This window comes from Rana temporaria, chromosome 9, assembly GCF_905171775.1.
Source record: "Rana temporaria chromosome 9, aRanTem1.1, whole genome shotgun sequence".
NCBI classification, from domain to species: domain Eukaryota; kingdom Metazoa; phylum Chordata; class Amphibia; order Anura; family Ranidae; genus Rana; species Rana temporaria.
Window position 1 is genome coordinate 140,871,096 of NC_053497.1, and position 72,089 is coordinate 140,943,184.

The following is a 72,089-nucleotide window of genomic DNA, read 5'->3' on the forward strand; positions in this document are numbered from 1 at the left end:
AAGGGGGGAGTGTTACCTTCAAAAGAGGTAAGGGGGGAGTGTTACCTTCAAAAGAGGTAAGGGGGGAGTGTTACCTTCAAAAGAGGTAAGGGGGGAGTGTTACCTTCAAAAGAGGTAAGGGGGGAGTGTTACCTTCAAAAGAGGTAAGGGGGGAGTGTTACCTTCAAAAGAGGTAAGGGGGGAGTGTTACCTTCAAAAGAGGTAAGGGGGGAGTGTTACATAAAAAAGAGGTAAGGGGGGAGTGTTACATAAAAAAGAGGTAAGGGGGGAGTGTTACATAAAAAAGAGGTAAGGGGGGAGTGTTACATAAAAAAGAGGTAAGGGGGGAGTGTTACATAAAAAAGAGGTAAGGGGGGAGTGTTACCTACAAAAGAGGTGAGGGGGGAGTGTTACCTAAAAAAGAGGTAAGGGGGGAGTGTTACATAAAAAAGAGGTAAGGGGGGAGTGTTACATAAAAAAGAGGTAAGGGGGGAGTGTTACATAAAAAAGAGGTAAGGGGGGAGTGTTACCTTCAAAAGAGGTGAGGGGGGAGTGTTACCTAAAAAAGAGGTAAGGGGGGAGTGTTACCTAATAAAGAGGTAAGGGGGGAGTGTTACCTAAAAAAGAGGTAAGGGGGGAGTGTTACATAAAAAAGAGGTAAGGGGGGAGTGTTACCTTCAAAAGAGGTGAGGGGGGAGTGTTACCTAAAAAAGAGGTAAGGGGGGAGTGTTACCTAAAAAAGAGGTAAGGGGGGAGTGTTACCTAAAAAAGAGGTAAGGGGGGAGTGTTACATAAAAAAGAGGTAAGGGGGGAGTGTTACCTTCAAAAGACGTAAGGGGGGAGTGTTACCTAAAAAAGAGGTAAGGGGGGAGTGTTACCTAAAAAAGAGGTAAGGGGGGAGTGTTACCTAAAAAGAGGTAAGGGGGGAGTGTTACCTAAAAAAGAGGTAAGGGGGGAGTGTTACCTAAAAAAGAGGTAAGGGGGGAGTGTTACCTAAAAAAGAGGTAAGGGGGGAGTGTTACCTAAAAAAGAGGTAAGGGGGGAGTGTTACATAAAAAAGAGGTAAGGGGGGAGTGTTACATAAAAAAGAGGTAAGGGGGGAGTGTTACATAAAAAAGAGGTAAGGGGGGAGTGTTACATAAAAAAGAGGTAAGGGGGGAGTGTTACCTTCAAAAGAGGTAAGGGGGGAGTGTTACATAAAAAAGAGGTAAGGGGGGAGTGTTACCTACAAAAGAGGTAAGGGGGGAGTGTTACCTACAAAAGAGGTAAGGGGGGAGTGTTACCTACAAAAGAGGTAAGGGGGGAGTGTTACCTACAAAAGAGGTAAGGGGGGAGTGTTACATAAAAAAGAGGTAAGGGGGGAGTGTTACCTTCAAAAGAGGTAAGGGGGAGTGTTACCTTCAAAAGAGGTAAGGGGGGAGTGTTACCTTCAAAAGAGGTAAGGGGGGAGTGTTACCTACAAAAGAGGTAAGGGGGGAGTGTTACCTACAAAAGAGGTAAGGGGGGAGTGTTACCTTCAAAAGAGGTAAGGGGGGAGTGTTATCATAAAAAAGAGGTAAGGGGGGAGTGTTACCTTCAAAAGAGGTAAGGGGGAGTGTTACCTTCAAAAGAGGTAAGGGGGGAGTGTTACCTTCAAAAGAGGTAAGGGGGGAGTGTTACCTACAAAAGAGGTAAGGGGGGAGTGTTACCTACAAAAGAGGTAAGGGGGGAGTGTTACCTTCAAAAGAGGTAAGGGGGGAGTGTTACCTAAAAAAGAGGTAAGGGGGGAGTGTTACCTAATAAAGAGGTAAGGGGGGAGTGTTACCTAAAAAAGAGGTAAGGGGGGAGTGTTACATAAAAAAGAGGTAAGGGGGGAGTGTTACCTTCAAAAGAGGTGAGGGGGGAGTGTTACCTAAAAAAGAGGTAAGGGGGGAGTGTTACCTAAAAAAGAGGTAAGGGGGGAGTGTTACCTAAAAAAGAGGTAAGGGGGGAGTGTTACATAAAAAAGAGGTAAGGGGGGAGTGTTACCTTCAAAAGAGGTAAGGGGGGAGTGTTACCTAAAAAAGAGGTAAGGGGGGAGTGTTACCTAAAAAAGAGGTAAGGGGGGAGTGTTACCTACAAAAGAGGTAAGGGGGGAGTGTTACCTAAAAAAGAGGTAAGGGGGGAGTGTTACCTAAAAAAGAGGTAAGGGGGGAGTGTTACCTAAAAAAGAGGTAAGGGGGGAGTGTTACATAAAAAAGAGGTAAGGGGGGAGTGTTACATAAAAAAGAGGTAAGGGGGGAGTGTTACATAAAAAAGAGGTAAGGGGGGAGTGTTACATAAAAAAGAGGTAAGGGGGGAGTGTTACCTTCAAAAGAGGTAAGGGGGTAGTGTTACATAAAAAAGAGGTAAGGGGGGAGTGTTACCTACAAAAGAGGTGAGGGGGGAGTGTTACCTACAAAAGAGGTAAGGGGGGAGTGTTACCTACAAAAGAGGTAAGGGGGGAGTGTTACCTACAAAAGAGGTAAGGGGGGAGTGTTACATAAAAAAGAGGTAAGGGGGGAGTGTTACCTTCAAAAGAGGTAAGGGGGGAGTGTTACCTTCAAAAGAGGTAAGGGGGGAGTGTTACCTTCAAAAGAGGTAAGGGGGGAGTGTTACCTACAAAAGAGGTAAGGGGGGAGTGTTACCTACAAAAGAGGTAAGGGGGGAGTGTTACCTTCAAAAGAGGTAAGGGGGGAGTGTTACATAAAAAAGAGGTAAGGGGGGAGTGTTACCTACAAAAGAGGTGAGGGGGGAGTGTTACCATAAAAAAGAGGTAAGGGGGGAGTGTTACCTACAAAAGAGGTAAGGGGGGAGTGTTACCTACAAAAGAGGTAAGGGGGGAGTGTTACATAAAAAAGAGGTAAGGGGGGAGTGTTACATAAAAAAGAGGTAAGGGGGGAGTGTTACATAAAAAAGAGGTAAGGGGGGAGTGTTACATAAAAAAGAGGTAAGGGGGGAGTGTTACATAAAAAAGAGGTAAGGGGGGAGTGTTACCTTCAAAAGAGGTAAGGGGGGAGTGTTACCTTCAAAAGAGGTAAGGGGGGAGTGTTACATAAAAAAGAGGTAAGGGGGGAGTGTTACATAAAAAAGAGGTAAGGGGGGAGTGTTACATAAAAAAGACGTAAGGGGGGAATGTTACATAAAAAAGACGTAAGGGGGGGAGTGTTACATAAAAAAGAGGTAAGGGGGAGTGTTACCTTCAAAAGAGGTAAGGGGGGAGTGTTACCTTCAAAAGAGGTAAGGGGGGAGTGTTACCTACAAAAGAGGTAAGGGGGGAGTGTTACCTACAAAAGAGGTAAGGGGGGAGTGTTACCTTCAAAAGAGGTGAGGGGGGAGTGTTACCTAAAAAAGAGGTAAGGGGGGAGTGTTACCTAATAAAGAGGTAAGGGGGGAGTGTTACCTAAAAAAGAGGTAAGGGGGGAGTGTTACATAAAAAAGAGGTAAGGGGGGAGTGTTACCTTCAAAAGAGGTAAGGGGGGAGTGTTACCTAAAAAAGAGGTAAGGGGGGAGTGTTACCTAAAAAAGAGGTAAGGGGGGAGTGTTACCTAAAAAAGAGGTGAGGGGGGAGTGTTACCTTCAAAAGAGGTGAGGGGGGAGTGTTACCTAAAAAAGAGGTAAGGGGGGAGTGTTACCTAAAAAAGAGGTAAGGGGGGAGTGTTACCTAAAAAAGAGGTAAGGGGGGAGTGTTACCTAAAAAAGAGGTAAGGGGGGAGTGTTACCTAAAAAAGAGGTAAGGGGGGAGTGTTACCTAAAAAAGAGGTAAGGGGGGAGTGTTACCTAAAAAAGAGGTAAGGGGGGAGTGTTACATAAAAAAGAGGTAAGGGGGGAGTGTTACATAAAAAAGAGGTAAGGGGGGAGTGTTACATAAAAAAGAGGTAAGGGGGGAGTGTTACATAAAAAAGAGGTAAGGGGGGAGTGTTACCTTCAAAAGAGGTAAGGGGGTAGTGTTACATAAAAAAGAGGTAAGGGGGGAGTGTTACCTACAAAAGAGGTGAGGGGGGAGTGTTACCTACAAAAGAGGTAAGGGGGGAGTGTTACCTACAAAATAGGTAAGGGGGGAGTGTTACCTACAAAAGAGGTAAGGGGGGAGTGTTACATAAAAAAGAGGTAAGGGGGGAGTGTTACCTTCAAAAGAGGTAAGGGGGAGTGTTACCTTCAAAAGAGGTAAGGGGGGAGTGTTACCTTCAAAAGAGGTAAGGGGGGAGTGTTACCTACAAAAGAGGTAAGGGGGGAGTGTTACCTACAAAAGAGGTAAGGGGGGAGTGTTACCTTCAAAAGAGGTAAGGGGGGAGTGTTATCATAAAAAAGAGGTAAGGGGGGAGTGTTACCTACAAAAGAGGTGAGGGGGGAGTGTTACCATAAAAAGAGGTAAGGGGGGAGTGTTACCTACAAAAGAGGTAAGGGGGGAGTGTTACCTTCAAAAGAGGTAAGGGGGGAGTGTTACCTTAAAAAAGAGGTAAGGGGGGAGTGTTACCTTAAAAAAGAGGTAAGGGGGGAGTGTTACATAAAAAAGAGGTAAGGGGGGGGTGTTACCTTCAAAAGAGGTAAGGGGGGGTGTTACCTTCTAAAGAGGTAAGGGGGGAGTGTTACATTCAAAAGAGGTAAGGGGGGAGTGTTACCTTCAAAAGAGGTAAGGGGGGAGTGTTACCTTCAAAAGAGGTAAGGGGGGAGTGTTACCTTCAAAAGAGGTAAGGGGGGAGTGTTACCTACAAAAGAGGTAAGGGGGGAGCGTTACCTACAAAAGAGGTAAGGGGGAGCGTTACCTAAAAAAGAGGTAAGGGGGGAGCGTTACCTAAAAAAGAGGTAAGGGGGGAGCGTTACATAAAAAATAGGTAAGGGGGGAGCGTTACATAAAAAAGAGGTAAGGGGGGAGCGTTACCTTCAAAAGAGGTAAGGGGGGAGTGTTACCTTCAAAAGAGGTAAGGGGGAGTGTTACCTTCAAAAGAGGTAAGGGGGGAGTGTTACCTACAAAAGAGGTAAGGGGGGAGTGTTACATTCAAAAGAGGTAAGGGGGGAGTGTTACCTTCAAAAGAGGTAAGGGGGGAGTGTTACCTTCAAAAGAGGTAAGGGGGGAGTGTTACCTTCAAAAGAGGTAAGGGGGGAGTGTTACATAAAAAAGAGGTAAGGGGGGAGTGTTACATTCAAAAGAGGTAAGGGGGGAGTGTTACATTCAAAAGAGGTAAGGGGGGAGTGTTACCTTCAAAAGAGGTAAGGGGGGAGTGTTACATAAAAAAGAGGTAAGGGGGGAGTGTTACATAAAAAAGAGGTAAGGGGGGAGTGTTACCTTCAAAAGAGGTAAGGGGGGGAGTGTTACCTACAAAAGAGGTAAGGGGGGGGAGTGTTACATAAAAAAGAGGTAAGGGGGGAGTGTTACATAAAAAAGAGGTAAGGGGGGAGTGTTACATAAAAAAGAGGTAAGGGGGGAGTGTTACATAAAAAAGAGGTAAGGGGGGAGTGTTACCTCTTTTTTATGTAACACTCCCCCCTTACCTCTTTTTTATGTAACACTCCCCCCTTACCTCTTTTTTATGTAACACTCCCCCCTTACCTCTTTTTTATGTAACACTCCCCCCTTACCTCTTTTTTATGTAACACTCCCCCCTTACCTCTTTTTTATGTAACACTCCCCCCTTACCTCTTTTTTAGGTAACACTCCCCCCTTACCTCTTTTTTAGGTAACACTCCCCCCCTTACCTCTTTTGTAGGTAACACTCCCCCCCTTACCTCTTTTGAAGGTAACACTCCCCCCTTACCTCTTTTTCATGTAACACTCCCCCCTTACCTCTTTTGAAGGTAACACTCCCCCCTTACCTCTTTTTTATGTAACACTCCCCCCTTACCTCTTTTGAAGGTAACACTCCCCCCTTACCTCTTTTGAATGTAACACTCCCCCCTTACCTCTTTTTTATGTAACACTCCCCCTTACCTCTTTTTTATGTAACACTCCCCCCTTACCTCTTTTTTATGTAACACTCCCCCCTTACCTCTTTATGTAAGGGGGGAGTGTTACATAAAAAAGAGGTAAGGGGGGAGTGTTACATAAAAAAGAGGTAAGGGGGGAGTGTTACATAAAAAAGAGGTAAGGGGGGAGTGTTACCTAAAAAAGAGGTAAGGGGGGAGTGTTACCTAAAAAAGAGGTAAGGGGGGAGTGTTACCTAAAAAAGAGGTAAGGGGGGAGTGTTACCTAAAAAAGAGGTAAGGGGGGAGTGTTACCTAAAAAAGAGGTAAGGGGGGAGTGTTACCTAAAAAACATGTAAGGGGGGAGTGTTACCTAAAAAAGAGGTAAGGGGGGAGTGTTACCTAAAAAACATGTAAGGGGGGAGTGTTACATAAAAAACATGTAAGGGGGGAGTGTTACATAAAAAAGAGGTAAGGGGGGAGTGTTACCTTCAAAAGAGGTAAGGGGGGAGTGTTACCTTCAAAAGAGGTAAGGGGGGAGTGTTACCTTCAAAAGAGGTAAGGGGGGAGTGTTACCTTCAAGAGAGGTAAGGGGGGAGTGTTACCTTCAAGAGAGGTAAGGGGGGAGTGTTACCTTCAAGAGAGGTAAGGGGGGAGTGTTACCTTCAAGAGAGGTAAGGGGGGAGTGTTACCTTCAAGAGAGGTAAGGGGGGAGTGTTACCTTCAAGAGAGGTAAGGGGGGAGTGTTACCTTCAAGAGAGGTAAGGGGGGAGTGTTACCTTCAAGAGAGGTAAGGGGGGAGTGTTACCTTCAAGAGAGGTAAGGGGGGAGTGTTACCTTCAAGAGAGGTAAGGGGGGAGTGTTACCTTCAAGAGAGGTAAGGGGGGAGTGTTACCTTCAAAAGAGATAAGGGGGGAGTGTTTCCCCCCTTATCTTCTTGGAGGGTCTGGCTGGCTATAGACACATCTTCCCCTAATTCTGAGCCAGAAGCTGCTCTGAGAAGGTGGTCGTCTAAGTAGCCTAGGATCGGTGCGAGCAACCTGGTGAAAACACTTGGTGCTGACGCTAGACCAAAAGGAAGGGCCACAAACTGATAGTGGTCCTCCCCTATCACGAAGCACAGAAACCTCTGGTAACTTGTTACATGCATATATGCGGCCTTGATGTCTAATATGCTTAAGGACTCCAGAAAGTCCCCCGGATGGAGCACAGCTACCACAGAACGAATGGATTCCATGCGGAAATTCCTTACTCTCACAAAGACATTTAGGGCATTGAGGTCCAAAATTGGACAGACCCCATCCTTCTCCGGGACCACAAACAGATTCGAAGGAAATCCCTGAAACCTCTCATCCTGCAGAACGGGTAAAATTACCCCGCAACACCCTTAACAGGGCAGACCGACGAGCCGGAAGGAGAGGGAAACTGGGAGGGTAAGAATATTTTCGGAGAGGAAAGAAACTATCTTGAACCCGAAGAGATCACCTCTGCGCTGCCCGTCCTCAGTACACAGCGCGTGTGAGAGGAAAAAACCTAGAGGTAAAGCTGTGAGTTAATCGTGAGGAGACCTGTGCTGCGCGCCGTAGGAACCAGCACTAGAGGCCAAAAACCACATCCAAGATGGCCACCGGACGCCTCTGATAGAGCAGGACACGGCCACAGTAAAATGGCCGACCGCAATAGCAAGCTGCGCTATAGCACGGCCACAACAAAATGACTGCCAAGTTGCAATGCAAAAAATAAATAAACTACAACATAATGGCACTGCGCTGCCAAAATGGCAGCGAAACGCTGCAACGAGGATGAGAAGGCCATCAGGGGCTTACAGTGGCAAAAACAAGACACCCCACAGTCCCCTGGTGAGGAGTCCCCCTTGGCAGCAGCATAGTATTGCAGTAGAGGGAAACAAGACAGAGCAGGAAATGGAGTATAGAAAGACCCCCGAAACCCAGGCAGAGGCGGGCAGGACTGTACTTACCCGTCCATGCGAGGACCCACTGACGCATTCCTGACAGGCATACAACCGCATTGGCGTAGCCGTTGGTCCGGTCCACTGTGAAAGACAACACCACAGCCCAGTCATATGTGGACCCTGGAGCAAAAGCTCACTGGCCACCCCAGGAGTCATGGGGTATGTCGTGGCAGACCCAGCCTCTTTGCAAAGGTGTGCTCACGGTAGCTGGGAAGACTGAGTAGACTACAAGGCTCTATATATACAGCCTCTCTCTCAGCCGACAGTTGATAGAAGATTCAAGAATAAAAGAAAATTAAAAGAAAAAATTACTCAGGGCGCTGGGCCCAAGGGGAGCCATACGTCGTCCTCCTTTGCTAGGCAGGGGAAAAAAAAAAAAACTGAGGCTACATGCTGCAGGGAGGAGGCTTATGTCCGGAGGGACCGCCCCCTGGGCGGGGCTGTTCAACTCTGTTAAAGTAACATGTATTTAATTATCTAACATGTTTCTGCCTAATCCTCTCCTGTGAACAGGAACATAACCCACTTGTCAAGATTTAAGGAGCTGTGACCATCCATGGACAATAAGAGAAATATATATTATGCTCTTTCATGTACATGTGACACCTTAAGGCTAGGTTCACATTGTTGTTGTAGGTGAGCATGTAAATCGCATGCATTTATGCACCTGCAGCCAAATTGCACTGCACTTTTGCAGATGCATGGATGCCACAAATTCATAATGCCCCCCAATTTAAAGGGAAATTCAGGGCGATATCCAATGCGGATAGATATAGAGATAGATATATATATATATATATATATATATATATATATATATATATATATATATAGATATAGATATAGATATAGAGATAGAGATAGATATAGATATATTTTTTTTTTTTTTTTTATTTATATTTATATTACACACACACACACACACACACACACACACACACACATATATATAATATACAATAATAATAATAATATATTATTATTATATATATATATATATATATATATATATAAATAAAATAAAATAAATAGGTACCCTTTACCTGCAGGTACAGAAGCCCAATTACATTGATAATGTATCTATAGTAGAAATTGATCAAATTAAAAAGAAACTTTATCAAAACATACAGCGGCGCTAGTAATCACTGAAAACTTGGTATGATTACTCTTTTTCATGTAAAAATTATATTTCTATACATAAAAGTAAACAGTTCAAAAGTTCTCCAGAGGTTGGAAGGTAAGTGAAAATTCAGTGAATAAAAGTGTTCTTAAACAAAATGTTCAGCTCGCCACCGCCGGTGACAAGAAAACACCAGCTTGCAGTTCCCGGGAGTTGGAGAGGATCTGGAGGATTTGATGTCCAGAGCTCATATATTTCTACTTTCTGGTGAGTAGACCCCCTTGGGGGGACATTGGCGAGGGAGACGTCTGGAGGGGTGTTTTCTTGCACGTGTGAGGTCACCGGCGGTGGAGAGCTGAACATTTTGTTTAAGAACACTTTTATTCACTGAATTTTCTACTATACTAGCGCCGCTGTATGTTTTGATAAAGTTTCTTTTTGAGTTTATCAATTTCTACTATTGATACAGAGGGCCTGATTCACAAAAGAGATATGTCGGCGTATCTCTGTGATCCACCCGTCCCAACTATGCGGCTGATTCATAGAATCAGTTACACATAGATAGCCCTAAGATCTGACAGGTGTAATTGACTTACACCGTCGGATCTTAGGATGCAATTCTAGGCCGGCCGCTAGGTGGCGAGGCCATTGCAGGCGGTGTAGAATATGCCAATGACTAGTTACGTCGATTCACAAGCGTCCGCGCTGCCCGTCGATCTAAATTTCCGTTGTTTCCGTCGAGATACGCGTCGTAAAGTTAGGGCTGCCTCCTAGTTGTTCTAAGCAATGGTAAGTATGGCTGTCGCGGAAATTTAAAAAATCACGTAGTTTGCGCAAGTCGTCCGTGAATGGCGCTGGATGCCATTTACGTTAACGTCTAAACAAATGACGTCCGTGCGACATCATTTAGCGCAATGCACGACGGAGCATGCGCAGTACGTTCGGCGCGGGAACGCGCCTAATTTAAATGGTGCCCGCCCCATTTGAATTACGCGGGCTTGCGCCGAGCGCATTTACGTTACACCGCCGCAAGTTTACAGGTAAGAGCTTTGTGAATCAGGCACTTACGCTGTAAACCTGCGGCGGTGTAACATAAATGGGATACGTTACACCACCGCTGCGCAACGTAATTCTTTCTGAATCTGGCCCATTGTTCTTATAATTTAAGTGGCTGCTTTATCAATATTTTAGATTTATTCATGTTGATTTTATTCCCTGCATCGTTGTGAATACCTTGAGCCCCATAGCACCGAGATAGTGGAATTAGGCCATATCTTTCACTATTTTTGTATACAATCAAATTAATAGCCCACTGTGTCTGCACCAATGCAGTATGCTCGAAACGCAATAGTGTGCATCTAGCCTAAGAGTATCACAGTAGTTATGTATTCTTACAAGCAGCCAGCAGATGGAGCTCACATTTTTCCAGTTTCCCTTTTTATCTCCTGGTAAAAAAAAAAAAAAAACCCTGTAGCTTACATGTAAAATACACATCCACAGATCTTCCCACCTCCCTCCATTCACAAAATGCCAATCAAAGACAACAAGTGGAAAAAAAAAAAGGAACCGTTTTTTTTTTTTTTGTATAAATTTAATTATAAAACAAAAAAGATTGTGCAGTTAAAAATATAAGTCATCATCAGGTTAAAAATCATTGACCCTAAAACATTTTTTGTTTTTTATTTAAGCTGCAGTTTCTGACCTTGAAGTCAGATCTCTGCGTACCCTCTCCAGTCAGCGATTGGAAAGGAATGAAGTCGCAACATCTGCATCACAGCCAGAAAGAGATAAGCAACAGCAGCCTTTGTGTTTCTTCCATGACACTTTCCTGGTCTGAGGTCATTTGTTTTAGACTTTAAATTTGCAAACTGATGTTTTCTATTCTTATAATTACTTGTATAAAACCCATACTTCACATATAAACACCACAAGGCGCATCCATGATACAGAGTCTGTTAAATAGCCGATTTTTTTTTTTTTATATGTATAATAATGATGCAAAACCACAGATGAACTGAACCCACATCTTACCTATGACACCAGTGAAATATAATTCCACGTTCTACAATATGCAGATGGTGGGCAAGAATAATGAATGATATTGAATATTTAGTGGAAAAATTCATTTAAATCTAAATTCAAAATCGGAAGCGCTCAGTTCTGGCAGAGAGCACACCATTTGGGGCTAAAACAGTCTTTAAAGTAGAAGTCCACCCTAAAACTAAAATCCCTGCATCTACAGACATTCAAAATTGAATACTAACCTATCTAGCCCTGTAAAGAAGAAATCAGTATACATACCTTTTTTTAAGCCAATCCCACGCTGAGCTGTCAGCCACGACTTTGCTGTGGAGTGGTGTGCAGAGAACGAAAAGGTAGCCCCATAGTAATTCTATGGGGGACATCACTCCCCCTTTCATCTCACAGCCATTGTTGGCAGTGTCCTCTGCAGAGCTCCTGCCGCTGAAAACAGGATCGGATTCAAAAAAGGGTATGTATAGCGATTTCTTCTTTACAGGGCTAGATAGATCAGAATGGGATAGCACCAGGTTAACCTCCATGGGAGGTGCGTTAAAGAAAAAAAAACCTTTACTGCCCAAAAAGAAGGATCTGGCCAGCGCCAGACAAACCAAGATTCGATCCCCATTGAAATATTGTAGCAGGATTGGAATCTGGCACTTCATACCAGGAAACCCACATGCATCTTGTAACTGAAAGAATGTTGCATGGAGGAGTAGTCAAAAATGTCAAAGACTGGTGAGCAGTTTAACCACTTGCTTACTGGGCACATAAACCCCCTTCGTGCCCAGGCGAAATTTCAGCTTCTGGCACTGCGTCGCTTTAACTGACATTTGCGCGGTCGTGCGACGTGGCTCCCAAAATTGGCGTCATTTTCCCCCACAAATAGAGCTTTATTTTTGCGCTATAAACAAAAAAAAAAGAGCGACAATTTAAAAAAAATATATATATTTTTTACTTGTTGCTATAATAAATATCCCAATTTTTAAAAAAAAAAAAAACAATTTGTTCTCTCAGTTAAGGCCGATACGTATTTTGACGTATTTTTGTAAAAAAAAAAAAACGCAATAAGCGACTGGTTTGCGCAAAAGTTATAGCGCCTCCAAAATGGGGAACAGATTTTTTTTTTTTTACTAGTAATGGCGGCGATCTACGATTTTTATTGGGACTGCGATATTGCGGCGGACGTATCGGACACTTTTGACACAAATTTGGGACCATTCACATTTATACAGCGATCAGTGCTATAAAAATGCACTAATTACTGTATAAATGTGACTGGCAGGGAAGGGGGTTAACACTAGGGGGTGAGGAAGGGGTTAAATGTGTATCCTGGGTGTGTTCTAACTGTGTGGGGGGAGAGGGGTGACTGGGGGAGGTGACCGATGCTGTGTCCCTATGTACAAGAGACACAGATCGGTCTCCTCTCCTCTGACAGCACGTGGAGCTCTGTGTTTAAACACAGAGCTCCACGTCCCTGCTGTGTTCCCGACGATCGCGGCCGCCAGGTACGCGCATCCGGCTCTTCAGCGATGCGCCGGGACAGCGTTTACCCGCTGCGTGCCCCCCAGAGGTGCGGGCGGGTAATGCACTTTAAAAGACGTCCACTTGGCACTTGAGAGCCGCGCTGTTGACGTCTTTTGTCAATAGCGCGGGTCTCAAGTGGTTAAATCTGAACTAAATCCTCCTTACCAGCCACGGAAGCTGCCATCTCGACAGTTTGGTTGAGAGAACAGGCAAAATGTGACAGTTTGCATTCCTGCAATGCTTTAAAAAAAAAAAAAAATTAGTATTCAAAAATCAATTCACATTTAGGCCAATTGCGATTATAAAACTTTACGAGGTAAAGTCTTGCAAGATTACATTTTTTTCCCACGCTACAAAAAAAAAAAAAAAATTGATGCGTATAAAAAATTATTCTTTTTTTTTTTTTACCCAAAGTGAGAATTTGTGCTCCTTGATATCAAACCAGTATTAGTATAGAAAACAAGATAAAAACGTATTTGCCAATTTAGAAATTTGTGGACGAATCAGTTGAGTTTGTGGGCCAAAATGTCAATGTTACAAGAGAACCATTTAGGATCAGGTTTATGCAAACATGAATATTCGTCCATAAAATGTGTAGGTTTACTCAAGATAGGCTAAAATACACCAGGAAAGAAGGGGACTGCAAAAGGCGTCAAGGGATACTTTCACCTTCATATGGTTCCCAGTGGAGGCAGCACTGGGGAATACTTGAGAAGCATGGCTAAACATGCACCAGTCATTCATGAAATACCCAAATATTGAGTTCCCAGTACAAGGATAAAGCGAGAAGATCGTGCCTTCACTGACCATCAGCTGGCTAAACCAGACAGCAGTGACTAGAGATGAAGGGTCAGCTTTGTTGTGACAGTTTTACAGCCTTTATCTGAGAACATTCGAGTATCCTTTGGAAAATAAGTCATCTCATTGGCCACACGGGTTGCCAACTCTTCATTAGGCATTAAGTTGCGATGTCTTAGCTCCGCCATGACACACTCCTTTACATGTCTATACTCCAGCGGTAGAAAAGGGACATAGAAGTCTATCAAATTCTTGTCAATCAGGCTGCTGTGCCAAAAGCCACCTGGGGATAAAAACATGGTGGATTAACAGTGGATTGAGTCATCTGCTCAACCATATTCAATCAAAATATAATCTTCTTTAACAGCTTGTCTACCGGGACAATTTCTAACTTTTTATTTTTAGACATTAAAATCAGATTATTATTTTTTTTACTAGAAACGACGTTAAACCCATAAACATTTACCGTATTTATCGGCGTATAACACACACCATAATTTTAAGAGGGAAGTTTCAGGAGAAAAAAAAAAAAAAAAAAACTTTCCACAGTCCCCTGCGTATAACACGCAGGCACAGTTTACCCTCTATTTTCAGGGTAAAAAAAACTAAGTGTTATACACCAATAAATACAGTATATATATTTTTTCTGAGAATAAAATAGTGACAGTTGCAGTTTTTTTTTTTTTATGTTCCACAATACTTGCACAGCTATTTGTCAAATACATATTTTGAGAACAAAAATACATTGAATTGAATTTTAGTGCACACACACACACAATATTATACCCAATTTTTTGGTAAAATATAAAAGATTGGGTTGCATACGATAAATCGATAAAAATTGTCAAGCCTTAAAATTAGATGGCCCATACAGTCCAAATGTCATTGTGATTACATGGGAAACTGCAAAATTCAAAGACATTTTGGACTGTAAAGGGAAGCTGCAGCTGAGAAAAACTCAAACAGCGTCTACCACATATAGATAATAGAGGGAAATCTCCTTAGGATGGGAGCAGAACAAAGATTGTAGAACCATGCCCCCCCCCCCCCCCCCCCGTAAAGCGGAACCTTAATGCAAACCAATAATGTATCACAAGGGTGGGAAGTGGGCCTGCCGTCCTGTAAGACTTCCCAGAAATCCAGCTACCGGTAAGTGTAACTGGTACTTTCTCAAGTCGTCTTCCAGGACGGCACCCTGAGAGAGAAGCAAGTAGCTTCAGGCCTACCTTAGGGCGGGACCGCTGCTTGCAGGACCTTTCTACCAAATGCCAAGTCCTGAGGTGACAGTAGTTCAACTCTATAGTGTCTTAGGAACGTGTTTTGGCTTGACCACGTCGCTGCTCTTCAGATCTGCTCCACCAAAGCTCCTGCCCTTTCTGCCCAGGAGGTTGCTAGTGACCGCGTGGAGTGCGCTTTAACTTTTGGAACTGCCAAACCGGCTTGAATATAGGCTAGGGAAATCAACTGCCTTATCCACCTAGAAATGGAGGCCCTGGATGCCCGATTACCTCTTTTCTGACCCGAAAAATTAACTAATAGATGGGTAGGGCGTCTAAACTCGCTAACCCTCTCTAAATAAACGTCTAACATCCAGACAATGAAAAGAAGCTTCCTTCTCATTCTGGGGATTTGAACAAAAAGAAGGGAGAACTATCTCCTGTGACCTGTGAAACTTGGTCACTACTTTAGGAAGGTATAGTGGGTCCTGACTTAGAACAACCCTGTCCTCAAATAAACAAAAAAATGGCTCCTTAATAGAGAGCGCCTGCATATCCCCTATCCTCTTGGCCGTCGTGACCGCCAAAAGGAAGGAAAATTTAAAGGTGAGTAACCTGATAGGGATACTGTCAATTGGCTCAAACGGAGCCTTGGTTAACGGATTCAAAACAATCGAAAGATCCCAGGGCGGAACCCTAGAAATACGTACTGGGACATCCTATCTCTGGCTGTTAGGAACCTTCTAACCAGGGGATCCAGGGAAAGGCGTCTATCTAGAAAATAGGACAAGGCCGCCACCTGAACTCTTAAGAGTGCTTGTAGCTAGAGTCCTTGTAGCTAGCCCCTGGTCCACCCAGTCTTGGAGAAACTCTAAGATGACCGAAGTCTCTTGCTGGGATACTTGTCTCGCCGAGCACCAGCGAGAAAAGACGCCCCAGATCTTGGCATAAATATGCCTAGTGACTTCCTTCCTGCTGGCCAGAAGCGTGTCAATTACCTTCTTGGAACAGCCATTCTCCCTCAGGCTCCGCCTCTCAAGCACCAGGCCGTCAGCTTGAAGAAGCCGGGGTCTGGGTTATAGACCGGACCCTGCCGAAGAAGATCCGCCCGGACAGGGAGAAGGAGGGGGAGGAGCCACCGACCTACATTCTAGAGCAGGAAACCAGGTCCTCTTGGGCCACCAGAATTAGTCTGCCTACTGCTAGACTTGGCTTCTGCAGGATTCTCGGAATCAGGTTCAGAGGAGGAAAAGCATAGGCCAGGTGAAACTTCCATACCTGGGCAATGCATCCACCCCCTCCGACACATGTTGCGGGGAGAGGGAGAAGAATCTCTTCACCTTCCGGTTCGCCCTGCGGGCGAAGAGATCCACCTCTGGGCTGCCAAAGTGCTGGCAGATCAGGCTGAATACCTCTGGATTCAGTTCCCACTCCCCCTGGAGAATGGGCTGACGACTCAAGTAGTCTGCCTCCAGGTTGAGGGCCCCTTTTAAGTGGACTGCTGATAGAGAGGGAATTCTCAGTTCTGCCCAGCCCAGGATCTCTAGAGACAGCTCCAGAAGGGTGCGGGACCTGGTGCCTCCCTGATGGTTGAGGAAGGCCACCGTGGTCGCATTGTCGGAAAGAATCTGGACCTCCCTGCCCAGAATTCTTTCCTCGAATGCCTTTAGAGCTTCTCCGACCGCTAATAGCTCGCGGTAGTTTGAAGAGGCCCCCCTCTGACGTTGGCTCCAGGAACCCTGGGCACGGAGCTCGTCCAAGTGAGCCCCCCACCCCCAGGCGCTGGCGTCTGTGGTGATCCTGACGGGCTAGATCTGACTCCACGAAAGACCTAACTGCAGGTTCTGTGGAAGAAGCCACCAGCTTAGAGTGTGCTTCACTGGATCTGGGACACTGACCCTGACATCTAAGGACTCTCTTTTTCCGTCCCAGGAGGAAAGGAGGAAGAATTGGAGGGGTCTGAAGTGGAGCTGCGCCCACGGGACCGCTGGGATACAAGAGGTCATTAAGCCCAGCAGCCTCATGATGTCCCTGAAAGAGGACTCTGCTCTCCCCATTGCCGACCTGACCGCTGCCTTGAGACCCCGGATCTTATCCTCGGGCAAGAAGAGCTTCTTCTCCAGGGAGTCTATCAGAAACCCTAGATAAAGCTTCCTCTGCTCCGGAAGGAGCAATGATTTTTCTTTGTTGATAATCCAACCCAGGGATTCTAAGGTAGTCATGACAGTGGCCAGGTCCGCAAGAAGGAGATCTCAACTCTGGTTGTACAGTAACAGGTCGTCGAGATAAGGGACTAGTGCTATCCCTTGCAAATGCAGGAAAGTGACTGCCTCCGCCAGGACCTTTGTAAAGACCCTTGGACTGGAGGTCAGTCCGAAAGGGTTGGAAGCAAACTGCCAATGCTGCACTCCCTGGGCGGAAGCAATCGCAAACCTGAGGAACCTTTGGTGACCCGGAAAAATTGGGACGTGGAGATAAGCGTCCCTTAAATCGATGGTCACCATGAATACCTCCCTCAGCAGGAGCTTTCGGAGGTTGTAAACACTCTCCATGCGAAACCTCTTGTGAAGGAGAGAGGCATTCAGGGGTTTTTAGATTGATTATCAGCCGACACTTCCCTGACGGCTTTGGGACCACAAAGATATGGGAGTAAACTCCCAAACCTCTTTGGTCCAGAGGGACTGGGATTATGACCCCTGTTGTGCAAGCTCTGCGACGTTCCGCAGAAGGCCTGCTGACTTGAGGGGTCCTTGGGCAAATGAGTCAGAATAAAATTCGGAGAGGGGAAGTGGTGGAACTCTAGCTTGTAACCCTCTTACAATCTGGAGAATATAGGGGCTCTGAGTAATACTCTCCCACCTGGGAAGAAAATGGGAGAGTCTTCCCCCGACTTACCCGTCATTTGGAATCCTTATCATTGGGCTTAGTGTTGGAAAAAAGGATACCCCCTTTTTGTTTGTCCTTCCCAACTCCAACGCCTATTGTTAGGAGGTCTTCTCTCTGAAGGGCGGTTTCTATCCCCAAGTCCACTCTGGGGGCCTCGAAAAGTTATTTTCCTGCTCTGTCTAGGCTTGGTAGGGAAACTTACACCCTTTTCCGAGGACCTAGTCAGAGCCTGATCTAGGCCGGTACTGAAAAGGAGGGAGCCCTCGAAGGGAAGACCACAAAGGCGGTTCTTGGACGCAAGATCACCGTTCCATGTCTTGACCCATACTGCTCTCCTAGCCGAGTTGATGAGGGCTCCCGTCTTTGCGGTAGCACGCACAGTCTCTACTGCAGCGTCCGCTAAATAGGCCACTGCACTACCTATGACTTGTAGGGAGTCCAGAATCACCTTGGATTTTGTAACTTGGGAAACATGTTCCAATAACTTGGAGATCCAAGAGTCTGCATTCCTCGCAATGCAGGCCGAGGCCAATGCGGGGCTCAAGGCTGCCGCATTAGCTTCCCAGGCCCTACGCAAGGAAGTCTCAGCACGCCGATCCATAGAGTCCTTTAAATTGCCTGCATCCTCAAAAGAGAGGTCCGACTGCTTGGAAACCTGTGCGAGGAGGGCGTCTAACCTAGGTACCTTAAAGAACTTATTCTCCTCATCGACGCTTCCAAGTCTTGTACCTTAGAAGCTCTCTCGGCTGCTGTGTGTGCCTCTGGTGCTCTGCAAGGCGTTTCTGGCGAGCTGAACGCCGATGGTGGCTGCCATCTTGGCAGAGCCGGATCCGGAAGTGACGCCATCGCCCGGCCCCTCTGCATAGGCGCCAGTAAAATGGCGCCAAAATGCGGAGGGGAACCGTCTGTCACATCCCCGACACCACCGGAGCCTCAAAGACCCCGCCGGGACCCGAACCGAGCCACGGCAAAGCGAGGGAGCACCAGAGAAAGCCTGTCCCCTAACAAACCTCCAAGGTAGGGGGGAGGCAAGGAGAGAGAGGAACTAGCCCCTGGAATTCTAGGGTAGCCACTATCCTAGAGTACTCCAGCACTCAGGGGGGTTTCTTCCAGCTCACATAGTGAGACCCCCATGGAGTAGGAAGGGACCCCCTAGGAAGGAATGAATCCTACTATACCCAGAGGCTACCCAGTGCCCGGGGGGGGGGGTGGGCGACCACCAGCCCCAGGCCTTAGGTCAGGAGAAAATAAAAAATAGTTTCGCTGTGGGGAAACACAATCAAGAACTGAGGAGCATGGGGCAGGGTTGCGTTTCCTGTCAGGTGAAGCCAGTCATCTCTCAGGGTGCCGTCCTGGAAGACGACTTGAGAAAGGCAGGATTTGTCCCACTGAGAATTTCGGGATTGAATTTACTCGCACCAAGAGAAACATGCTTCCCCAGTGCAATGGTGAACTTTGCAAGGGGCCAATATCATAGCTTTCAAGAGCATGGCAACCCAACCCCTGGGAAAGAAGATCCAGATGATCAGGGAAGGCCCAGAGAGAGGCTGTCAGGAGCCTTTTGAGGTCCAAGTACCATGTCCTCATGCGCCAGTTAACTGCAAAGAGAATGAACAAAAGCCCTCCATTGTGATCATGCAGAGAAGACGAGTAAGGAGCTTCCAAAGCGTAGATCAAGTTTACCTTTACCCACAGAGTCACCAGACCATCCACTGCAAAGGCTAGAGGATCAATGGAATTTGTGACAAACATGTTCTTGTTGTTACTAAATGTGGAAGCCAGGAAGTGCGTGTCCCAAGCCCTCAACTTGCGAAAGAAGTTCAGCAACACCTTGAGGAGAAAAACGACAACTCTGAAATTCAGACTGATGACTGGAGTGTGCATGGTCGTCAGAGCAAAAATGTGTAGTTCCACCTAATCCAGAATCGGATCTACTTCTCTTGTGAACCGAGAGATGTCCATTTCCTCCTTGGTGGTTGATGTAAGCCACTGCTATGGAGTTGACTGCCTACGTGAGCAACTAATGGAGAAGACTAGTGCTTAGAGGGCAACATCACAAACTGGCCTTGCTTCTTTCTGGCGGGGTTCCCATGCGACCCCTCAGGTCAAAGCTACAGAGAAGCAGCAAAAAAGAATCATGATACGATAAAAAATAAAAAAAAAGATCTAGATTAAAAGAAAAAATGTAATAGAAAATTGGTTTGCTTCCCTCAGAGCATAGAGAACACATCCATTTTCCTAAAAACACTAGGGAAAAAAATGAGGCATAATGGAAGGAGTTATACTGGGCTGTCCTTACAGCTTTTGTTTGTCATTACTGAAGGCAAAAGTAACCGTGGAGTGACTGGGGCTTGTGGACCCTTGTTGTTGCATGAAGGTCTCACTGTTGGCAGGTTCCTATGGCCCTGGGGTGACACTTAATGAAGTATTAGTTGATTTGATATACAATATGTTTCTTTTTTGAGATTGTGCAAGACCCATACTTCGCCCCTCCTCGTGATATTGTTGATGATGACCCCCTCCCTATTCCCTCCCTCTGCTAATTGTTTTCTGAATGTTCCCCTTCTATATGTTTGTATTGATTTGTCTTAGCCCATGTTGGGCATTAATAAAAACTACATATTTAAAAAAAAAAAAAAAAAAAAAAGGCATACATGACTTTACTAGCACTTTAATAGTTATTTCCACCTCTTCTCATGCTAGGATTACAGATGTAAGTTAAGACTTGTAACAATACAAGTAGGCTTATATTTGCTATTTTGGACTTTAGAATCTTTTGTAAGCATTTGAGATAACTTTTTGTATGCCTTTCCGAAGTACAATAAAAAAATAGAAATAAAAAACAAAATTGAGCTACAATTTTTTTTTTTTTTATTCTGACACAATATAACTTACTTTCTTTGTTGTTGAATAATTCGACAGAAAGCGCAGACTCCAGATCCTGCAGCTCTAGATCCTCTCTCCTTTTTGTGGATCCCAGCACCACTCTGTTGATAAACTCGCCTCCTGCATTGCTAATGGAAACAAAGCAAATTACGTGAGGCAGTGTTTTTTTCCTTTTTATCCCAAAACAGCAAAATGTAAAAAGAAAAACCTGATGAGTGGACAAAGGGACAGTCTTTTCAGGAGATAAAAGATCCATATCTTGTGACTTGATTACATTTTTTTATCTTTATTTCTGTTCAACCATAAATCAGCAGCTCTCCTGCTCTGCTCCTCCACTCACTAGAGCGCTGAGCTGTGGAGGGGCGGGGAGCGTCTGTCTTAGCGGTTCGCTGAGAGTCCAGGCACCTGGTGGATACAGACTTCAAGAGAGTTGAGATGAAGCGGTGCCTGGACTGATCTGTGTGACGTCAGCAGAAAGCGGACTTCAGACCGCTCTCTGCTGAAAACATGTCACAGGAGTGCACAACAAACTACACTCCTGTGACCCAAAGGAAAAGCCTAGCCGAATGAGCTCAGGATGGACGTCTCCTTTAATCAAATGCATCTATAAAAAAAATATTCCTCATGCCAAAGTGGAAAGCGGGCTACATAAAACCTCAATTCAGACCATGGGTGCCAGAAGCAGGGCTGTGAAGTCGGAGTCGAGGGAAATTTTGGGTCCCTGGAGTCGGAGTCGGCAAACAATGCACCGACTCCGACTAAATTTAGTTTAAAAAAGTTTAAATGTCCCAATTCACAAAAGGTTATAATTAATTACTTCTCTACTGTAAGAATAAAGACCAATGCATGCAGTCCCTCACGTAACCGCAAAACGAACACGTTAAGTGACCGTGAAGAAGCATGCTTTTCATGTGCTTCACTATATGGCACGCAACGCACAATTAGGAGCTGCAATACTTATACTTTCCATAGTGTTGTGTTCTGCTTTTACAGGGAACGCATGTTAGAGAACCAATAAGTGTCCAAATAAAAAAATTCCAACAGAAGTTTTATAAAGCACTAAAAAGTTGAAAAGTATGATCGCTCATCAAAACTTACTGTTGAAGAAGCCATCCTTGTTTATCCAGAGATCGTTAGTGATGTGGCCAGAATAGTTACTGCAATGCCACCCACCCAAGTCAGTGTCAAAAGATTATTTTCAGCCCTAAAAATAATAAAGTCTGACTTAAGAGCCTCTATGAAAGAGGATCTGGCAGAGGCAATTCTCTTCCTTAGAACTCTACATTGAATCGATTTGCATTTGCTAAGCCTATAACTACATTTCAAGATTAATATAAACCATTTCTAGGTTTTACAGATTTTGTTTTTGGTTCATTATAGATAAGCTTTGTTTTTGTTCTAAAACAACCAAATAATGTGGTTTGTATTTTTGAACTGGTAAAGATCCTGTTCCTGATGTTTATGCCTGCTGCTACTATCCAGCCACTTGATTGATTAATAATTTTTTTTTTTATAAAACGTTGTTTTCATTGTGTTTGTCTTTTGCTTAAACTGTGCAATACAGTAGACTGTTGGCTTCCCAGCCAGTAGTCCTGTGGTAGGTTGCGTTTCTTTCCCTCAAGGAATGTATAAAATACATTCGCATATTAATACAGAGGAGTCGGAGTCGGGGAGTCGGAAGTACATAAAACTGAGGAGTCGGAACATTTATCTACCGACTCCACAGCCCTGGCCAGAAGTCAGGTATGAAATTTGTTGTACAGGTCACTGCGCACAGTTAATTTCCTTTAGCTGCATGCCTAGTGCTTGCACAATGAAACTAGATAGACAGATTTTATTGGTATTGCTTCTGAAAAACAAAATCTAGGCTGGCAAATGCTACAGAAAATTAATGGAAAAAACGCAAGATATTCAGATTTGACATCAGAATATCATCAGTAATCTTAGAGAAAGTTTAGAAGAGAAATCATGACACTTGCTTCTGATCCGGATTTTATGTAGTTTTTATAGTTTGTTAGTATTGGGTTACTGTATATACTCGAATATAAGCCGAGTTTTTCAGACCATTTTTTGTGCTGAAAATGCCCCCCTCGGCTTATACTCGAGTCATCTGACTTTGGGGACCCGGTACCGGCCGGCCATAGGTCCCCTGGACTCCAAACATATGTAGCCCCACTCTTCCTCTACAAGTGTGCAAAGTTTGTTGTCCGGGATACCTACGGCCGGGGAGCACCGATTTTTTAAACCCGGGCACCCCTTCCATAGACTCCCATGTTAAACATCAGTCGAGGCATGGACACAGTGAGGCACGCAGATGGACACCCTAGGCTTATACTCGAGTCAATACGTTTTCCCAGTTTTTTTTGGGTCGGCTTATACTCGAGTATATACGGTAATTATGATTTTGGGCAATGCTAGAGAAAGTACTGCATTATTTTTATTTTGGTAGTTTGATTTTCTTTTTTTTCTTCAATTCGGTTTTATTTATTCTACTTTGTATTTTAATAGCGTGGATGGTTTATTAGAGTATAGTTTTAGTTTAGTTTTCTTTGGCAATTGCGGTTATTGGTCATTCTATTGTGTCGCGTTTTGTTTATTTTTGTGATTGTGTTTTCTTAGTTGATTGTACGTGTATTTAATAATTTCCTTTGAGATTAATAAAGTATTCTGAATTTGATTCGTTGTCAGAGCAATCCTTAAAGTTATTGTAAAGTCAAAAGTTTGTTTTATCTGCATTCGTTGTAGTAAAGCGGAAGTCCACCGAATGTTTTTTTTGTTTTTTTTTAAAGTCAGCAGCTACAAATACTGCAGCTGCTAACTTTTAATACAAGGACACTTACCTGTCTAGGGTGCCCACGATGTTCTCACCCAAAGCCGCTCGCCTTTCGTGTGCTGCCGCCGCCATCTTCAGTAAGGGAATCAGGAAGTGAAGCCACTGCGCATGCGTGACTCGCACTGCGCTATCCCACTGGTTCCTGCTGTCTTCTGGGACCTGTGTTTCTGCGTGTCAGAAGACAGCAGGGGGGAGGAAGGAAGTGGCGTAGATACCCGCAAGTAGAACTCAGCTTTAAGATAAAAGGCCTTCTGTGTGCAGCAGCCAGCCCCCCTAATACTTACGTGAGCCCCATCTCTGTCTAGCGAAGTCCACGAGTATCTATGGGGACTTTTCCTTCTAAATTGGCTGAGACACAGCAGCAGCACCATTCGCTCCTGCTGCTGTCAAAGTCAGTCAGCCAATGAGGGGAGAAAGGGGTGAGGTCCGGTCACAGCTCCATGTCTGAATAGATACAGAGCTGTGAATCGGCTCAGGTTCCCCCATATTTTTTTTTATATAAAAAAAAAAAACAGACTTTACAAATCACTTTAAATGTTGCTGAAAGCCTGTAAAGAAACAACCCTCATACCTTTAGGATTAGGGTTGTCCCAATACCTCTTTAAGACAGGAGTTCAAGTACAATACTCAAACCCCCCCCCCCCCCCCCAAAGAACTCGCCGATACCGATACTTCGTTTTTTAAGTGATGCGACAGTGGTACTAATATGCATCACTAAATGACGCGTGGACTGTGTCAGTCGTTTTTTTATTTTATTTATTTTTACAATGCTTTTTTTTTTTGTTAAAGCAGGGGTTCACCCTAAAAAAAAAAAAAAAAAAAAAAAAAAAAAAATTGTTGTCTACCAATGCATCCAGCATACTAGCGTTAGCAACAGTATGCCTTTATTTTTTTCGCTGTACTGACAGTTTAATCCATTCAGACTCCCGCGGGGAATAGGTGTTCCTATGCACAGGGTAACATGATTGACGGCCGGCTATAGCGCGTCACGCTTCCCGAAAATAGCCGAAATAGGACTTGGCTCTTCACAGCGCCTGCGCAGTCAGCTCCTAGTCTGTGCGCAGACGCCGTATAGCGCTGTGAAGAGCCGAGTCCTACTCCGGCTATTTTCGGGAAGCGTGACGCGCCATAGCCGGCCATCAATCACGTTCCCCTCTGCATAGGAACCCCTATTCCCCGCGGAAGTCAGAAACAAAACTAATGGATTAAACTGAGTACAGCACAAAAAATAAAGGCATAATTTAGCTGACGCTAGTATGCTGGATGGCATGGTAGAAAGTTGATTTTTAGGGTGGACCTCCGCTTTAACGATGTCAGTGTGTTTATTTTATATATTTTTTTATTATTGCAATTTTTTTTTTTTTAATCAACCCTGTTGGGGAGCTTTGGTGAGATATCAGGGTCTTAACAGACCTCTGACATCTCCCTTTTGAGACAGGGAAAGGGACCTGAGGACACAGATTCCCCAGTCCCTTACTCTGCAGCCTCAGCTGCATTGAAAATGAATGGAGAGGGGGCAGCGGCTCCTCTCCATTCATATACTGAAGCTTCGTAAACATAGGTTATGATGTTTTAGTTATGTGATATAGTTATAGTAATCACTGACTCTTCATTGGGAAAAGGAAAGACAGATTTACTGTGTCCTACCTCTGCTCTTCATCCTGACAGATTGAGGACAGGAGGAGGACACCGAGGATAACCGGAGGGGGATACAGGGACAGTCAGGAGTGATCGGGGGGGGGGGGAGGCAGTTACAAGCACCGATCTGTCCAGGTATCGGGTGAAGCATTGGAGCATTTGCTCGAGTACAAGTACTTGGGCAAATTGCTAAGTATCGGTACCGATACTAGAATCGGTATCGGGACAGGCCAGGGACAAATCGCAGAGTGGCCACTGCTGCCACCACAGGCTGATATTCCACTGCACCCACAGCCTCTGCTACTCCTTGGCTCCATCCAATGCACCTGCATCCTCCATTTCTTTTAAGCCTTTCAGAGTATCCACAGCCTCAGCTGCCCTTGCATCCTCCGCTTCATCACAGCCTCACCATCTTTGCACCCAAAGCCCCCACCATGCTGTGACGGTATCGGTATGATATCCCCGTCAACGTTCCCTTCTTCCCATAACGACAATCACCCCAATATTCCACGAGGAGGGATATCCCTGGAATCGCCCAGAAAGCCACACATGAGACAAGCTTACTGCTGGAACAAGACACTTTATTGACACAAAAACTCAGCTTATATGTGGTTACAGCCTGTTAGGAACGCCCCCCTCACACAGTGGGGTTTCCCATACAGATTATAGGAGACAAGTCGGAGCCGACCATGCAGACATGTTTCTTTAGATAAAGACATCAGCGGAGTTAATTACTAGGTGTAACAGCCTGACCACAATGAAGCAATCAGAATAATTAACATGAGCCCCTTATCTAATCATTGTAAACAGTAAGGCCGGTCTCCTTCCCACACACAATAAATCAATTACCATTTGAACTAGGGAGCTGGCTGAGGAAGGGTCATTAACATGTCAATAGCTTGTGACACATGAACCAAGCAGGGAGATTTACACTGACATCCTTCACAATGGCCCCCCTTTTTCTCCCTGCTCCGGCAAACCCGGTTGGACCTTCCCTGGTCCAGTAGGGTTGACGGGTTCAGAGCTTTTAGTCCGAGGTTAACTCCGTTTGGCGTGACTGACCTCCATTGGTAACTGCTTCCGACTCAGGTATGCTACCGGGTCGTCAGATCACACGCCGGTCAGTCCCCAAGTCTTTGTGCGATCTGCAAAGTCACCAGAAGTCAGTGTGAAGACAGCGAATGGGTCTGTGCGCCGCCGTCTAGGTGTCCCGCTATGGGAGGGGGCAGGTTATGGCTCTGAAGTGACAATCACAGGAGATTCATAAAAAGAAAAAGTTATATTTGTTGAAATGCTGTAGCACTGGTGCTCAGAGTCCGGGGGGGGGGGGGGGGGAGAGGGGACTCAGAGCCCCATAAGGTCAGCCACCCCCTGCTCCCTCCGCAGCCGCCGGTTCTCCTCTTTGAGCTTCTCCAGCTCCATCTCCAGTTCATGGAGCCTGGGGGGGTCAGCCCGCTGTGACCTCAGGTGGTTGTTCTCCTCCTCCATGCGGCTTATGCACTCCTCCAGCTCTATGTACTCACGGATCAGATCCTGCTTGCTCATGTCCTGCAGGCTCTCCACGTGGTCCTTCATCATCAGGAACTGGGTGGTGGTGTAAGGGGCCACCGGTGGGCCCTTGGCGAACATCTCGGCCCGCATCTGGGGCGCCCGCTGCGATTCCATCTCCTCCAGTCGCTTCTTCTCCTCCCAGGTCCGCTGGTTATATGACTTCCAGGACCTCTTCTTCTTGGAGGGTAGCTGGCGGTGCCTCTTTCTGCCCAGCTCCCTCCAAGGCCCCTCCGGCTCATGGCGGTCGCCCATGACCAGCTGACAATGGTGTTCCCTGTTGTCCGTAATAACAGATTGTACCATGAGGGCTTCGTAAGGGGTGCCCAATGGTTCTTCCGGACCCAGCTCCTGGAGATCCCAAGCCGAGTCTACACAATGGGCTGCTGCTGGTGGGCGGTACCCAGGTTGAGACCAATTTGACCTGGTGTTGTCGTTCATGGGGCAATTCTGCTTGAAGTGACCCAACTGTTTGCACCGGAAGCAGCGTTGTTCGTTGTCCTCCTGGCGTGGGTAGCGAGGGCTAGATGTCATCGGTCTGTTAGGCGGTTGGTATCTAGCGGCTGGTGGGTGTGAGGGCGCCGTTGGTTGTGGAGGTTGTACCCGTGGTGTGACCTGGTTTGTCTTGCGAGTATCCGCATATTCATCCGCCAACTTCGCGGCCTCTGGTAGAGTCATGGGCCTGCGATCTCTCACCCAATCTTTGACATCCGTCTGGATGTGATTGTAAAATTGCTCCAGGAGCATTCGTTGCAAAATGTCCTCTGCGGTGGTGGCCTGGCTGCTGTTAACCCAGTTAGAGGCCGACAGGGACAGCTGGCATGCCCATTCTGCGTAAGAGTCTTTCGTGGTTTTGCGTGAATCCCTGAACTTCTGTCGGTGGGACTCTGGGGTTACTGCATAACGAGCCAGGAGCGCTTCTTTAACCCGGGCGTAGCTATGGATATCCTGATCTGGCACGGTCCGGAAAGCATCAGAAGCTTTGCCTGACAGTTTGCCTGACAATATTGCAACCCACTCTCTTCTAGCAATTCGGTGCAGGTTACATTGTCGCTCAAAGTCTGCCAGGTAGTTATCAATTTCACAGTCCTTTTCATCAAAAGCTTTAAAAGCGCTAAACGGAATCTTCCTTGCGTCTGCTGTGCTGTACTCACTGTTCGTAGAAGGTGCGGCTGCTTGTTGGACTGCTGCCAGTTTTAACTGTAGCTCTGCGTCCCTTATTTGTTTATCCTTCTGTAGTTCTGCGTCCCTTATTTCTTTAGCCTTCTGTAGCTCTGCGTCCCTTATTTGTTTATCCTTCTGTAGTTCTGCGTCCCTTATTTGTTTAGCCTCCTCCGCTAACAGGTCCATCACTTTCAGAACCACATCCGGCGTTGGGTTCGGGCCGAACCACGCTAGCTTCTCTCTCATTAGCTTGTTGGCTGGCGATTCCTCCTCCTGAATCACTGGTGTCTCCATCTCTTGTACTGCTGGCGTTGCTGCAATCCCGTCCTCCTGGTCTAGCTCCATTAATTCTGCTATGATGACCCGCTTGGTTTTGTTGCTAGCAATCCTTCCACGAACTTCCAGTAGTTCTTCCAGTGTCTGCTTGGAATCCGGGTGTGAAGGGGAATAGAAGGGAAAAATCCCGCTGCTACCAACCAATTGTGACGGTATCGGTATGATATCCCCGTCAACGTTCCCTTCTTCCCATAACGACAATCACCCCAATATTCCACGAGGAGGGATATCCCTGGAATCGCCCAGAAAGCCACACATGAGACAAGCTTACTGCTGGAACAAGACACTTTATTGACACAAAAACTCAGCTTATATGTGGTTACAGCCTGTTAGGAACGCCCCCCTCACACAGTGGGGTTTCCCATACAGATTATAGGAGACAAGTCGGAGCCGACCATGCAGACATGTTTCTTTAGATAAAGACATCAGCGGAGTTAATTACTAGGTGTAACAGCCTGACCACAATGAAGCAATCAGAATAATTAACATGAGCCCCTTATCTAATCATTGTAAACAGTAAGGCCGGTCTCCTTCCCACACACAATAAATCAATTACCATTTGAACTAGGGAGCTGGCTGAGGAAGGGTCATTAACATGTCAATAGCTTGTGACACATGAACCAAGCAGGGAGATTTACACTGACATCCTTCACACATGCATCCACAGTCTGAATGTCCACCAAGCCATCTCTGCACTCGCAGTCTCCAAATGCTCTACTGCCACTTGGAACCAACCCCCCTCTTCTAAGTACATGTTGAGTGACCTGAGGGTAGTCAGCAGCTAAGCTCAAACTCCCAGGAGGGGGCCCCTCATAGAACATCAGTTACCTCCTAAACTCCACTCACATGGGAAGCAGTCGCAGAAGGGAGCAGAGTCCACATACTGGTTGGCCCCTTGCCCCTCATGCAGTTTCCCGAGACAGGTGACAGCCAAGAGGCTGCAGGGCCATTCAAAAAGAACCATGCGAGATTACACATGTGCAGTGGGAAGCCAGCTGCTGTTCCTCAGGAGGCCACAGCTGCCTCCCGTTTCCAAGACAGCAGCTCCAGGGACCCTCAGTGGTAAGAAGAACCAGCTTCAGGGACACAGTGCTGGACCCCAAGCACTAGGAAGTACCTGATCTTTATAAGTCAGCAGCTACAGTTTACAGTTGCTGACAAAAAAAATACAGAAAAACACTGAAATTCCTCTTCAGGTACAGTATATATGTTTTGACACAGCATTGTGGTAGGAGGATGGACCTTAAAATCAAGCTTTGACCTTTGATCTGCTTTATGCAGCTTATCATACATAAACTTAAAATAGTGATTTTTTTCCCCTTTCCTTGGTACCTGAGGAAAATGAAGATAGCTTTACGGTACGACACGCCATCAATCTGCTCATAATAGTCCAGGAACGGCTTGATTGTGTCAATAAGTCCTTGATGCAACTTGTCCATCTCATCAAATATGAATATGGATCGAGGACAGTTGGTGACGTTTCCACGAATCCATGACTGTATCTGATCCTGAATGATGGAAGAGGACCTCGGTTATTAACATAGGACTGTATAAAACAAATTATACATAGTTATAGATTGCAGTCATCGAAAGGCCAAGTTCACCTTTTCACACATTTCCCTTTTCAGAATGAATACAAGCCTTTTCTGCCCATCCCGATGTGCTTACAGGGAGTGCAGAATTATTAGGCAAGTTGTATTTTTGAGGATTAATTTTATTTTTGAACAACAACCATGTTCTCAATGAACCCAAAAAACTAATTAATATCAAAGCTGAATATTTTTGGAAGTCGTTTTTAGTTTGTTTTTAGTTTTAGCTATTTTAGGGGGATATCTGTGTGTGCAGGTGACTATTACTGTGCATAATTATTAGGCAACTTAACAAAAAAAAATATATACCCATTTCAATTATTTATTTTTACCAGTGAAACCAATATAACATCTCAACATTCACAAATATACATTTCTGACATTCAAAAACAAAACAAAAACAAATCAGTGACCAATATAGCCACCTTTCTTTGCAAGGACACTCAAAAGCCTGCCATCCATGGATTCTGTCAGTGTTTTGATCTGTTCACCATCAACATTGCGTGCAGCAGCAACCACAGCCTCCCAGACACTGTTCAGAGAGGTGTACTGTTTTCCCTCCTTGTAAATCCCACATTTGATGATGGACCACAGGTTCTCAATGGGGTTCAGATCAGGTGAACAAGGAGGCCATGTCATTAGTTTTTCTTCTTTTATACCCTTTCTTGCCAGCCACGCTGTGGAGTACTTGGACGCGTGTGATGGAGCATTGTCCTGCATGAAAATCATGTTTTTCTTGAAGGATGCAGACTTCTTCCTGTACCACTGCTTGAAGAAGGTCTCTTCCAGAAACTGGCAGTAGGACTGGGAGTTGAGCTTGACTCCATCCTCAACCCGAAAAGGCCCCACAAGCTCATCTTTGATGATACCAGCCCAAACCAGTACTCCACCTCCACCTTGCTGGCGTCTGAGTCGGACTGGAGCTCTCTGCCCTTTACCAATCCAGCCACAGGCCCATCCATCTGGCCCATCAAGACTCACTCTCATTTCAGCAGTCCATAAAACCTTAGAAAAATCAGTCTTGAGATATTTCTTGGCCCAGTCTTGATGTTTCAGCTTGTGTGTCTTGTTCAGTGGTGGTCATCTTTCAGCCTTTCTTACCTTGGCCATGTCTCTGAGTATTGCACACCTTGTGCTTTTGGGCACTCCAGTGATGTTGCAGCTCTGAAATATGGCCAAACTGGTGGCAAGTGGCATCTTGGCACCTGCACGCTTGACTTTTCTCAGTTCATGGGCAGTTATTTTGCGCCTTGGTTTTTCCACACGCTTCTTGCGACCCTGTTGACTATTTTGAATGAAACGCTTGATTGTTCGATGATCACGCTTCAGAAGCTTTGCAATTTTAAGAGTGCTGCATCCCTCTGCAAGATATCTCACTATTTTTGACTTTTCTGAGCCTGTCAAGTCCTTCTTTTGACCCATTTTGCCAAAGGAAAGGAAGTTGCCTAATAATTATGCACACCTGATATAGGGTGTTGATGTCATTAGACCACACCCCTTCTCATTACAGAGATGCACATCACCTAATATGCTTAATTGGTAGTAGGCTTTTGAGCCTATACAGCTTGGAGTAAGACAACATGCATAAAGAGGATGATGTGGTCAAAATACTCATTTGCCTAATAATTCTGCACTCCCTGTAGATATTATACTAGTCCATGGCAGCTTTCAGTTTGTACTTCTGCTCAGAAAAAAATAAATAAAAAAAAAACACCTTCTGATCCCCGACATCCTGCATCATCATGTGACTATCCATGAAACGTCACATCCCATCATCCACTGATTTACTGCATCACAGAATAGGGTACGTTTTACTTCTCTGGTCACACACCTTTTTTATTTACACCTACTTTAATCACATTATTTTCAACGGCGCCTGTTCACATCAGTGCGCCCCTGTGAAGCGTGATTTTGGAAATCTTTACTATAGCCATGTTGATGTCCTTTCCTTACATGTAGAATATCTGTTCTTCTATGCTAATTTTGTAAACTGATAACATTTTCTAAATAAGCTATATTAGGAGAAAAAAAAAAAAAGTCGGTCAGCTTACGTTTTGGGCTGCAAATCACATAAAATGGGTAGAACGGGGACTGCAGAGAGAAGGCAACTAAATCAATAAGAGCCCCTTTACACTGAGGCGCTTGAAAACTGCCCCAAAAAACACAGGGCGCTTTTGAAGCGCTTTTGAGGCCTTAGCAGTGTGCTTTTTTGAAGGTCACGTGAATCAAAAGAGCCATTTTGAGGTGCTTTTGAAGCGCTTTTGAAAGGCGCTTCCCATTCATTTCACTGGAGAATGGAGAGGTGCGCTTTTGAGGCACTTTTAGCGCTTCAAAGATGCTGCTTGCAGGAGTTTTTTTCACTGCCCTGCCCCTGTGTGAAAGTGTTCATTGATTTTAATGCAAAAGGAGTTTTTTGCTAAATTTTCAGGTGTCTTTTTTGAGGCGTGAAAGAGCCTGAAAAGCACCTCAGTGTGAAAGATCTAAGGTTCATGGAGAAAAGGTTCACAAAACTATTACCTATCAAGTTTTATAGAGGGAGATCTTATGGTTTTATATGAAAATATAAAACTACCCATGTAGAAGATTCAATTGAATGTTCACTACAATAGACATTCCTATCCTTGTGATAGGGACATTGTTCCAACGGGACTGATTTAATCAAACAAAGTAAATTTGGATGTTTAAAATATAAAAAGGAGGTTCCAAAATGTTGAAGTTGACATAGTAGGTACAGACACTTACAGTGGCTTGCAAAAGTATTCACCCCCTTGGCTTTTTACCCATTTTGTTACATTACAGCCTTTAGTTAAATATTTTTTTAATCTGAATAATAAGTGATGGATCAGAACACAATAGCCTAAGTTGCTGAAGTAAAATTAGAAAAATAGATACATAAAACTAATTTTTCAGAGATAAAAAAACGGATAATGGGCATGTGCGTATGTATTCATCCCCTTTGTTATGAAGCCCATAAAAAGCTCTGGTGCAATCAATTACCTTCAGAAGTCACAAAATTTGTGAAATTATGTCCACTGTGTGCAATCCAAGTATCACATGATCTGTCATTGCATACACACACACCTTTTTGAAAGGCCCCAAAGGCTGCAACACCTAAGCAAGAGGCACCACTAACCAAACACTGCCATGAAGACCAAGGAACTCTCCAAACAAGTAAGGGACAATGTTGTTGAGAAGTAAAAGTCAGGGTTAGGTTATTAAACAAATATCCAAATCTTTGATGATCCCTAGGAGCACCATCAAATCTGTCATAACCAGATAAAAAGAACATGGCATAACAGAAAACCTGCCAAGAGATGGCCGCACACCAAAACTCACAGACCGGGCAGGGAGGGCATTAATCAGAGAGGCATCACAGAGACCTAAGGTAACCCTGGATGAGCTGCAGAGTTCCACAGCAGAGACTGGAGTATCTGTATATAGGATGACAATAAGCTGTACGCTCCATAGAGATGGGCTTAATGGCAGACGGGCCAGAAGAAAGCTATTACTTTCAGCAAAAAACAAAATGGCACGTTTTGAGTTTGCGAAAAGGCATGTGGGAAACTCCCAAAATGTATGGAGGAAGGCGCGCTGCTCTGATGAGATTAAATTGAACTTTTTGGCCTTCAAAGAAAATGCTATGTCTGGCACAAACCCAACACATCACATCACATCACCATCCCCACTTGGGACTGGGAAACTGATCAGCGTTAAGGGAAAGATGGATGGAGCTAAATACAGGGATGTTCTTGAGCAAAACCTGTACCACTCTGTGTGATTTGAGGCTAGGATGGAGGTTCACCTTCCAGCAGGACAATGACCTCACCACAAACACACTGATAAAGCAACACTTGAATGGTTTAAGGGTAAACATGTAAATGTGTTGGAATGGCCTAGTCAAAGCCCAGACCTCAATTCAATAGAAAATCTGTGCTCAGACTTAAAGAATGCTGTTCACAAGCGCAAACATCTAACTTATAGGAGCAGTTTTGCAAGGAGGAATGGGCAAAAATGCCAGTGGTAAGATGTGGCAAGCTCATAGACTTATCCAAAGCGACTTGGAGCTGTGATAGACGCAAAAGGTGGCTCTAATAAGTATTGACTTTAGGGGGTGAATAGTTATGCACATTGACTTTTTCTGTCCCATTTGTTGTTTGCTTTGCAATATAAAAAAATAAAATAAAAAAAAAAAACATGCACATCTTTAAAGTTGTGGGCATGTTCTGTAAATTAAATGATGCAAATTCTCAAACAATCCATGTCAATTCCAGGTTGTGAGGCAACAAAACACGAAAAAATGCCAAGGGGGGTGAATAATTTTGCAAGGCACTGTATCTGATTGGCCCGGGATCAGCAAGTAATTTTTTTTTCCCTGTTAACGAAATTGGACAATGCTTTCACATGGGGAGATTTTCTTTAGTCTTATTTCTTAATAAACTAGGGATTCAGAGGAGTTTTTTCTTAAAGGATAAATAGCTGCACATAAAGGGGTTGGTTTACTGAAGGCAAATAGACTGTTCACTACGCTCTGGAGAAAATGTCCTTGTGAATGTCCAGAGTGAAACTGCACTTTCAAAGTGAACAGTCTATTTTCCTTTAGTAAGTAACCCCAAAATCGTGTGGGTGTGTGTGTGTGTGTGTGTGTGTGTGTGTACACACACACACACAGCTGTGGCCAAAAGTTTTGAGAATGACACAAATAATAATTTTCAAAGTCAGCTACCTCAGTTTGCAATTTGCATATACTCCAGAATGCTATGAAGAATGATCAGATGAAGTGAAATTAATTGCAAAGTCCCTCTTTGCCATGAAAATTAACTTACTCCCATAAAAACACATTTCCACTGCATTTGTGAAGAAGGCTTCAGGGCAAGATCTAAAAACACTGAGGCAGCAGACTTTGTGAAAATTAATATTTATGTCACGGCTGTACACACACACACAAATACTCATTACTCTGCCTTATAAAGGCCAGGGCGTTATTAAGTGAAGTTCTAAAAATTGTGACAATTTGTGAGATTTACAAAGGTAAGCGCACCTTGTATAGATGAATTAAGTTGTCGTGTGGGAAATGCAAAGTTGACACAAAAAGATGGACAAATTTGCTGCTCATCCCCTTCTCATGAATGTTCTCTGTGATGATTTTGCTGATGAAGTTCTTGCCGGTGCCGGTCCAGCCATGCAGGGATAGAGCCAGGGGCTTCTTGGGGTTTTCAGTGTTCATAAACCCTGTGACCGCTCGGAAGATGACATCACGGGCCAGGTGCTGACCAATCAGTTTATTTTCCAAGTCTTCCTTAAAAGCTGATAAATACAGTGGAAGTGTTACAGTGGAATGTACAATGGATTACCAAGATAATAAAATGCAAAAATAAGAATCCGTGAAAACATTCCAGGTACATCTTTGTTCCTATAAACTTAATTTCTCCTCCCACTTGTTTAGAGAATTTCTCAGGTTTATCTTCTTTTTTTTGCGCTCAATTAGTAAAATTAACTTCCAAAGTTCTATGATGACTCCGTTTTATAAAATGTTCTTCTTCTAAAAGCACCGAAAGAAGCCTGCAGGGTGGTACCCCATTGGTGTAGGCGTTTCCTCCAGTACTATATTTCTCATGAGTCCTCAGTGTGCACACCATCCAGAGAAATAACTATGCCAAGGAAAGGGTTAGAAAAGGAACCTTTATGTAGTGGTCCCCCCCCCCTGTAGGGGCTGCTAAGTGATGTGGTGCACCTATCACACTGCCCAGCCCGACATTCACTTCGAGACAATAAAACGGTCCATGTGCTTGTTTGTGAAAGAATAAAGATCACGATTCTCATGGTGTAACATCATCTAAGCAAAAAAAAAAAAAAAATGTTGATTCTTATTTTAGCCAGAATCGCGCAGCTCTAGTCACCACTGGGATTTGATTTTTATTTCTAAACAAATGAAGACGAAGAAAAAAAAAAAAAAACTCATAGCTTGCTATAAAATTTTGCAGAGACAATTTTTCTCCTTCACTGATGGCCCCCGATAATCGGTGTACATGTCCCTTTTAGAGAAGCCAGTTATCGGCTCTTCTCCTCATGCTGTCAGTGGGAGAAAAGGAGTGCAGATAATTAGCTTCTGCTGACATCTGTGAATGTTAATGGACACAGCTGATCACGTGGTAAAGAGCCACTGATTGGCCCTTTACCTCAATGTGTGATCGGTGTCCTCAGGACACAATCACAGGGTGTGCCATCATAGAACTAGTCCGCCATGCTATAGTCGTTAATTCGGCTATAGCGCAGTCGGCAAGTTGTTAACGATAAACACAGAGAAGGGAAGACATTGTACCTTTCTTTACCCACTTCCTGCCCAGGCCAATTGTCAGCGCCATCACATTTTTAATGACAATTGCGCAGTCATGCAACACTGTACCCATAAGAATTTTTTATTTCCACACAAATAGAGCTTCCTTTTGGTGGTATTTAATCACTGCCGAGTTTTTCTTTTTTGCTAAAAGGAAAATCTTGAAGAAAAAAAAGAAATCATGTTTTTCTTGGTTTTGGTTATAACATTTTGCAAATAAATAATCTTGATGTACTGGCGGCCTATCTAATTCTTGAGGCCCTAAAATGTCATGACTGGACAAATACCCCCCAAATGACCCCTTGGAAAGTAGGCAGTCCAAGGTATTTAGTAAGAGGCATGGCAAAAAGTTTCAAGTTAAATATTCGGATTTCTATTTTATTTTTTACATAATGTCACCGATGTAGTACAGCGTTATCATTTAACTGGTAATCATATAACTGGTGTGGCAGTTATCAGGGACACTGACTGGTGACAATTTTTTTATCACACATTTTGACCACAGCAATATGTTACCATAGTAACATTGTAATGCTCTGGGGAAATGATCAGTGTTTTGTTTTACACATCATGTTGCTTATAGCAATGAATTTTATTGCTATAAGCAAGCATTTTACTGAACAGAAATCCATTCAGATTGATTTGTTTTGATTAGCTGTGATTGGCCACAGCTGATCATATGACACAGATTGGCCCAGTCTGTACCATGTGGTCACCTGTGACCAATCACAGCCAGCAACACAAAATTGTATACAACGGATGGCTTGAAAGAAGCCATGCATTATTTACAACTGTGACCCACTGTGATTGGTTACAGCGGTTCTATGGAATTGGCAGTGGGCCGGTACAGTGATCAATCATTGGCTGTGTCCCATGGAGACAGATCACACGACAGCATGATCCGGGAAGACGTCACATGACATCCACCCGGATCGACCAGAGGCAGCTCCATCGTCATTCGGCTATAGGCTGGACGGCAAAGGGTTGTAAAGGTTTGTTTTTTATTTTCTAAATAGGTTCCTTTAAGCTAGTGCATTGTTGGTTCACTTACCTTTTCCTTCCATTTCCCTTCTAAAATGTTTGTTTTCTTTGACTGAATTTCTCACTTCCTGTTTCTCCTCAGTAAGCTTGCCCCCCCCATCATCCGAGCCATTCTAACTGGGGGTTAGTCAGCTAGAACAGCTTACTGAGGAGAAACAGGAAGTTCAGACAAAATTCAGACAAAGAAAAAAACATTTAGAAAGGAAATCAAAGAAGAGGGTAAGTGAACCAACAATGCACTAGCTTAAAGGAACCTATTTAGAAAATAAAAAACAAACCTTTACAACCCCTTTAACCACTTCCAAACCGCCGTACGTCTTTATACGGCCTAACTTTAAAGATTGATATCTCGGTAACGGCAGCAGCTGCTGCCACAACCGAGGTATCAATCTTTAGTGTCAGCGGTTCTGTTAACGATAACGGCGGTCTCCGCGGTGGATTCGCCGCGAGATCGCCGGCGGGAGAGGGGTCCCCCCCCCCTCCCGCCGCCCTCCGCCGCTTACCGTAGCCGTCGGTAGCGGCGGAGGCGATCGGGACCGTTCGGCTGGTGACTGGGGACGAGACTGAAGGAAAAATCTCCTTCGCCCGTCCCCATAGCTCTGCTGGGCGGAAGTGACGTCAAAACGTCAGTCCCGCCCAGCCTCTTGAAGAAACATTTTTTTTTTTGTCATTTGAAAAAATGACAGTTTCAAATTTTTTTTTTTTTTTTTTTTTTTGCATTTTAGTCTAAATATGAGATCTGAGGTCTTTTTGACCCCAGATCTAATATTTAAGAGGACCTGTCATGCTTTTTTCTATTACAAGGGATGTTTACATTTCTTGTAATAGGAATAAAAGTGATCATTTTTTTTCCCCCAGTGTAAAAAATAATAAAATAAATAAAAAAAAATATGAAAAAAAAAAAAATTTTAAAGCGCCCCGTCCCGACGAGCTCGTGCGCAGAAGCTAACGCATACGCGAGTAGCGCCCACATATGAAAACAGTGTTCAAACGACACAAGTGAGGTATCGCCGCGAGCGAGAGCAATAATTATAGCCCTAGACCTACTCTGTAACTCAAAAAATGCAACCTATAGAATTTTTTAAACGTCGCCTATCGAGATTTTTAAGGGTAAAAGTTTGACGCCATGCCACGAGCGGGCGCAATTTGTAAGCGCGACATGTTGGGTATCATTTTACTCTGCGTAACATTATCTTTCACAATATATAAAAAAATTGGGCCAAATTTATTGCCGTCTTATTTTTTAATTCAAAAAAGTTTTTTCCAAAAAAAGTGCGCTTGTAGGACCACTGCGCAAATATGGTGTGACAAAAAGTATTGCAATGATCGCCATTTTATTCTCTAGGGTGTTAGAAAAAAATATATAATGTTTGTGGGTTTTAAGTAATTTTCTAGCAAAAAAAACTGTTTTAGTCTTGTAAACACCAAATCTGAAAAACACCCAAAGTAGAGAAGTGGTTAAGCTAAAATAAGTATAAGGAAGGGCTGCGCGTGAAGGAGGGGAGGGGGGGCTGAAGCTTCACAGAAAGGGCTCCTTGAGAAACACTTTAACCCATTCTTGCCCATGCTAGAGCCGAATGATGGCTTGCCGGGAGGGCGTCTATAGATCTCCTCCCATGATCGCGCTGCCCGTGCACTCAATGCGGCGTACGGATGGTGCGCGCTTTGAAAAGATTGTGGTAAAGGGCCAATCAAAGCATCTCTTTACCCCGTGATCAGCTGTGTCCAGTGACAGCTGATCACGGAAGGTTATCGGTATTCCTTTCCTTACAGTAATAGCATGAGGAGAGAAAAAGTCAATAACTGGCTTGTGTTAAAGGGACATCGGCACTGATTATCAGTGCAATCCCAACAGTGCCACCTATCATCAGCACACAAAAGTGAAGGAGAGAAAATTGCTGTTTGCAAAATGTTATAACAAAACTATGAGCAAAAAAATTTTCAAAATATTTGGTATTTTTTTTTGTTTGTTTAGCAAAAAAATTAAAACCCCAGTAGTGATTAAATAGCACCAAAAGAAAGCTGTGTGTGTGGAAGGAAAAGGTCCCGCACCAGGCCGACCCTCCTGGCTGTCTGTGCCCCCCACTGTGGAGATTCGCCTTCTCCGATTGTCCTCGGACAACCACAATCACTGAGGGGAAACCCAACATATCAGAGTTGTCACCACAATAAGGAGTGAGAGGAAATCGTCCAATGGGGACACCTGTTCCAAAAGACAACTGGGAAGGTGTTTGTCAGTCTGGAAAATCAGCTCCGACTTCCTGTTTTGTCTCCAGGACAGGAAGTAAAGGGAAGAGGTTGTCACCCCTCACTACACCCCATCTAACACTAAGAAAAAACGTTCGGTCTGTCCATTCCCTCCAATGAACGATCAGATTCATGGATATAATAATAAGGAAATCAGAGACAGCTGATAACCAATCACCTCCCCCATGCTGGGCTGTGTAGTTCCTCAGTCCCCCCCTCACCTGTACTGTTATAGGCGTTCTCCTCACAGCACTCCACCAGACGGCCGCAGTAGAAGCGGGGGTAGGACAGGTACCCGGTCAGTACAGAGGCGGTGGCTATGGCGATAGCTGTGGTGACAGGCTCCAGGGTTAACACTCCCGACAACAGGGGACCCAACAACACCCCCACAGACAGCCATGACCCCGGGAAACAGCGCCTAGCTCCGGCCATAGGAGCTCCAACCTGCGCATGCACCTCCCAGGTTATCCACGCTGAAACTCGAGCATGCGCAGAACTCTCTTCTCCCTTCGCTCTTCCGGGATCAGTGCTTCTTCCTGCTGTAGTGCGCACTCTCCTTGAGAGTGGTCTGGCTGCAGAGTGGAGCTCCACCCCACTTTTTTTTATTATTATTATTATTGAACCTTAGTGTAACAAAAACTGTAGGTGGAGCTCCACTGTCGACAGGAAACATGTGGCCTCCACCTCACTTTTTTTGTTTGTTTGTTTAAAGAACTTTAATAAGCAAACATTCAAGAGACATTAGAAACAACGCATGGAAGTGGAGGTGACACGTGTCCTGTCACATCTGTATTTTCCAATGGTAGTATGTGGCTGCAGACTGGAGCTCCACTCTCAACAGGAATCATGTGTCCTCCACAGATTTTTCTTTTATTCAACTTCCGCTCCCTCGCATTTTCTGCACACGTGTTTAAAGCGGATCTCCACTCTAAAGTGGAGTCCCGCTGATCGGCACCCTCCCCCCCTCCGGTGTCACATTTGACACCTTTCAGGGGGGAGGGGGGTGCAGATACCTGTCTACAGACAGGTATCTGCACCCACTTCCGGCCCTACGATACGGGCAAAAGACGTGTTTTTTCTCCGCTTCCCGTCCGTCCCCCGTTGTATGCTGGGAACACTCGGCTCCCAGCACACAGCGGGAGCCAATCGGCGGGCGCAGCGCGACTCGCGCATGCGCCGTAGGGAACCGGGCAGTGAAGCCGGAGCGCTTCACTTCCTGGTTCCCTCACCGTGGATGGAGGGGGGAGCAGCAGGGTGACGAGCGATCGCTCTTCCTCTGCTGCGATCGGCGCTGGACTCCAGGACAGGTAAGTGTCCTTATATTAAAAGTCAGCAGCTGCAGTATTTGTAGCTGCTGGCTTTTAATATATTTTTTTAGTGGCACATCCGCTTTAAAAAAAAAAATTTTAGGCTTTAACCACTTCCATACCGGGCCTATTTTGGCACTTCTCTCCTACATGCAAAAATCATAATTTTTTTGTTAGAAAATTACTGAGAACCCCCAAACACTATATATGTTTTTTTAGCAGACAGCCTAGGGAATAAAATGCCGATCATTGCCACTTTTTATCTCGCACGGTATTTGCGCAATCATTTTTCAAACGCCTTTTTTTAAGGAAAAAAACGGTTTCATGAATTAAAAAATAACAAAACAGTAAAATTAGCCCAATTTTTTTGTATAATGTGAAAGATGAAGTTACGTCGAGTAAATAGATACCTAACATGTCACGCTTAAAAATTGCGCACACTCATGGAATGGCGCAAAACGTCAGTACTTAAAAATCTCCATAGGCGTCACTTTTTTTTACAAGTTACAAATTTAGAGTTACAGACGAGGTCCAGTGCTAGAATTGTTGCTGGCGCTCTAACGCACGCGGCGATACCTCACATGTGTGGTTTGAACGGCGTTTACATGTGTGGGCGGGACTTACGTGTGTGTTCGCTTCTTAACGCGAGCTACCGGGGATAGGGGCATTTAAAAATAAAATAAATTGAGTAAAATAAAGAATAAAATAATAAAAAAAATAAAACTTTTTTTGAAATTTTTTTTTTTTGATCACTTTTATTCCTATTACAAGGAATGTAAACATCCCTTGTAATAGGAATGGTTCGTGACAGGTACTCTTTATGGAGAGATGCGGGGTCAATAAGACCCCACATCTCTCCTCCAGGCTAAAAAGCATTAGATTGTGAAAAAAAATTCACAGGTCTAATGCTTTCAGCCGCGATTGCGGCTGTGTTTACATTCCGGGACTCCGTCCGATGCCGGCGGATCGTTTCTCCGGGTCTCCGATGGCAAAGGAGAGCCCAGGGAAGCACCGGATGGCGGCGGTAGGGGGGGATGTCCCCTCCCCGCCGCCTATAAGTACGATCAAGCGGCGGAACTGCCGCTATGATCGATCTTATGGTGCACAGATTCGCCGGCTGAAGAGATGGATATCTGAATGATGCCTGTAGCTGCAGGCATCATTCAGATATCCCCACTGAAAGTCCAGGATGTCATATGACGTCCTTGGGCGGGAAGTGGTTAAAGATGACATAAAACCCCCAAAATAATATATATTTTTCTGAAAGCAGACACCCTAGAGAATAAAATAGTGGTACATTTTTTTATGTTTCATGATATTACCACAAAGGTCTAGGAAACGCAGCATTTCAGTAAAATACTACACTAAAGTGAATTTTTAGGGCAAACGAATGCAAGAAATTACCCAAATGTTGGTAAAACATAAAAGATAGATAAAATAGATACCCAATATAGATACCCAATATGTCAAACCTTCAATTTGTGTGCGTCCGTGAAATGGTAACAAACTTCAGTACCCTATATTTTCCATAGGTGACGCTTCAAAAGCCCCCTATAGGTCATCAGTTTAGCATTACAGAGGAGGTCTGGTGCTAGAATTATCGCTCTCACTCCGGCATGCACAGCGATATGTAACGTGTATCGCCATAAACCTTTTCAAGTGTAGACTCCCAGACGTTTGTGTTTGCATTCATATGTGCTTATATGTTGGGGTGGGGGCCTCCAAATTTTTTTGGGGGGGAGATTTTATGTGCTTTAGTGTAACTTTATTTTTGCTTAACCACTTGACCTCTGGAAAATTAACCCCCCCTTAATAACCAGGCTTTTTTTTTTACGATACGGCACTGCGTTACTTTGATAATTGCGCGATCATGCAACTCTGTACATCACTGAAATTTATGTCCTTTTTTCCCACAAATTTAGCTTTCTTTTGGTGGTATTTAATCACCATTGCGTTTTATTTTTTGCTATATAAACCAAAAAATATTGACAATTTTGAAAAAAAAATAAGCGTATATATTGATTAGTTTGTGCAAAATTTATAGCATCTACAAACTATGGGATATTTACTGGAATTTTTATATATTATTTTATATTTTTTACTAGTAATCAGCGACTTATAATGGGACTGTGATATTGCGGCTAACAATCGGACACTACCTGACACTTTCTGGGAACCAGTGACACTAATACAGTGATCAGTGCTAAAAATATACACTGTCGCTGTACTAATTACACTGGCAGGAAGGGGTTAACATCAGGGGCGATCAAAGGGTTAACTGTGTGGGGTGTTTCTACCAAGCAATGTAAAAAAAAAAATTGCTGCTGTCAGAAGAGATGGGTTTGTTTACCCTACCCTGGCACGCAGATCATGTACTAGGTAGGCGATCCAGTGCAGAGTGGCCGCCCTATCACAGAATATCTACTGGGTGGTCCGCATGTGGTTAACTTGTTTTTTTTTATGACATAGGAGACGAAATTCCCATATGTTGTGATTTTTTGTTGACAGGTTCTCTTTAATGAGACATGAAGGGTCTAATAGACCTCCAATGTCTACTCTGTAGGGGTCTGTCAGTGGAGGGAGAGGTGGCATTTGAGGGGGTTGGGTGTCTGTCAGTGGAGGGAGGGGGTGGTATTTCGGGGTCTGTCGGAGAAGGGGGCAGTATTTAGGAGGGTTGGGGGTTGGTCTGTGGAGGGAGGGGGTAGTATTTTGGAGGGTTGGGTGTCTGTCAGTGGAGGGAGGATGGGGCAGTATTTAGGAGGGTAGGCGGTCGGTCTGTGGAGGGGGGGTGGTATTTGGGAGGGTTGGAGTCGGTCTTTGAGAGAGGGGGGTAGTATTTGGGAGGGTTGGGGTCTGTCAGTGGGGGGAGGGGTGGTATTTGAGGGGGTTGGGGGTCTGTCAGTGGAGAGATGGATACCACTGATAGAGCTCCACCCCTCCAACTACCAATCCCTGCCCCCACTACTCTTCCCCCAGCTCCCCCTGCCTTCCACTGATACACCCCCATCCAACCAACTACCGACCTCTCCCCTAACCCCCAACTACTGAGCCACACCCCACCAACTACCACTAATGTTTTTACATTAAAGTTCATTAAACAAAAACAAAAAAAAGTGGAGTGGAGGCCACATGTTTCCTGTTGACAGTGGAGCTCCGCCTACAGCCGTTCATTGTTTGTTACAATAAAGTTCAATAAAAAAAAAAAAAGGTGGAGTGGAGCTCCACTCTGCAGCCAGACCACCTTGTCAGGATGAGAGTTCTTCTTCCTGCTCTACTGCGTTTCTGGTTGCATTTGATTCCCTTCTAAGAAATTACGTCACTGTTCCATATTTCCAGATCCAATCCAACCTGTCATTAATTATGGTGTTATGACTCTGGGAACTTTGCTACATCCAACTATTATTATTATAAGCAGTAGTAATAATAATAGTAATAATAATAACAGCAGTAGTAGTAATAATAGTAGTAGTATAAGTAATAATAATACTGCTAGTGATAATAGTTGCAGTAGTAATAGTAGAAGTGATAATAATAGTAGATATAATAAAACTAGTGATAATAGTATTATTATTACTGCCAGCAAACATGGGCTCCTCCCATGGACAGGATGACATTTTACTCATAGAACATAGGTGACAATATAAAAGCACAGTGTATCAGTGTGGGGGATGTAATACAGAGCACAGTGTATCAGTGTGGGGATGTAATACATAGCACAGTGTATCAGTGTGGGGATGTAATACATAGCACAGTGTATCAGTGTGGGGATGTAATACAGAGCACAGTGTATCCGTGTGGGGATGTAATACATAGCACAGTGTATCAGTGTGGGGGATGTAATACATAGCACAGTGTATCAGTGTGGGGATGTAATACGTACATAACAAAGTGTGGCAAAGTGGGGATGTAATGCATAGCACAGTGTACAGAGTGTAGCTGTATAAGGATGTAGTGCATAGCACAGTGTAGAGAGTGGTCTACACCAGACTTTCCCCCAGAGGTTGCTGTAAGGGGGGGGGGGATATAATTGGACCCTATGTAAGACGGCACTCTTCCACTGACCACTAGTGTAATAACAAACTTTTTCCCTGACCACCACTGTAATATGGCACTTCTTACTGACCACCACTGTAAATAGGCCCTTGTTCCCTGACCAACAATGTAATAGAGCACTCCTCCACTGACCAACAACATAAGGGGGCACTCTACTACTGACCCCTAATATAATGGAGCACTTTTTTATTTACTTATGTAACTATGCAACATAAGGGGGTACACTTCAACTGAATGCCAGTATGCTGGGGCACTCCTTCACTGACCGCCAATGTACAGCAGCACTTCTTTCCTGACCACCAACGCATGATGGCACTTTTCCACTTACCACCAGAGTAATAGAGCATTCCTTTACTGATCATCAATTTAAAAGGAGCATTTCTTTATTTTTCTAGATAACTTAAAGGGGTACTCTGACCGCCAATGTTAGATGACACCCTTCCACTATCCATTAATGTAAGGGAATAGTACAGTTTACATCAGCCCTTAAAATATCCACTCACCTGCTTGCATTTAGTGAGTGGAAAAAGCTTGAGGGTGAGTGTAGGGCTGCCTCGGAGAGTGGGGAGTGCCACCTGCAGATAGGGTTGAATGGGAGGCCGTTCTTCCAGCGATCCGTCAGGGGAAGTGAGAGGAGAGGAAGAGGAAAGCCGGCCAGATCATCACACAGAGCGGGGATAGCCCACTGTGTCAGCTTTGATTTAAATTGCCTGGCGGCCTCTAGATGCTAAAATTACAAACAAGGAGGTGGTGTCGGCGATCTTTGCCTTCCCACCTAATAAAGCGCCGGGTCCAGATGGCTTCCCGGCAGACTTTTACAAGTCATATGTTGACCAATTGGCCCCTAGGCTTACGACGTTATTTGAGTGCTGCCTGCAGAAAAAATGCTCCCAGCCTCCATGCTGGATGCATACATTATTCTTCAGGTAAGGATCCGCTAGAATGCTCGTCGTATAGACCCATAGCCCTGCTTAACATGGACCTTAAGATTCTGACGAAAGTCTTAGCGAGGAGGCTGGCGTTGGTTATTTCATCCCTGGTGGATGTAGACCAGACAGGTTTTATGCCGGGAAAATCCACAGATACTAACTTGAGAAGACTCTTTACGCATTTACAGCTTCCTAATGTTGATTCGGCCTGCAGGGTAATAGTCTCTATTGATATAGAGAAGGCCTTTGACTCAGTGGACTGGAACTTTATGCATACAGTTCTTGAGTACATGGGTTTTGGTCAATCTTTCAGACAGTGTATTGCGCTTTTGTATAGTACACCTAGGACAGCCATTCGTATGGGGGGGTCCACTTCTGAGTATTTTTCGATTGGGAGGGGCACTAGACAAGGGTGCCCCCTGTCACCCTTTTTATTTGCCCTTATGATGGAGCCTCTTGCAGTGGCGCTGAGGGCGTCAGAGGGCGTAACAGCAATTCGGGTGGGTAGTATAAATGAAGGTCTGGCTTTGTACGCGGACGACCTCCTGTTATTTTTAAGGGACCCGGGGGAGTCGTTGGTCACTGCTCTGGGTATCATGAACACCTTTACTACATACTCAGGGCTGAAAGTTAATTGGGGCAAATAGTCCATTTTACCTTTGGATAAGGGGGCTAGTGAAAAGGCAAATCCCAACTTACCACTTAAATGGGTTACCCAGATAACTTACCTGGGTGTGAAGGTAACGGCGAGTGTGATGGATTACATGTCTCTTAACCTGCTGCCCCTTTTGACATTCTTTAAACAGAAAGCACTAACTTGGCAGAAACTTCCCCTGTCTCTGATTGGCAGGGTTAATCTCCTAAAGATGAAGATTCTCCCAGTTATTTTATATTTTCTGAGGAATGCTCCGGTATGGATACCGAAGTCCTTCTTCCGGAAGTTAGATACCACCAGCACATTTCTCTGGGCACCCAAAACACCTAGGGTGGGGTTTAAGGTTTTGCAGGAACCATGGGGTCAAGGAGGGCTGGCGTTGCCCGACTGGCTCAAGTATTACTTGGCGGGGCAATTTGTTTTTGTACATAGATGGTTGAGTTCAGACTCGGGGGATTCGGCTACCATACTCGAGGCAGCCCATCTGGGCTCTTATGAGTCCCTTCGGTTGACGATATATCGAGGTACCGGTAAGGACCTCCCACTGACAGAATCTATGAAGGCCACGGTTAAGGCGTGGGTGGAGGTAGAGAAATTGGCTTGTCCCAGTTACACGGGGGTCTCCCCTTCGACTCCCCTGTGGATGAACCCGAAGCTCCAACATTTTTATAAATTTGACGACGCTGCTGGATGGGCGGGTAAGGGGATTAAACTGCTTAAGGACATTACGCGTGATGGTGTACTTTTAACGTTTGTCCAGTTGAAGGCCAAACATGACCTTCCTAACTCACAATTTTTCCGGTATCTGAGACTGAGACACGCATTCCAGACGCAGTTTGAAACACAGACGGTTGCATCCTTTCCTTCTCGATTAGAGGACCTCCTAATGACAGAAGACTTGCCCAAAACTTTATCGGTGACGTATAAGGAATTATTTAAAATCAGTCCTAAGGCTTTGGTAAAATGCAGAGAGCGGTGGGCGGCTGAGGTCCCTGGCATACAAGGGGAGGAGTGGGATGACATGTGGGATCGTCCGTTTAAATATCTGGTGGCGGCTAGGGACAGACTCATTCAGTTTAAATTCCTGCATAGAAGCTACTACACCCCAGCTAGGCTGGCAGCGATTTATCCGTCGGTGCCCCCTGAATGTTGGAGGTGCACTTTTTCGCCAGCGGACGCACATCACGTGTTTTGGGACTGCCCTCAGATTCAGCAGTTCTGGACCGGGGTCACGTCCTGTATAGCGGGAGTACTGGGGGTACCTGTACCTAGAGAAATCAGTGTATGTCTGTTGGGCTTGGTGGAGGAGGTGGTCCCATCCAGGGCGCATAGGACGTTACTCAGCATACTCCTGTTCTATGGGAAGAAATCTATTTTGCTCAAGTGGAAGAGTTCGGGGGCCCCGGAGATAGCATTTTGGAAGGGGCTGGTGAATGCTATGCTCCCATATTACAAGGCAACGTACTTATCTCGGGGGTGTGTGGGAAAATTTGAAAAAGTATGGAGGGCCTGGTATGAATCTGATCAGACGGTTGGGTAGTGAGGAATGGTAAATAATTTCTGAATTTTCCTACATTGTGTACTTACATTGATTTACTTCCGGTGCATCGGGACTACGATCAGAGATGATCATTAAGCGAGGTGTAAATCCTTTTTTCAGAGGAGCCCCGCGCTAGGTTTTGCGCAGGGGGAAGGGAACTGAGTAGAAGGGGGAGGGAGGGTGGGCGTTCTGTTGGTTATTGCCATCTGCGATGGCTTTGTTTTATGTACATGGTCATGTTGACCAATGGTATACTTGGTGCTATACCAAGGAATGTGTGTTTTGTTATGCCAAAAAACTTTCAATAAACAGAAATTTTCAAAAAAAAAAAATTGCCTGGCGGCCAGAGTTGCGCATGGTCCCACCTTCTGGACCGGCTTCTTTGATAGACAGCACACTGGTCCAATGCTGGGATGTGTGACGTCTATCATAGGGGCCGATCCAGGAGGCGGGACTTTGTGTAACTGCGGGCTGTCACAGAGGGTGATGATGTAATGATTCGGCCAGCTCTCCTCTCTCTGATCCCTGTGCACTGGTCAGGCTGCACTGATGGGCATTGATGAGCACTGGGGATGCTGCATTGATGGGAACTGGTGAGGCTGTGCTAATGGGCACTGGTGAGGCTGCGCTGATGGGAACTGGTGAGGCTGCGCTGATGGGCACTGGTGAGGCTGCGCTGATGGGCACTGGTGAGGCTGCATTGATGGGCACTGGTGAAGCTGCACTGATAGGCTGCATTCATGGGCACTGATGAGCACTGATAGGCTCCACTGGTGGGCACTGATAAAGCTGTTAATATTCATTTTTGTAACTTAATTCTGCATAAAACATTTAACAGTGTAATTTCATGAGATAATTTATGAGGGCGTGTTTAGGGGCATGACAGGGTAGGGGTTGGTTGGGGCAACTGATGGTGAGTAACCCTTAAAGTGGATGTAAACCCACTCTCATCAATTATAAAGTACTGCCATAGTGCTGAACTATAAGGATATACACGGGTGATCTCTCAGGATGGAGAGCGGAGAAAGGTGCTGGTATGTCAATTACCAGCCCCTCTCTTTCCTGAATGCGACACAGAGCATTCGTTACCGATCGTTGTGTGTCCTTCGATAACTGAGCAGAGTAACCTGTATGTTACTCTGCTTCAGTTTATGAATGGAGGGGAGACGCTGTCTTCTCTCCATTCATCTTCTGTGCAGAGAAAAGGACGGGGGAATCAATGTCCTCTGTCCCTTTCTCTGTCTCAAATGGGAGATGCCAGGGGTCTCTGTTTAGACCCCTGACATGTCACCAACGCCCCCAACAGGGCTGAAAAAAAAAAAAATTCCAAAAAAAAAAACACAACTGACACCACAACCGCCCCCCCCCCCATACCGACACGGTCTAGAGCTCCAAAACCACTGACATCGTCCACCGAGACTGACCACTACCGTCCACTGCCCCACTGACACCGACCATTGCCCTACTGACACCAACCATTGCCCCATCCCCCCACCCCCTTTCCCAAAATCACTGTGAAAAAATATATTTAAAAAATAAAACCCCACCCTCCCATCAATAGTACAAAAATAAATTGTAAAAAAAAAAAATGTAATTGTAAAAATTTATAAAAATAAAAAAAATCCCAAAAAACCTTTTGAAAAAAAAAATGTAATTGTAAAATAAACAAATTAATCGACACTGTCCACTATCCTGACACCATCCTGAACGTACTTCCCACCACTGTACACTCTGCATTCCTGTGATTCGCACCGCATTGCTGTTCAGATCACATGCGATGTCTGTGCAATGCGATTTCAGCCATACAAACTGTATGGCTGAAATTGCATCACATTTGGAACAAAAACACGCACAGGACCCTTTTTTTGGTCCGCACCAGAATCGCATGGGTGCGATCCGATTCATGTCCAAAATGTCAGTTTGTTGCTATGAATTGTGAACTTTTTATACAGGATGTGCATGTCTCCAGGCTAGTGCACGAGATATGTAAATAACCTGTCACTCGAAGCATGGGGGCGGAACGGACTTCGGTTTTTCTCTATAAGTCTGTTTTATTCCACTGAACAATAAAAAGAGGATTGCTCAGAGCTGGATTGACTCTCTGTGGCAAGACTGGGCACAGATGATAGGAAATCTTATTCTCTACATTGTGACATAAAAAAAATAATAATAATAATTTGGGTTTACATACACTTTAAGGCCTGGCTAGTAGCTCAGGACTTGAAATTTTGAGCCCCGGTTTAGACTGTGTGTTTATTTTTGTCCTATAGAGAGGGGAGGAGAGTATTACATTCCTCTCTACGTGTCATATATGCTGTGTACATCACATTCATTATCCTTTTCTTTTTTTCATATTAACAATTTACCTATCATCTTAATGTATTGTGATATACGGTAATCGTTTTGTAACAGGGGTTCCCTGAGACCTGCAATTATTTCAGGGGGTTCCTTTATTGTAAAAGGTTGAGAGAGTATGACAACAGCTGGTAATGCCTGGGAGCATGACGTCACCCATAAGCTGGACATAGATGGATCAAAATTCAGCAGGTTCAGCAAGAAATTTTCTGCCCAACACCTGTAGATCACTGCTGTAGGGGTATCTTGGGACTTTGGATTTCAACCAAAAACAGCAGTCACCAACAAATGGAACTCTCTTCATACATGTTTTTTCTTTTCTCTGTTTAACTTTTACTAAACTTCAACTTTCAGGTAGGTTCAGACAATGTGTAAGGCTCCATTCACACTTGTATGACTCCAAAGTTACGCAGATGGGTGGAACTTGGATACCACTTTGGCTTTAACCAGTTATAATAGACAACTGTTGCACAATTGTTGCATTGTATAACATTCAGGTATGATTTTCATGCAACTTTTAAGGGTTAACATTGAAGTCTATGGCCCTCAAATTGCATGAAAGTCGATGCAACATTAGGTCACACATACAGGTGCATCTCATAAAATTAGACTATCATCAAAAAGTTCATTTGTTTTAGTAATTAGATTAAAAAAGTGAAACTTATATTTTATATAGATGCGTTACACACAGAGTGAAATATTTTAAGCATTTCTTTCTTTTAATTTGGATGATTATGGCTTTCAGCTAATAAAAACCCAAAATGCAGTATCTAAAAAAAATTGAATATTACATACAGTGTTGGCTTACTGAAAAGTATGTCCATGTACAGTATATCATGCACTCAATACTTGGTTGCGGCTCCTTTTGCATGAATTAATGCATCAAGGCAGCACAGTGGTGTAGTGGTTAGCACTTTCACCTAGCAGCAATAGTGTCGCTGGTTCAAATCCCAACCACGAAACCATCTGCCTAGAGTTTGCATGTTCTCCCTGTGCCTGTGTGGGTTTCCTCTGGGTACTCTGGTTTCCTCCCACACTCCAAAGACATGCTGGTAGGTTATTTAGATCCTGTCTATAAAAAATTGTCCCTAGTATGTGTTCGTAAGCGCGTCGGGACCCTTCGCGGTAATACCGTGCTATATCAAGATACCACTCAACTCATCAATGCGGCGTGGCATGGCGGTGATCAGCCTGTGGCACTGCTGAGGTGTTGTGGAAGCCCAGGTTGCTTTGATAGCGGCCTTCAGCTCACCTGCATTGTTGGGTCTGGTGTCTCTCATCATCTTCTCGACAATACCCCACAGATTCTCTATGGGGTTTAGGTTTCAGATGAGTTTGCTGGTCTTATCAAGCACAGTGATACATGATCATTAAACCAGGTATTGGTGCTTTTGGCTGGTAGAGGGCTGGTAGAGGGCTGTGCTGACTTTGGACTTGATAAAACCCAGTGGACCAACAGCAGATGACATGGCTCCCCAGCGGCGGTGCATCCATAAGGGGCGCAGGATCGGGTATTTTTTTGGAAGCACCTGATTAGAGCCATAGGCTCTAATAGGCATCCAAAAAGGTGAACAGCGGGCGCCATGCTGGGCGCTTGTAGTTCACTCAGCGTTGTGTTAGAAAAGCGAATATTCATTTGCTTTCCTAACACTCAACCGCCTCTCAGCCAATCAGGTGCTTGGGTCCATTACCTGTCACCTGATTGTCTGAAACGACAGGCGCTGTGATTGGACCCTGCCTATCAGGCATCCAATCATAGCAGAGGACAGGAAGAGAGGATGGGAGAAGACAAATCAAGGAGCGTGGAGGACATCGCAGCTGTGACCCGCTGCCCCACCGAGACAGGTAAGTGCCAGGCGGGGGATGCTAACTGGCAGCAATTGGTGGGCACAGCAGTGACAATTGATAGGCACACTGGCAGCAGTTGATGGGTAAATTATCTGCGTTTGATGGCACAGTGGCAGCAATTTATGAGTACAGTAGCTGCGTTTGATGTTTTGTTTGCACCCCCCAAAAAATTTTGAGCACCAGCCACCACTGCTCCATACACTCCTCCCCTGCACATACTGCCCACCAAACACACCCCACTCCTCTCCTGCACATATTACCCACCACCAAACACACCCCACTCCTCTCCTGCACATACTGCCCACCAAACACACCCCACTCCTCTCCTGCACATACAATTAAACACACCCCATTCCTCTCCTGCACATACTACCAAACACACCCCACTCCTCTCCTGCACATACTACTCACGTCATACACACCACACTGTATATTCCCTTTTTATTTTTATTTTTTTCATATTTATTCTTTATTTCCCTTTTTCTTTATATGTCAGATTCACAGGGAATTAACAAAAACATATACAGTAGGTACAAACACATATATATATATAAGTCTTTCACATTACTCTTATATAAGGGTGACGGGGAAATATTGGAGGTTTCCTCAGTTTAACATAAAAAAAAACACACCCATACCTCCTTCGTCCCCTAACCCTGTTCTCAAACCTCTTCCACTTTTTACCATTAGCTTTTTTTCCCTTTCTTAATACCACTGTATCAGCCTCCCCACTCCCATCTCCCCACAATTCCCTTATTCTGTCATACATGTGTTACTTAATCCCTCCTAACCCCCCCAAAAAAAAAAAAAAAAAAAAAAGAACCTCCCCCTGCCCCCCCCCTTCCGAGCCTGAGACAGAGGACCCCTCCTGCTTAAACCATTTGTCCTATCCCACCTTCTTCCTACCCGATTGAGTTCAGTACTACCCACTCTCCTCCTCCAGTAATCTCTTCCCTTCTTCAGTTTTTACAAATTGGTTCCAGCCAGTCCATGCTTCTACATATTGTTCCCTTTTATTCCGGGCTGAGAGGATCAAGTCCTCAATTGCTCCAGTCTCTCTCACCCTATTAAGCCACCTCGCAATAGAGGGTGGTCTACTGTCTCTCCATTGTAGTGTTATTCCCTTTCTAGCTGTATTTATCATATGACATATCACCGACTTTTTATACTCTTGTACTGGGATTTGTGAGCTATGGAGCAGGAACAGTGCTGGGTCCTCCGGAATCTGAAATTTCATATTTTTTTGCGCAATCCTCTGAACCTCCTTCCAGTATTCTCTTACTTTTACACATGACCAAAATATATGCAGAAAAGTTCCCTGCTCCAAGCCACATCTCCAACAGTACTCTGAGTAACTTTTAGAAAATGTTACTTTTAGAAAAGTAAATTATATGTTTACGTTGAGACTGTGAGAATTTTCTCCCCAAATCTCTCTCCCATTTCCTCAATCCCGGCAACTCGAAATCCTCTTGAGAGGCATTCAATAAACTATACATTTTTGAACTCACTCTTTGTATCGGTTCCTCCTCATCACAGTATTGTTTGAATTTTGTTAATTGACGCCTAAAGTTAGATGCTTGTCCCAGGGATCCTAAGAAGTGACTTATTTGTAGTGCTTGCCAAGGGGATAGCTCAAAATTCCCTCCTCTCTTTGTTAAAGCCTCAATTGGTGGCCACCTATCCTTTTGCAAGAAGTGGGATACCTGTAACTTACCCCTTTCTTTCAGTTTATTAAAAATTGCTCCTTCTAAACCTGGAATAAAACCTGGGTTCCCTAATATAGGGAATAAAGGGGATTGTTCTGATGAAAATTTTGGATTTTTACAGATTTTAGCCGCAATTAACAGCGTTGTGCCAATTATGGGATGTTTCTTCGTCTCACTTGGCAATAACTTATAACACCAAGGTGCCCTCTTTAGTACTACTGAACAGAACTGCTGTTCTACCTCCACCCATTTTTTATATTGCCCGTTCCTACACCAATCAACCAATCTCGTTAAGTGTGCCGCTTGATAATATTTGGCAATGTCCGGGACTGCCATCCCCCCAAAGCTCTTGGGTAACCTCAACACCTCTTTTTTAATCCTCGCCTTCTTCCCTGCCCAAATGAATTCCATCAGGAGGGTATTCATTTGCCGAATAAATACAGATGGTATCATTATTGGAAGTGTTTGAAATAAATACATAATTTTTGGCAAAATGCTCATCTTAACTATATTGTTTCTTCCAAACCATGAATGTAATCCATGTTGCCATTTCTCAAGTAACCTTCTTATTGAAATAATAAGTGGCGGGAAATTTATTTTAAAAGTTTCTTTTATGTTTGCTGGAATCAGGGCACCCAAGAACTTTAGTGCAGTCTTCCACTTAAAACGAAAATTTTGTTGTATACTCGACTGTTTCTGGGATGACAGTGACACACTCATTGCTTCGGATTTTGCCTGGTTTATTTTTAAATTGGAGAGCTCTCCAAATTTAGCGATTTCCTTAACGAGATTGGGAAGAGATACATGAGGGTTTGATATAGTAAATAGCAGATCGTCTGCAAATGCGGTTACTTTGTGCCTGCATCCCCCTATCTGTATACCCTGCACATCTGGATTTTGACGTATTTTATTTAATAGAGGCTCCAGGTATAGCACAAATAACAATGGTGACAGGGGGCATCCCTGGCGTGTTCCGTTCGTGACATGGAAAGTCTTGGAGTTCCTCCCGTTAACTCTGACCGAGGCACGCGGGTCTGTATAAACACTCCCAATCCATCTTAACATATTCTCCCCCAGGCCCGCGTGCCTCAGTGCTGAGAACAGGAACCTCCAATTCACTCTATCAAAAGCCTTCTCGGCATCAGTATTTAGGAACACGCAAGGGATGTCCCGGTCCGTGGCCCAATGCACCAGATTAAGAACACTTATTGTACCATCTCTTGCTTCCCTTGTAGGAACAAAACCCACTTGGTCCATGTCCACTAACTCAGATAACCACACCTGGATCCGACTCGCTAATATCTTGGTAAAGAGTTTTAGGTCCGAGTTTAATAATGAGATCGGCCTATAGCTACCGCATTCCGCGGGATCTTTCCCCTCCTTGGGGATAACTATAATTTGAGCTAATAGAGCCTCTAGTGGAAATTTAGCCGTCTGGCCCACTGCATTAAAAAAACTCTGTTAACTGCCCTCCCAGTAATGTTATAAACTCTTTATAATATCTGATTGTATATCCATCCGGTCCTGGGGCCTTCCCTTCCTTCATAGTTTTTAATGTTGCCTCTATTTCTTCTATCGAAATGGGGATGTCTAAACTAGCCTGAGCTATTGATGATAACCTAGCTGAATCCAATGTTGAGAAATATTCATCTATTTTTAATGGGTCCACTGGTAGCTGTGTCAAATTATATAGGGATGAGTAATATCTCCCAAACTCTCTCCACTATCTCTTCGGGTTTCCTCTTTAACTGTCCCTCCTTCCCCCTTAATTTGTGGAACGTATGTTTGTTGGCTTTTCTCTTTCAATTTCCCTGCAAGTAATTTGCTACACTTATCTCCAAATTCGTAATTTATTTTCCTACCCCTTTGTATTATTGCTTTAGCCTTGTAGCGTAGAATCTCAGTGATCTGCCTTCTCAGATAGCTCAGTTCTCTGCTTGCTTGAGGGGTATGTAACTTTTTATGTTGGAGTTCCAACTCCTGAATCTCCCTTACTAACTTTTTAACCTGCTGTTCTCGCTTCCTTTTTATCTTCGCTCCATGTCTGATAAGAACCCCCCTAATCACCGCTTTATGCGCTTCCCATACCATCCCTAGGTTACACCCATGAGTAACATTCAATTGAAAATATTCAGTAATCTCCCGGGCAACGTCCTCCCTCACTTCACTATTCTGCAGAAGGCTTTCATTTAAACGCCACCTTCTCTCCTGAGCAAGTCCTACTCCCGATAATGTAATACATACACTGACCGGCGCATGATCCGACCATGTTATGCTACCTATGGACGCCTCCGTCACAGAGGAGATCAGATAGTGAGGTAGCATGAAGAGATCGATCCTAGAATACACTTGATGGGGATTAGAGTAAAAGGTATAGTCCCTCTCTTCCCCATGTAATGTCCTCCATGCATCCACCAGCTGGGCTTCGTGCAAACTACGTAGAACCCCCCGTCTGGTCCCCTCTGTGATAGATGAAGTCCCCCTTGAGGTATCCATTTTTGGAATCAGGGGAATATTGAAATCCCCTCCCAGGATCAATTTGCCTTCTAAAAACTTCATCAGTTCTTTAAGGACCTTCCTCATAAAGGTATCTTGGTGTACATTAGGCAAGTACACTGTAGCTAAAGTCACTTTTGTTTCCCCTATCTTCCCTCTTAAAAAGAGGTATCTCCCTTTTGGGTCACAATGGCTATTTTCTAATGTCCAGGGGATCCTATTTGAAATCAAAATAGACACCCCCTTGGACTTTGCTTCTTGGTTCCCTGCATGATAGGCCGCGGGAAAAAATCTGTTTTGCAACAGTGGGAGCACCCCCGTCCTAAAGTGGGTTTCCTGTATGTAGGCAATATCTGTCTCTAGACGTCGCAGGTCGTTTAATAACATCCTGCGTTTCTCAGGGGCGTTAAGACCCTTAACATTCCAGGAGGTTATTTTTAAGCCCTCCATCCCAGGCTCGGAAGCAAAAAAAAAAAAAAAAAAGGGGAGAAGAACCCCCCCCCTTACCCTCCCCAACCACTTCACTACACCCCACCCACTCTATCTCCCCCCCTTCCCCCCCCTCCCACCACTAAGTCCCCTTAGGGTACGTTACCCACAATAACCCCCTCACCCAATGGTTCGGTGGGCAAAACCTAATCTATGGGCTGGTCCAATTTAGGTGGAGTCATATATCACAAACAAGAAAAAATCTAAAAAAAAAGAAAAACTAGTGAGACACCCCAGCCTGCCCCCCCTCCCTCCTCCCTCCAGTTGTTTAATCTTCACCCCTACGTTATTATTATGTATCTGTTGCCCCCTGTATGCCCCTCATGCCAATTCTCTCTTAACAAATTAACTAATTTACTTTATCCTACCTAATCTCCATTTATTGTATTTATTTGCATTATCCACACATCCTTATATTTAATTTTTCCCCCGCCCCGTCCCCCCCCCACCCTTCCCCCCCTCCTCTGGAGCACAAGCTCCACAGATGCTCCACAGATGCTCCTGCCTTCCCTTAGCCCCCGGCCCCCCAACCCCCCTTCTTGCCCCCCCCTGAGCCCGCCCATTCCCCCTGCCCCAGCGTTATGTGTTTATTTAAGTGTTCCTAAACCATCCGAGGGGTTAGGAAGGAGCAGGATCCATGGAGAGGAGACGGCATCCCCCGCCCCCCCACCATACCTCCCCCCCTCCCCCATACTGTGCATAATATATAATCCTTGTGAACTTTATTGCTTTGTGTTACTTCGTGCTACTACCCATAGTGTCACTATGGTTTACCATAGCCCAACTTAATCCTCTAAGTTGTATGTACCTTGGCCCTAGACTTACTGGGCCAGGCAACACAAAAAAAAAAAAAAAAAAAAAAAAGAGATCAAAGAGTGAGCATCAAGACACTTCAAACCAGGGGAAAAAAAAGGGAAAGAAAATTCCTTAACCATTCCTTAACCATCATCTGGGGCACTTTATCCGTACCCTACCTTATAATACATGTGAAAAAAAAAAAAAAGCGTGACTAGTGTAGGGGAGACTCCAAAAGTCCCCCTATTAAACAAATAATTACATAAGTGTTACTTCCTGGGACTTCTTCAGTCAATCCGGGCATGGGGGTGCACCTCCCCCCAGGGGCTGGGATCGTCAGGGTCATAGGCAGGTGTCCCATCTGCACAACAAGAGCAGAACCCCCATGTGACACGCAGGGTGGGGGGGGGAAAAAACAACTTAAAAAAAAAAGCAAAAACCCAAACGAAGGGAGAAAGGGACAAAGGGAAATTACTTCTTTCCCATAGTTCAGGGATGTGATAAAGTAAAGCAATCCTTATTTTGAGGGACCTTTAATCTTCCTCCTTAAGGGGGTACCAGAGCCTTCTCATTTCTCCTCTCTGGCCTTCTAGCCCCCGCATAATTTTCTGTACCCCTGTGCCGCCCCGATAGGTGCTGCAGCCAGTTTGGCACCTCCATTGAATCCATCTCCATAAATTTAAACAGCTCAGGCAGTTCCAGGGGCTGTTGTAAGTGAAATGTCTGGGTGTTCCTCCGTATTATAACCGCAATAGGGTATCCCCACCGGTACGTCCCACCTGCCTGCTTTACCTTCTCCAGCACAGAGCGTAGCATTGCTCTTCGTTGGAGAGTGGCACGGGAAAGATCTGGCAGTATCTGTATCCGGGACCCCTCAAACAGAATTTCTCCCGCCTCTCAGGCTCTCCGGCTTATAAGCTCTTTATGCGAAAAGTACTGGAAACAGCAAATTATATCTCTTGGTCTTTTTGGATTATCTGACGGGGGCCCCAAGGCTCTGTGTAGTCTCTCAAATTCAAGGGGGCATGTGGTGGGGGGGTCTATTAGTTGAAGGCAAATTGCCTCAATGGTCTGATGTAGAGCGTCTTTCTCAATTGTCTCAGGTACCCCCCTAAACCTCAGATTCTTACGCCTGCTGCGGTCCTCAATTTCTTCAATTTTAAGCTGTAGGAAATCTACTTGCACCATTTGTAACCTCTGAGACTGTTCCAGACTCGCCACCCGCTTCTCCAACAGCCCCCCCGCCACTTCCACATGAGCCAACTTATCTGTTAGTTGCTGCACTTCCTCCTGTACAGTTTCCAGCTCTCTTCGGTGCGACTCCTCCATCCTAAGAACTAGTGCTTCTATCTCCGCTCTTGTAGGCAGTGCAAGTATGTCCGCCCGTGTTGGAAGGGATAGAAGCAACTCCTTCAGGGAGCCAAGCTCCAGCTCCTGGTCTGTTGTTTTTTGGGCCATCACACACTGCTGCTGCTGCTGCTGCACGGGCTCCAACTCTCCCAGGTCTGTCCGCGTCTCCAGCGTCCCCCGCCGTATCCCCCCTTCTTTCTCCTTCCCTATGACCGTGGGTATCGGTGCGGGGCGCTCACTATGTATCTCCGCCGCTCTACTTCCTGGTATTTGCGGAGCGCGTATACCTGGGTCTGTTTCAGTACGTGACGCCGCAGATCTAGTGCGGTTAGCAACTGCTCTGGTCGGGGGGAAGTACTGTTGAATCTCGGGCTGGGTACGGGCTTTGGGAACTCTTTCCTCTTTCTTCATCCCCGTGCAGCGTACAGGCTCTACTTCCCTCCTCGGGGCTGCGCCGTGTAAGGCACTTCACTCTAGAGCTGTAGGGGCCTATTCGGCTTGAATCCTTATCCGGAGGGTGGAGAGAGGTTCGTGGAGCTCCGGAGCTAGTGTGTCTCTACTCCGCCATCGTTAGACCACGCCCCCGCTTGAGCGGAATTCTGTCGGAAAAACCATCCGAGGTTTTCCCAGCGGCGTATATTCCCTTTTTAACATTACTGCATTCTGCACTGTAAGTCATCTCAACCACACCCTATTTAACCACACCCAACATTTAGTGCAATTTAATCCACGCCCATTTTCTGCAGTGGCGCACTGCATTTTTTTCTGTGCCTAGGGCCCAATTTTTATCTTTTTTCACAAGCCAGCTCATTTCATGATACACCCCTGCTTCTAACATCTGAGTCTCCTACACCAATTTCTGCAACCTTGCCCCCATCCTGTTAGAAATTCTGTATATAGCCCTACAGAACAAACAGTGCACAGTCCACATGGGCTTTGCTGCTTAACGCAGACAGAAAACAGGAAACTTTAATATACAGAAAAAAGACAGCGTTTATCATAGAGCAGCTACAAACTTCTAAACACTGTCACCTACTGGCTGAAGAATATATCTGTAGTTGTACAAAAATACATGAACAATGTATTCCAACACCCCCACTCAACAACTACTCCTTATATTAGTCCCATTGTGGCCTGCTTTCTTTTTTTATAGTGTTGGAGTACAGTTGGATTGCCTGCATTATTACTTTCTTTTTTTATTTTTTACAAGAAAACCTGCATTATTTTGATTTTTATGTCACTTTGTTGCTCATCTTCATGTGACACTGATGTGGAATGTCCCTCAGTTTGACGTGTTTGTGTTCATGAAATTTTGAACACGCTGAAGTTTCATTGAAAATTACACTTCTACTGATGGTTAACTTATTTATGTCTTGGTGTAGAATTCTGTATCCTTTTTGAGATTCACTGTACCCCACAAGTACACCTTCCTTTGCGTGAGCATCCTCATTTAGTAAGTTTTCTTTTGTTATGTGCACATAGGCTTTGCGTCCGTATTTTTTTTGATGTTTCAAATTCAGGGCTTTTCCATTCCACAGTTCATGTTGAGTTTTCTCAGTTGATTTTCCTAGTAGTCAACTTTGGAGATGGCATGCGGTCATAATTGCCTTCCTCCCAGTACTGTATGTTGTTGACATATCTGCATCAAACAGCATGGCTATTCCACTCTCACAGAGTATGGTCCATTCTTTCTGCGTTTTTATTTTTTTGCGCTATAAACAAAAAAAGACTGACAATTTTGAGAAAAACACACAATATTTTTAACTTTTTGCTATAATAAATATCCCAACTTTTTTTTTTTTATATTTTTCAGTTTAGGCCGATACATATTTTTCTACATATTTTTGGTAAAAATGTTTTTGCAATAAGGGTATAGTGATTGGTTTGCGCAAAAGTTATAGCGCCTACAAAATAGGGGAAAGAATGATGACTTTTTTTATTATTTTTTTTTTTTTACTAGTAATGGCGGTTATCTGCGATTTTTGTCAGGACTGCGATATTACGGCAGACACATCGGACACTTTTGACACATTTTTGGGACCATTCACATTTATACAGCAAATATTGCTATAAAACTGCACTGATTACTATATAAATGTGACTGACAGGGAAGGGGTTAACACTAGGGGGCGATCAAGGGGTTAAATATGTGTGCCCTGCTAGGTGATTCTTAGGCGATTCTTACTGTGAGGGGAGGGGACTGACTGGGGGAGGTATCTGATGGGTGTCCCTATGTACAAGGGACACACCATCGGTCTCCTCTCCCTGACAGGATGTGGATCTGTGTGTTTACACACACAGATCCACGTCCCCGGCTCTGTGACTGCCAATCGGGGGCACCTGGGGGACATCGTGGCCACCAGGCACGCGCATCAGCACCTGAGTGACGCAGCAGGCACACGCACACGCCCCCCAGAGGCCCGAGTACGTCATATGACATCCTCCCGGCATTGTAGAGCCACCTTGTGGCCGTCATCCTACAATGGCCCGGGTCCAAAGTGGTTAAAGGCAAATCCACTGAGGGGGACATGCAAGGAAAATAAAAAACAGCATTTTTGCTTGCACATGATTGGATGATAGAAATCAGCAGAGCTTCCCCTCGTTTCAGATCATCCTCTCAGATCTACAGCGACTGCACTTCCAAGTGCACTTGTAGTGCAAAGTGAATTTGCCTTTAATAAATCAACCTCATGGTGTAGTATACCTGGAGTAAGGGAGGAGGAGGAAAGGGAGGAGGAGGAAAAGGGATAAGGAAGTTCTCATTGAGGCTGGGTTCACACTGACACTACATGACATTCATATGACTTTCATCCTACTTTGCTCTGCGACATCTGCAGACCCTCGCTTCCAAAGAGTCCAGAATTAACCCCAGGTACTCCAAGTGCTGAGTCGGAACCAGGACAGACTTCTGAATGTTTAACACCCACCCAAATTCTCTGAGGGTCTGGCTGGCTATAGACACATCCTCCTCTAATTCTGAGACAGAAACTGCTCTCAGTAGATCGTCTAAGTAGCCCACGATGGCAATGCTTCGCTTTCTCAGCAAAGCTAGGATCGGTGCGAGAACCTTGGTGAAAACTCCTGGTACCGACGCTAGACCAAAAGGAAGGGCCACAAACTGATAGTGGTCCTCTCCTATTGCAAAGCGCAGAAACCTCTGGTGTCTTGCGCAAATTGGGACATGCAAGTATGCGTCCTTGATGTCCAAGGACGCCAGTAAATCCCCCGGATAGAGCGCAGCTACCACCGAATGAATGGATTCCATGCGGAACTTCTTTACCTTCACAAAGGCATTTAGGGCTTTGAGGTCCAGGATCGGACTGACCCTGTCCTTCTTCGGGACCACGAACAGATTAGAATAAAAACCCTGAAAACCTCTCGTCCTGCGGGACGGGTAAAATCACCCCGCAAATCAGCAAGTCCTGTACTGCCCTAAACAGGGCAGCCCGACGAGCCGGAAGAAGAGTGAGACTTGAGGGAAAGAATCTGTTTGGAGGATAGGAAAGAAACTCTATCTTGTACCCCGAAGAGACCACCTTGCAGACCCACTGGTCGGAGAGCAGGGAGGTCCACTGAGCTGTGAACCTGCGAAGCCGTCCCCCAACCAATGAGTTGGGCGAGGGCAAGACTTCATGCAGTGGCGGGTTTGGATGATGGCTTGTTTGGCTTACGCATCCAGGGACATTTCTGTCCCCCAGCAGAACTCTTGTCGGTCTGGGAGGGTTTACCCGCTGGCCCTGACTGACGAAAATACTGCTTCTGCGTGGAAAAAGAAGGACCCGGCTTACAACGGGGCTCCTACCCCTCGGTTTACTGAGGGAGTAGAGTACTCTAACCCCCAGTGACATCCTTGATAATGTTGTCCAGCTAGGAACCAAAAAGCCTTCCACCTTTGAAGGGTAAATCCGCCAGGGCTTTTTTGGAAGCTTGGTTAGCAGACCAGCATTTCAATCAAATGAGGCAGCGCAGAAGCCCTGGATATCAAGGGTGCTGCATCTAGTGAAGCATCACAGACATATACAAGGCCCTGGACAAGCTGGTCCGCCAGCCTAATAACTTTGGGGAGTTGGTGCTCCTCCACAGTCTGGTGCAAAATCTTTGCCCATTCAGTGAGTAACCGAGACACGAGGGTTGTGGCCACAATAGGCCGCAAGGCAGACCCCAACATGGTAAACATGGAGCAGGTCAGAGCTTCGGACCTTCTTATCAGTCTGGTTCTTCTATAGAGAGAATGGTTACTTTATTTAACCGGGCAACCGGAAAGTCCACTACCGGAGGAGAAGCCCACTTTTTTAAGAGGCTCTCCTCAAAGGGGTACCGAACTGCCAGGCAGTGAGGAACTACAAAAGTCTTCTGCGGCTTTTCCCACTCTGAATCAATGAATTTGTCAAAGAAGGGTACATAAGGAAAATCCTTCTCAGAGCGGTCCGATTTGTGTGACCCTAAAAAGACCGAGCCCTCAGCGGAAGCCTCAGCAGCACTATCCAGCTTTAGGGAGGCCCTATACAGCATTGATAAGCGCACTGACAAGTGCCCTGTCATGCACTGACCCAAGTGAGGGGTCTTCCTAACAAGGAAGGTCCTGGTCCTAATCCTCAGACAAAACAGAGCCAGGGACTTGAGCCGCAGCCAGGTCCTGGCCTGAGTCAGAGCATTCCCCAAGGGGATAGCGGGGGGAGGGGGCGCTTTTTACCCCCCTTACGCCCGCACGCCGATTCCACCCTGGCAACAAATTTTTACAGGACTGCAGACAAAGTGTCCATGGGAACCGCAGGTGCAGGAGCACCAGCTGCCACCTCTGGCATGTTTGGGAAAGAAGAACCAGATAATGTGTTTAAAGAAACATGTGTTTAAATATCCAACATGTTTCTGCCTAGTCCTCTCCTGTGAACAGGAACATAACCCACTTGTCAAGACTTGACTTGAATTTTTTTAGAAGGGAAATCGAAGGAAAGGGTAAGTGAACCAACAATGCACTATCTTGGGGGGCGTGGCTTAGCTAGGCAAGGAGTAGGATGTGGGAGAACTAAGCTTCGTCCTTTACTCCTTAATACAGCCCATCCTGTGTCCATCCATCCTCCAGCCCAGGCCTGTCAGCTCCCCCTGAGGACCCTCCACACCGGCAAGCCAATACCCCCGGGCTCGCAACCGAGCGGAGGCCCGAACGGAGCTCTCCCGCCAGGCGCCAGCCGCCAGGAAAGTCTGCGGCTTCGGCCTACTCCACGGAGCCGGCGGCCATCTTGGTCCACCCGGGCCCTCTCGGCGCAACGCAGCGGCCTTCCGGGATCCCTGACAGCCTCCCACACTGCCCCAACTGTGTCCCGGACTGTCTGCTGCTGCCCGCAGCCTCCCTGGGGACATTTATATGTGCAGACCGGCAGGCAATTCCCGGTTTTGATAGGTGACTGGCGGCTATCTTGCTGCACCCCACCTCTTGCCTCCTAACTTCTTACCTCCGTGCTTTGGGCTCCACTTAACTACCACAGCACCCTGTCATATCTGGCAGCTCCCCTCATCTGGGGCTGTGGGGGGTGTCCGGGGAGGTAGCTAATGACCGGGAGATGAGGGGTGCCTGAGTCTCGTCCACGCCGCACACATCCTCAAACGATACCACACACCTGATCGAGCCCCGGGGGTCTCATATGCCTTACTAGATCCTCCGGACCCTGCAATCCGTCAGGGGATGATAAAATACGGCCCTGTGATGGAGGAGGCACAAGGATTCCTGCCACCATTGACACAACCTCCCCAGCAACAAGAAGTCTCCGGCCAGCCTCACAGTCGGAAGCATGGACAACCCTCCTCTTCTTCCTCAGGCCAGCGACCTCCAGGGAAGGGTGAGTCACGGCAAACCCAGGCTTCCAGCCCTGCTGACCCCCTCCTTCTCTCCCCTCCTGATGACACTGCTCCTGACTCCCCTGCAACTTCACCCCATAATGCAGAGCCTACCTTGGCACAGAGGGCAGAGACCTTTATGGAGCGCTGGCTGATCACCACATTTGGCGCCTCCACCTTCTCACGGCTGTTCGCCATCGAAAGGGCACATAGAGTTCCCCTACGCCCCCTGCCCTCAGGGGCCCCGTCACGAGCCATCCTCATTAAATTACTACACTTCAGAGACAGGGAAGCGGTTCTCAGAGCTGCCCGAGAAAAAGGCAGAGTAGCCTTCAACGGTAATAGAATCACTATCTTCCCTGACTTCTCGGCAGCCACTCAAAAACAAAGGGCTACCTTTCTGGGCATCAAAAAGAGGCTAAGGCCCGGTACACACGAGCAAACATGTACGATGAAAGCGGTCCGTCGGACCGTTTTCACCGTACATGCCTGCCAGAGGGCTTCTGTACGATGGTTGTACTAACCATCGTACAGAAGTCCACGCGTAAACACTACGCGGGGCGTGTCCGCGTCGTCGCGGCGACGATGACGCGGCGACGTGGGCAGGCCTGCCATTTAAAGGCTTCCACGCATGCGTCGAAGTCATTCGACGCATGCGAGGGACGGCGGGCGCTCGGACATGTACGGTAGGTCTGTACCGACGACCATACATGTCCGAGCGGGCAGGATTCCAGCGGACGGTTTTAAAACACGTCCAGGAATATTTGCCCGCTGGGAAAAGGCCCGGCGGGCAAATGTTTGCTGCAATTCGGCCCGCTCGCGCCTACACACGACCGAACATGTATGCTGAAACTGGCCCGCGGACCAGTTTCAGCATACATGTTTGGTCGTGTGTACGGGGCCTAAGAGAGCTTAATTTACCCTATGGTATGCTTTATCCTGCAAGATTGAGGATCATTTATCAAGGCAAGGCCCATGTAACGGATCTATGCATGCTGCCTGGACATCGATAATCTTCATGCAGGGAGGACTACAAGGAACTGCATGGCTTGTCACAATTGGATGTACCACATTGTATTCTGAGCTCAAAGGGTTAATTGGACAAGGGTCTCTTTCACTGCTGAATGCTAATGTTCCCTTTGCATAGCTAATGAACTCTCTTTTGTGTAGGTAACAGCCTCCTGTGAGGTGTATGCTGCTGGGGATGATGTGTGAGTGATAATTGTTTTAAAGGTTAATTGAATTCTATTGTCTGATCAAGCTAAGTTTAGGAGCCAAAACGTCTAGCGACTGATTGGCTCAAGGGAATGTCATTATTTCAAAGTATGTGTATTGAAGCCCCCCTGGGTGGGGGGGGGGGGAGTGTCATTTGTTTCTGTACAGTTTGTAACCAGATATAAGGAGGTAAAATGTGGCATTAAAAGTCAGTCCTGCTTGACTCTGCAAACGTAGCCCGTCTCGTTTCTTGAAATGTCAATAATGAACAGGAAATAACGATCAATCAATATATGGCCAAAATGAAAAAGTTAATAAAAAAGAAATCGAACCTCCATTGGCATATAGAGTTTCTAGGTAAATACGTTGAGGACAATATTAGCCCTCTAGGCCTCCGAGTACAAATGTTTCCATCTTTTCAGAATGTTACTGCTGATTTCAAGATATCTTGGGAACAAACCTTGTCTGCTTGTAGTACACAACTTATGAAATTATTAATTACACAGTATCAAGCTGAATTAGCTTCATTAGACCAAGACGTCCTTATATTACAGTCCAACAGTGAATCAATTAAATCTCATACTCAATATGACAAGCGTTGTCAAGAGATTAAAGATTTCATTACTAGAATCACCAAGGACATCATATATAAAAAACAAATCAAGCTTTCTAAGGACAGGTTAGCTTTTGCAGAGGGCTATGCCTATTGCTGGCAACCTCCCCCTGCAAACAGAAACTCAAGATCTAATTATAGAATACCTAAGAACCATGACAGTAATTATTATACCACCGAAGATGATACTGAGTCTGACTCCTCCTCTATGCTTCCCTTACAGCTTCCATCACGGCGGAACCACTCGACAGCGACACCTTCGACCTCCGGCTCACGTAAGAGGGAATTTGGTGGAGGGTCTCTTACACCTAGAGCTAAACAACGTCCCCCCATTAGAGACACCCCCTTTGTACACCATTCTCAAACAAACACTTCTTCTAGTGGTGGTGGTCCTAGAACACAAACTAACTACACAGGAGCTACGGCACTTCTGGCAATACAAACACTGCAATCGCTAAATATTTCTCATCTTCCCCCGCTAGGAAGCACCAATACCAACTCCATTACTGACACGCAGACTGGGGTACCTAGGAGAAATATTTCTCTAGATACACTACCAGGAGTAACACAATTGCAAGCATGCACCAGACAAGGCACCTTGGATTCGCATGTCATCCCCCAGGTTCCTAATTTTCAGTTACCCCTGAGTACGATATCACAAACGTAACGATAAATTCTGACTTAGAAGTCATTAATCTCACACCTTACACTTTTTCCCGAAGAGCAGCTTGGGGTCTTACGTTTGGGCCTTAGTTTTTGTCCTTCTATGAGCCTCAACAAATATGAGACCATAAAGGATGTTTACCTCTTTACGAGAAATCTTACTTTCAAATTTCTGTTTGATGGAGATCATCTCCGCACCATCGAGGAAAGACAAATCTCGGAACAAATAAAAAACTTCACTATGGAGGACTTTAGAGCCCTACGAGACCTTATGCTGCTCCTAGAAGAAAGTGAGCCTAGCACCCCTGAATCCAATCCTTGCAGCAATTCCTCTATTCCGACCATCAATAGATTTAAACCTAAGTCACAACGTTTTCCTGACCTCATCAGTAATCCAAATATTTACATTGATCTTCTCCGATCACACCAAGTTGTCGCTACCTGATGCTATCCTACTGGTTGACAACACACATCTGCGTTCCGTTTCTTATATGCTATAAGAATTTATATTTATTATGTCGATCGATTAGCTTCATGCAATGATCGGAATTTATCTTTTTCTCCCGCTACCAATTATATTATGCTGCCCTCAGTTGAATACGAGGGCCCCTGCATGTCTTTCCCATCTCAAAGATGGAGTCCTCTGCTATTTATACACTGCGCGCGCTGACGTCGTCATCCGGCCAAACCCCCGTAGATGTCCTATTGAGACGAAACGATCGTCGGGTTGCTGTGACGTCATCGCGTTTCCGTCCTGAACGCCGGCGGTGTGTGAGTCCTGGTAGCGAGGAGCATCGTAGCATTGAAGCATCGGAGAAGGAATCCTTCCTGTGACTGTTTATTACTGTCTGTTATTCACTACTTAATTGTAAGTGCAACTTTTATTAAATACTTATCGTGATTTTAAACGTTATACGCTATGAGAATCCCTCTCTCTTTTATTATCCATGGTTCTGTTCGGATCCTATGCTGAGCCCTCTGATCATCCAGGTGGATGGGTTGTGGGATACCTCAATTCCCATAGGCTTTATGAGACTGGTGAGATACAGTCTTTAATTGCGGTAAGCAGGCATTTTTACAAGCACGGGGGCAGTGTGGAATTTCATCTCTCATCACCCTATCTTCACCATCTTGGAAGCTTTTATGGATCTTTTTTTATATGGATTTTCTGTGTAATCCTTCCTTTTTTAGTTTCTTCACATTTTTCACTTGTGGGACAATTAAGAGAAAATTAAGTGCGATCATTCACTAATCTCTGGACTATTTGTAGCCTGGTGGTTTTCTCTTTTTAATTTTTTAAATTGTTTATTTCTTGGAATGATCGTTTCAATCATTGGTTCTTTTTTGTTAATATCACCAATTATTCACTTATAGTGTTGATTTGTCACTCATTAGCGCTGCATTCTCTTTTTGTTTTTTATCCAAATATTTGGGCCTTTTTGACAACTACCATCAATGATCTCAAAAAACTTGAAATTAATTCTTTAAACCATAATATCTCGAAAGAACAACGATTAGCCATTAACCTTTTACAATGCCATTCTGACCTCGAAATCAAGAGCTCAGATAAAGGAGGCAATATAGTTTTAATGACTAAACTGAACTATGAAAAGATGGTAATGAAAATACTTCAAAACAAAGATTGGTACAGATGGATTCACGAAAACAAAATCACTCAATTCAAGGATGAATTTCTAGTCATCCTATCATCGGCCTACCATAACGGCTTGATTAACCAGGACCTATATGACTATTTAAACACACGCTATCCAAAAACGCCCACATTATACGCACTCCCCAAGATTCATAAAAATCCTAAAAACCCGCCTGGAAGACCAATAGTCTCTGGCATCGGATCACTAACAGAAAATGCCAGTCGCTATGTGGATTCAATCCTCATGCCACATGTGCTAGCACTACCATCTTACACTAGAGATACCCTGGACCTTTTAAAACAAATTGAGGATATGGTCGTGCCTCCGGATGCCCTGCTCGTGACTTTGGATGTGGAGGCCCTCTACTCCAGCATCCCTCACGAGCAGGGCATCTCGACAGCGCGATCATTCCTCAACGAACAAGACCATCACACTTGGAAGCATAATGAGTTCATCATTGAACTTCTATGTTTCATTCTCACCCGCAACTACTTTATTTTTAAGGAGTCCCACTACCTCCAGGTACAGGGCGTGGCAATGGGCACTTGTTGTGCCCCTGCCTACGCGAACCTGTACCTGGGGGGGTGGGAACGATTTATTTTTTCCAACGAAGATTTATCTGCATATACCATATGTGTGGCTAATTGGCTACGATACATCGATGATGTATTTATAATCTGGACAGGGTCAGTAAACTTACTGCATGACTTCATTGAAGCCCTCAATAACAACAGCTACAATTTAAAGTTCACGTATACCAGTGCACAAGAGAAAATAACATTTCTAGATCTAAATATCTCTAAAGATGCACATGGCCGTGTGACATCATCTCTCTATAGAAAAGAAACAGCTGGTAACACCTTGTTACATGCAGACAGTGCACATCCAGCAAATTTGATCCGTAGCATACCTTATGCGCAATATTTGCGGCTGCGCAGAAATTGCACACGGATCTCTGACTTTATTGAACAAGCAAATCTACTAAAAATACGCCTTCTGAATCGAGGATACAGTAAGACCCTACTACGTAAGGCCTTTAACCACTTGCCCACCGGGTTAATTCTGGCACTTCTCTCCTTCATGTGAAAATCACAATTTTTTTGCTAGAAAATTAATCAGAACCCCCAAACATTATATATATTTTTTTAGCAGACATCCTAGGGAATAAAATGGCAGTCATTGCAATACTTTTTGTCACACCGTATTTGCGCAGCGGTCTTACAAGCGCACTTTTTTTGGATAAAAATCACTTTTTTGAATTAAAAAATAAGACAATACATTTTGCCCAATTTTTTTATATATTGTGAAAGATAATGTTACGCCGAGTAAAATGATACCCAACATGTCACGCTTAAAAATTGCGCCCGCTCGTGGCATGGCGTCAAACTTTTACCCTTAAAAATCTCGATAGGCGACGTTTAAAAAATTCTACAGGTTGCATTTTTTGAGTTGCAGAGTAGGTCTAGGGCTAGAATTATTGCTATCACTCTAACGATCGCGGCGATACCTCACTTGTGTGGTTTGAATACCGTTTTCATATGCGGGCGCTACTCGCGTATGCGTTTGCTTCTGCGCGCGAGCTCGTCGGGACGGGGCGCTTTAAAAAATTTTTTTTGGGTTTTCTTATTTATTTTTATTTAGTTTTATAATTTTTTACACTGAAATAAAAAAAAAAAAATTGATCACTTTTATTCCTATTACAAGGAATGTAAACATCCCTTGTAATAGAAAAAAGCATGACAGGTCCTCCTAAATATGAGATCTGGGGTCAAAAAGACCTCAGATCTCATAATTAGACTTAAATGCAAAAAAAAAAATAAAAAAAAAAAAGTCATTTTTTCAAATGACAAAAAAAAAATGTTTCTTTAAGAGGCTGGGCGGGACTGACGTTTTGACGTCACTTCCGCCCAGCAGAGCTATGAGGACGGGTGAAGGAGATTTGTCCTTCAGTCCCATCCCCGCTCAGCTGCCGGACACATCCGATCCCCTCCGCCGCTACCGACGGCTCCGGTAAGCGGCGGAGGGCGCGGGAGAGCGGCGGGAGGGGCCCTCTCCCGCCACCGATAACGGCGATCTCGCGGCGAATCCGCCACGGAGACCGCCGTTATCGTGTACACCACCGCCCCCTGAAAAGATGAATATCTCGGTTGTGGCAGCAGCTGCTGCCGTTATCGAGATATTCAACATTAAAAAGAGGACGTCTTTTCGACATGGGGCGGTGGTCAAGAGGTTAATAAGGCCTTCCGTAAAACCCGTTCAAGCCTCCTATACAAACCTAAAGACAACCCTCTCCCCCAACCGGTAAGATTCATTACCAGGTTTTCTGGTCACCATAATGAATTACGTACCATTCTAACAAAAAATTGGACGATACTCACTGATGACCCCATTTTGAAAAAATACATCGGCCCCAAACCTGACATAACATTTAGGAGATCCAGATCCCTACGTGATCAACTTACATCGAGCCACTATGTACCATTGTCTAAACGGTCAACATCTATCAACGGTATTACCCGTTGCGGCCACTGTGCTTTTTGCCCGTGGCTGACTGAGGGCACCATTTTCTCCCTACCAAATGGGGAAACTTTTAAACCCAACTTCCATGCTGATTGCAACACACAGGGAGTGATTTACCTGATGACATGCAAATGCCAGGCCTTTTATGTTGGGAAAACCATCAGAAAATTTAAAGCCAGGATTCGAGATCATATATATAATTCAGCAGAAGGCAAAATGCTGACATCAGTGAGTAGGCACCTAGATCAGTGTTTCTCAACTCCAGTCCTCGGGGCGCACCAACAGGTCTTGTTTTCAGGCTTTCCATTATTGTGCACAGGTGATTTTATCAGTTTCACTGCCTTAGTAATTACCACAGCAGTTTGATCTGAGGGAAATCCTGAAAACATGACCTGTTGGTGCGCCCCGAGGACTGGAGTTGAGAAACACTGACCTAGATCTTTACCACAGCTTTAATAATAAAATGGTTTCTTTCATTGCCCTAGCTGTAGTCCCCAAAAATGAACGGGGGGGAAATTGGGACAAATTAATACTGCAAAAGGAAACTTTATGGATAGAACGTCTCAATGCTCTCTGTGCTCCTGGCCTCAATGAGGCACAATCTTACAAGCCTTTTCTATAATTAATTCTTTCTTTTCTACATGGAATATATTTTTGCTTAATCCCCATTAACCATGACCATATTTGGCAATATACCACTCTTGGTTATAAATATATGTTAAGATCTCGTGAATTTGTTTACGCACGACATATAGAATATGAGATACATCTTGATTATATGACGTTTAAATCTAAAAAGTTATGGTAACTCTCTTCTACAAATTTCTATATATATGTTTTGATCTAGTTTTCATGTATTTACACCATGTTTGAACGTAGATATAATCTGACAATAGCTGGACGTGACCTATGGACTATATACTTTTATACATTAGAATTCCTGGATTTTTTATACGTATATTTTCCTATATATATTCCTTTCATATTGCCATATCTTTCAACAGAGTATTCTCTGCTTCTCTCTTCCCCTCTG

At 44.9% G+C, this 72,089-nt stretch overlaps 1 protein-coding gene across 1 annotated transcript; it reads right to left on the minus strand.

Moving 5' to 3' along the window:
- Positions 1-12,908: 12,908 nt before the first annotated feature.
- On the minus strand, positions 12,909-39,543 carry LOC120914149 (torsin-1A-like). The gene is made up of 5 exons (XM_040324669.1): positions 39,254-39,543; positions 34,449-34,714; positions 29,154-29,329; positions 20,312-20,430; positions 12,909-13,596 (listed from the first exon to the last, which is right to left on the minus strand). The coding sequence occupies exons 1-5, from the start codon at positions 39,462-39,464 to the stop codon at positions 13,352-13,354; spliced, it is 1,017 nt and encodes a 338-aa protein (XP_040180603.1). The 5' UTR covers positions 39,465-39,543; the 3' UTR covers positions 12,909-13,351.
- Between the last annotated feature and the right edge of the window lie 32,546 nt (positions 39,544-72,089).

Excerpts from the sequence above, each read along its gene's own strand:
- LOC120914149 (XM_040324669.1), bottom strand. The coding sequence starts at position 39,464 with ATGGCCGGAGCTAGGCGCTGTTTCCCGGGGTCATGGCTGTCTGTGGGG. Across the intron at positions 29,330-34,448 it reads ACTTAATTCATCTATACAAG|GATCAGATACAGTCATGGAT; the intron begins GTGCGCTTACCT and ends TCCATCATTCAG. Across the intron at positions 20,431-29,153 it reads GCTATCTTCATTTTCCTCAG|CAATGCAGGAGGCGAGTTTA; the intron begins GTACCAAGGAAA and ends TGTTTCCATTAG.